The sequence below is a fragment of the Arachis ipaensis genome, chromosome B1 (assembly GCF_059453495.1).
Source record: "Arachis ipaensis isolate K30076 ecotype BB chromosome B1, ASM5945349v1, whole genome shotgun sequence".
In the NCBI taxonomy this organism is placed as follows: domain Eukaryota; kingdom Viridiplantae; phylum Streptophyta; class Magnoliopsida; order Fabales; family Fabaceae; genus Arachis; species Arachis ipaensis.
In genome coordinates, this window is record NC_142436.1 from 140406061 (window position 1) to 140478149 (window position 72089).

Below are 72089 nucleotides of genomic sequence, written 5' to 3' on the forward strand. Positions count from 1 at the left end.
ATGGTTTAGTATCCAAAATATATATCACGAAATTATACATATATTGCAGTGTCTTTCTTAATCAAACAACACATTAATCATATATCAAATTATAAAGTTAACATTAAAAATTTGGTATCCAACTTTTTCAGACATCATTCATTCTTAAAAATAATTTTAAAAAAGATTAAAAAAGAATAAAAAATAATGTCATATAAGACTAACGACAAAAACAAAAAGTACTCTTATGTTAAAGTTTATGATAATGATTTCATAATCAATAATAAAATTTATATATTAAAGTAATGAATCAATATAACATTAAATTTTTTAACAATACGTTAATTTAATTTTTTTAAATTCTTTATGTTCTCATATTTTAGAGCTTTGGTAATGATATATATTTCTAAAAAATTAAAAATAAAATTAGGATATATCTTACTTACATACAAATATAACGGTTAAAAAAATTACAAGAGCTATCTATACCAATATATAATGGAAATACAAATGTTTAGTATTCCATTCTTTTTTTTCTCTTATGTCCTTTTTTTTTTATTAAAAAATGGGTTTATGCACGACGAAATTTAGAAACTGAACCACTTCTAATAAAGAATACTGACACTACGTACTCCGAATACATGATATTTTAAAATTAAATTTATTAATTATATTTTTATCTTTAATTTTTCATGATATTTTTTAAAAATTATTAAAATATAAATAATTAATATAAATAACGTTATACTATAATCATAATAATGATGTAAATAAAATTACGTCAATAAAATATTAATTATTTTTTATTTTTTATTCGTATTTTTCATACATAATAGCTCATAATACAATAGTATATAACTGATCAATATATCATTATAGTGCAATAACTGATAGTATATAAAATATAATTATTATTTTATTAACAGTTATTTCAATGGGACAATAGTATTTAAATTATAAATAAAAATAAATCATTAACTAAAGTCATTGGAATAATTAAATCTACAACACATGGTTTACATATTTTTGATGTCCAATATTTATTTTTTTAAAAAATTACATATAAAAGTGTACTCATTAATCAAATCTGTACCAATATATAATATAATGAACTATACATAACGGTTAAAAAAATTACAAGAGATATTATTTTTTATCCCCTGTAATTAAAAAGGTACTGCATAAATAAAGATTAATTCCTTTTATTATCAACGTAAACACAAAAAAAACAAATTAAAATATCTCAAACATTAATGGACGAGATTCAAGCCTTAAAAAAAACACTATAAAAAATATAATAGAAGCATAGAAAAAACTATTTGTATTATAATAAAGAAATATAGATCAATTCTAAAATAATTAAAGTTACCGATATTTTGTTTCACGCAATCAAAGTTAACTAATATTATGATAACTAATTATTCTCTTATGAGTTTAATTTATGCTTATTTTCTATATTGCTCTTTAAAAATATAGGTACGGAAATACATGGTAACGGAGCTGGTCCAAGTAATAGATCCCCTGGTTAGTATCTTTATATGCTTTAAACATGTAAACACATCGATATAATTTATTTTGTCTGCACATTAAATCTTCTTATTGTAGAATATTAACAAAATTAACCAACTTAATGTACACGCTTTATTTTATTGCTAAGCGCTAATTTTTTATTTTTTCATAAAAGTATATAACATATAAAATTTGTAATTTATTTAAATATAAGTATACGTTCGAGACACCATTGCTACTACTAATTCAATTTCTCAACCAATTACTTCTTATGAACCAACTACAAATAATACTGTAAGCCATGCAAATATGAATGCTGAGTACTCTATTTGTAATATTTTATCACCATCATATGATAATCATTTAAAATATTTATTATATTGAATAAATATAAAATTTTATTAATATACATTACTATATAAAATGTGTTTAGTTAAACTTATTATATTATTATTATGCTTATTAGTTATCATAATAACAAATAAATTTTTGTTGTGTTTATTATCTGTATTAATCTTTAAATTATGCTTACTATATATTGTAAACAAAATTCTGAATTTAATAAAAAAATTTAAAATAAATACTTAACAAATAAAACATTTAAAATAGTTGATACATTCATAAAACTAATAATAATAATAAGAATAACTTTATAATAAAATTTTCGTAATAGCATATATCTTTTAAAGAGAAAAACTGAACAAAAAAAAATTTAAACACAAAAGCAACAATTAACAGATACTACAAAAATATTGATGTCCTATTTCATGTATTTAAAAATAAACGGTACAAATTATATGGGTCCTTTTTATTATAAGGCTATTAACAAATTAAGCATTTAATAACTGGTGAAATTTACTAATGGTACAATGTGTTCTAATTTCTTAAACTAAAAAAAACTAAATATTATATTAAAAGTTATATTAAAAGTACAGTTACAAGTCAATAGGTAACTAAATAATGTAAACCTCAAATTAAAAACATAGATAACGGTGTTTACATTCTTATGAGTTACATGAAAATTTTTTAATGAATCACTAATTTAAGTACTAACAAAAAAAATGCTACTACAACGGTCACTAATAGCAAAAATCATGAGATACATAATATCATTTAGTGATGGAAAATAAATTTTAACATCGTTACAGTAACTAGGGAATAAACTTTTGATGATAACAAGATTATCAAATTAAAATTTAATAATGTAAAAAATATGTGAGCCTTTTTACAATATCAACATTGGAATAGATAGTTTTGTTCACTAATTTCAACAACTAACGACTAAAATTTTTAACAGATAAATTGAAATCAAGAGAGCTCATCAGCAAATTCAAAAAGATAAGCAAAAGGAACTGAAACCTCTACTTTACCCAACAGGTATGCACCAATTACGATTTACATAAATTATAAAAATTAATAAACATACATCCTTAAAATATATCATTATTGGTTTTTTTAAAAATTATAGTTTGCAATGTTTATATTTACTTTGAAAAAATTCCAAAATTTGATTTCTTTAAATGTTCCTATCAATTTTATAATTTTAGCAATAAAATTATAAAAATTAAAATTTTAAAACCAATAAAAGGTAGAGGTATGTCTTATTTCGGATGTATCATTACTTAATTCTAAAGTTATATATAAAACATTATTGAAATATATTGTGATAGATATATGTAATAAATTACAGGAAATAAGATTCCAATTATTATGGAGTACATGGAAGGATGAGCAATCAATTGCATCAATGAGACCAATCGACAATAAAGTAAGAATTACAGCATTATTGACAGGGACAACTGCATTGATGATACATATTTTTGTTTTAGTGTTATTGATCAAACGTGAAATTGACTCAGGTTCATCCAATCAAAATTTATTCTATTGGTTAGGGAGGTACAGTTAAAGCAGACAAAACTCAATTATGGAAGATGGTAAAAAGAGAAATATTTTATCAAAAAAATAAAAGATAATGCAATAAACTTTTATTACATAATAAATATTTTCGTCTATTTCGTCATATATACCAATTATGTTAAACCTTTAACTCTTTTTTTTCAACCATGAACTTAGAAGAATACAACTAACTCATTTCGATATAGAACAATATCATTGGAGGTAATTGTTATTAAAAAAAAAGATGTAATATAATTTAATTTATATTTTGTCAATGATAAACAAAGATTAATGTCATTTCTTTTGACCTTTCAAAAAGTTTAATGCAAAACAAGATATCACAATTCTACAGGTATTAATTGAATTCTTCTCTCTAATAAACAATCAATTTAATTGAATAAACCTGAAGTGTTTATATGGTTTTTTATGGTAAACAAAATCTGACAGTTTTTTCAAGATGCAAGAAGTTATTGATAAGGAGATGTATGATGAATTACGAAGAATTTTTTCCAGGTACAAACGCTTTATATTCTCCTAATTTTTTCATTAATACTCTTATATGGTTGATATTTAAAAATGAAATTTACAAGCATATTCATTTCTTCTGTCCTTCTACTATTTGTAGGAAAATGAAGGCCTCTTCAGATTCAGAATCATATTTTGGCCTACAACTCAAAAAAAATTATTTTTATCATATTTTGTTTCATTATTTTTTAAAAAAATTTTATTTTTATTTTTATTATTTTTACCATTCTCCATACACATATTTATTATTATTTTTTTAATTAAGTGAAATAAAGACAGAGAGAGGGTACTACATGTACTCCATAGAACAAAGAAAAAGACAACGTAGGTAGAAGTTATGTGTAGAATAAAAAAGTAACTGTACAAAGAACAAAAAAAAATTAACTAATAATTACATTTTTGACCAAATTTTAAGACGAAAATTATATTAAACACTATTTATCAATAAGATTAAGATAGAAAAGTGAAAATTAGACACTAAACTCTCCTATTTCTTTTATATATTGTTATAGATATTTAATTTAAAGTACATTAAGATATTATAATAATATCTGTAACAATATTATTTTGGACAATTATGAAAGGTTTATCGAATCAAAACTTAAGAAAAAATAAATTATTATTAATTAAATAAATATACAGTATTCTTACCTATATTTGGATCATTCGGTCTATTACTTGGACCAACTTTACTGTTATTATTAGTATTATTAGTATCTGAATATTTAGAAAATTTGTTATTAGCATGAAAATATATTGTGAAAGATAATCATATTAAATGATATACTAACTACATAAATTTATCAATGGGATGTATAACTTAACTGGCACGCCTTCTGGCGAGGTATTGCTGCCTCTGTTATTTGCTCATGTTTTGTTTTTGTCGCCTGGCATAGTCTTATCAAGTCGGTAGACCACTTCCATTGATATCCTGTCAAAGGTAATTAATCAAAACAAACATATAAACATAGTTTTACACTTTTATTTAATGACAAAAAATAAATTATATTAGATGAAGTGAGAAAGATGCATGAAAAGATGGATGATAAATGAAGGAAGTTTTTCTGGTAACAGCAACGTGAAGTGAGAGAGAATAAGGGAAGAAAGAGATAATTATTATAGAAGTTACGTGGATTTATAAAATAAAAAAGAACATGAATGAAGATGACGTAGTGAGAGTATTGTAACGCGAAATAACTGACGTGGGGTAGGTTATTAAAAAGGATAAAAATGGAAAAAAAAAGTTTTGGACACCAAAACAGGTTTTGCCATTATATATTGTTATAAATTGAGAGAACGTGAATGAAGATGACATAGTGAGAATATTGTAATACGGAATAACTGACGTGGGGTAGGTTATTAAAAAGGATAAAAATGGGAAAAAAACTTTTGGACACCAAAACAGGTTTTGCCATTATATATACTAGCGGCTTAACAGGCACTACCGTGCCTGTTCAGCCGCTTTTTTTATGGGATTTAAAGTTAATTATTTTAATAAATTTTTAAATTTTAAATTCGAATAACATAAAAATAATAATATAGAATAATCAATGATAATATAAAAATGTTCAAATTAAAATAATCATATATTAGCTATCTATAAACAATAACAATATGAAAATGATTTAATTATAATGAACACATACATCACCTATCTACAAATCTACAAATAACATAATTCATAAAATAATTATTACAATATTATTTTATCTTCTTCTATCTAACTCAAAGTCATAAAAATAAATAGAAAAATACGGTTGTTTACAAAAAATGAGCCATATTTAAAAGTCACTTTTTTTTCTTTGTTTAGGGACCTTTTTTTTTTTAAGTGGTAAACCAAAGTACGGATCTGTATTTGAAGAATCTTTCTTGTGCCTACAAAAAGTATAAAGAAGATAAATAATTATGTCTTTTTTTTGGTGATTATATATCAAACTATAAGTAAAAACGTTAAGATAAATCTAAAGTAATTTCTGAATTTGTACCGAGAAAAAATCTTTAGCAATTCCTCATACATCTCCTTATCAATAAATTCTTGAGCCTTGAAGAACTACAAAATTTAGAAATCAATAAAATATACCATATGCCAATACAAATTTCTTCATATTTGAACGAAAAGTTAACAATAAAAAATATAAAACCTGCAAAATTGAAATTTCTTGTTTGAGGTTGGATTTCCTACACATGCACAACAAAAGAAGCTATTAAACCCTCTGTAGAGCATTTAAATCTATAAGTATCCGATATTACATCTGTTTTGTGCGATTTCTTAATCTAATGATAGGTACCTGCAATATTGTTCTTTACTAACATCAGTTGGTTCCGCTCCTATGAGTTTGTTGCTGGAAAAAGAAAAATATTTAATTTATTATCAGTAGTTTAAAATTATTTTTTAAGTAGTTTAAAATTATTTTTTATAACTTTATTCAACATGAGAAACATAATCTTCGTTACAATCTCAGAGTAACTTTTTAATATTTTAGGCATATACTTTTTTCCTTCATTTTTTATTAGTAAAAGAAGAACATAGAAGGGGATAGATAATAGGCATATCAATAACATTCTGATGAACTTGATTGTGTTACCTTGTATGTTGTTGGAGCAGTATTTCCTTTTTTATCATCTTCCAGAATTGGGTCTTGTCTGTTTTAACCGTTCCTCCCCAAACAATAGAATAAATTTGAAGGGAATGAACCTATTAGATAACATATGATTATGATTACTAACATAGAAATAGAAGTATGTATATTGAATACAATTTTGACAGTAATTAATTTAAAAAATTACTTTATTGTCTATTGGTTTGATTGATGCAATTGCTTGCTCATCTTTCCATGCATTCCAGAGATTTTGGAATCCTTCTTCCTGTAATTGATATTTGTTAATATATTTCTAGTATATATATAGTATGTCTTAGTTAATGATAATTAGTACGTACCTGTTGCATAAAACAAATGTTCAAGTTCGTTGTCTTTATCTCCTGGCATATATCGATGAGCTCCTTTGAAATCAAATTGTCTATTAAAAAATATAAGTCGTTAGTCCTCAATAAATTGAAGTTTGTATACAAAGATATATATATCAATGAAAAAGATTTAAAGATTAAAATTATATGTAGACTGAATTGTACCAAAAAGTAACTACACACATACTTACTAAGAACATAAATTACCTGTGGGCAAGGTAACAATATTTCTTTGAAAACTACATTTCTGGTAAATTCTCCACTTGTTCCATCTATTTTTCCTTCTCTGACTAAAATTTTTGTAGTCGACTGAGAAATACTTCGAGACAGAGCAACATATAATTGGCCATGGCTAAATACATGTTTAGGGAGATAGATCCCTACTTTAGGAATGGTCTGTCCTTGTGATTTGTTTATTGTTATTGCGAAACTCAACCTTACAGGAAATTGCTTCCGGTAAGTATAAATGGCAGTCCTGAATTTTCTGTTGTTTTGTGTTTTATCCGAGGCAAGAAAGCTCTTCTTCCACAGTGATGACCGGTTAAAATTTCTACATCCAACATGTTTTGAAAGGTTCCACGACATAGTAACCTTGTACCATTGCATAAGCCGGCCTTAGGGTCTATGTTTCTCAATAACATCAAAGGTGCACCTCTTTTTACCTTCAACACATGAGGTGGCAACCCACCTGTAGAAACTGAGTTAAGGTATTCCTGTTGATATAAATTATTAGCATCTCCTTCTACCTCATCAAATGAGACTAAATTTCGTTCTTCTCCTGGAAACTGGTTGATAATTATATCATTAAGCTGTTGCACATCATGATTTTTTGGCGTCAATATTGCCCTTTCTACCATGTAAGAAGCGTCCCACCCATGAGATTGTAAGTTTGGAAATATTTCTTCTATTAACTTGTGTAACGATGTTTCACCCTCCCACGGAATTGCCATATTTGCTTGTATCCGTACAAAGTCTTCATGTATGGTGGGCTCAATTCCATCACCAATGCGCATAAGATACTCAGCAAAAACATGATCATTATAAGATCGCATATTTTGTCGCAAATGGAGAATTTTAGTGGAAGCCCATAAATGAGACTTAACTATAGAAGCTGAAATCATTTGTGACTTACTACCTTTCGGTACCACAGGCAGTACTTGGCGGAAATCTCCTCCCATCACCATCACTTTTTCTCCAAATGGCATATCGTTTGCTAATATATCTCTCAGAGTACGGTCTAATGATTGCACCGATTCTTTATTTGCCATAGGTGCTTCATCCCAGATGATTGCCGTTGTTTGTCTAATCAGCTTTGCAAGATCTGATTGTTTGCTTATGTTGCAAATGGATGATGGTTCTGCATTAATTGGGATCTTAAACCTAGAATGAGCTGTTCGACCCCCAGGCAATAATGTTGCAGCTATTCCTGATGATGCAGTTACCAAGACAATATGACCCTTATTTCTCAATTCTACAATTATAGCTCTGTAAAGAAATGTTTTGCCTGATCCTCCTGGCCCGTCAACAAAGAACACTCCACTTTCTCTTCGATCAATTGTATTCATAATGCACTTGAAAGCTTTAGACTGGTCATTGTTCAATCTTGTTACGGAACACAGGTCTTCCCGGGGTACTTCGACAGACAGTTCTTCTTGGATAACTCTGGGTATCAAGTTGTCATTGTCATTTTCATGAGTTAGAGCTGGCAAATCGTATTGCGTAATCTGTTTTCCGTGCTGAAGGAGTATATCATTTATATCCCTGAGTAGCCGATTTGTGAACACTAAGGCTGTTGTGGTGCTGGTTGACGGATAATCATCCACCATATATGAAAAAAATTCATCACATAAGCTTCTTACATCTGTAGGCTCACAAAATATTAAGATGGTTGCAAACAACCTTCGTAAAGCACATGGCAATCGTAAAACAGAAGCCTCAACCAAACACTCACGGATGCTACTGTCACTCTCTAACAATCCTCGGTGTTGAGCAGAATGCTTGAAGGACGAATATTGGACCCCATTCACTGTTAGCAAGTCATCCCAACTGATTGGTCCTCTGACATTAGATAACAGAATACGCAAATAGAAATTTTCTCCTTCTGAAGGTGATACAGTATAAATTCGACCGATGGATCTCCTCTGTGTCTTGCGCCGACGCCATTCCTTTTCCTTGTTGTGCCAAGTGTAATACTCTGGAATTTCCCTGTACAAAAGATGCCTAGATTGTTGGTCCTCCTCACGATTTAGGGCAAAGAACTCAGTGAGCATTGTTCTAGAGAAATAATCATCATTAAGTATTTCAGGAATGGTTTGGTGATCATAGAAGCTCACTTGATGTTGATTTGGCAAATGAATTTGTAGCCTTTCCACTGATGGATACATTCGGTAAAGGTTAAATTTAAATATTCTCCAACATGCCTCTGGAGCAGCAATCCATCTTGCATCAACAAACTGTTGGACCTCGTCAACATTAGAACCGTTGTGAACTTCCATTGCAACCCGGTCTGGACCCTTGTAACAATATTTGTAGAGATACTTTATACTCTTGATGCTACTACATATCTCAACATTAATATGGCAATCATACTTTAGTAGTAGCCAAGGGTTGTACGGAACTACCCATCTATTGTCAACCGTGACATTTTGGTTAATTTGTACTGGAGTGTCGAATCGTCGCCTATATTGCGGATATGAGTCGTCACCTCTTCGTGTTTCTGCTGTGAACTCTTTTGGGTAGTTGCGTTTACATTGGCCATTTTTCATGCAAGGTGAAGATTGATCAAGTGTACCGTAAGGACCATGAATCATATGTTTTAGCACTGCATCATGTAGGTGTGGTTCTACTTCTTTAGATGGTATCTCTGCACGTACCAAACTATCATAATGCTCCGGGTCAATTAACTTGTCATTGTTTTCTAAGATTAGCAACATATGTACATGTGGCAACCCTCTTTTTTGAAACTCAGTGACATAAATATAGCTCTTCACCTTTCCCAAGACACCCTTAGATATTACATCCTCTTTCAGCTGTTCAAATTTGGCTCGAAAAATTCTTGTTGTTAGATCTGGACGATCTTGTGGAGTTTGAACTGGGTTGAGTTCTGAAGTTATTTCAGTCCAAGATGGATTGCATGTCATTGTGAGAAAAATATCTGGCTTGCCCTCTTTAAGAACAATCGCCATTCCATCTTCATATCGTTGGGCCATGTCGCAACGGCTACCAATGAACGACGATGGTAATATTGTTCTTTTTCTTCCAACATTTTCTGAAGACAAATATATAGAGAAATATTATTAGTTTTAATAATTATTTTGGGTAATTCTTAATGATTTTTGAAGTAGCAATTAGATACAACAATATTTACCTGCATTGGTTTCTCCTGTGTGCAAAGCATCTTGTAAACCTTGGTATAATTCAGCTCGTAATTTCTTCTGTCTATTTCGAACCCATCTTAACTTTCCGGTTTCAATTTTCACATAGTTATCAACAACATATTGTTGTAGTAGTCGCCCTGCTTGCAATACGGTGGAATGATCATCGGGGCGGATCTACAAATTTTTTAGAATTTGCAAAAAAGATTAGATACATTGATCAATTTTTTGGAAAAATTTTATTGAAGTCTATACTGCGTAGGAAATGGGGATTTGTACCTAGAGCATATAACTATTATATGTTCGGCATGATACTTTGCCGCCACTTTGACTTCAGGTATTGATATCCCATCCATGAGTTCCAAATGGAAAAAGAAGAGGATATTGTAGTGGATCGTAATAGCCAACGAATTCCTGAATCCTTCGTAGGCTACCAGCATGAGTTTGCACCTTAATATCTCGCCCACGAATCATTGTTTCAACGTCATCACCAACAATTATAGCTGCTACCTGCGACGCAGTTGGAAGACTATATTGTGGCTGATTAGCAGGTCGCTCTCTAATGACCAAACTACACTCATGTACATCTGACCGTTGTGCAAGCTGGCGAAACACATGGAGAAAAGGATTATACCGGTGTAGCAATTGTTGTAACCTGAAAACTAATGTTTCATGTAGTTGTGTGTTCTCCAGCATCCTATTCTGCAACTCGTGATCAGTATCATATATGTACAGTTGCAAAAACCGTGGCCGCGTGCCCTGATCCGGATGAAATCCCCCTATACTGTGATATATTGAGCCTTGAGCACGAAATGTATATATACCACGACCTGTTATAGCCAGTTGTTCGTCTATGTGCACACCACACGAAGTGAAGGAAAATACATGATTGTATCCACGAATATGTTTTCTAAAATGGTTTCCTTCTGCAGAGGGGTCCAAGAAGATTTCAAGCAATTCCTGAGGAGCATTTACTCGGGGAAGAGAGACTTTTCCCCCATTACAGCACATCTCGAACGTCTCATGGTGAAATAGACGTGCGCTACAGTAATGGCATGTCCTTGGGACTGGTAGCGGAGTTCGAATTATTGTTGCATCCTCTTGAAAATTTCGAGCACAATTATGGGATGCTCGAACATTTTGTCTAATTTCTGTACTCGTATTAAATTAACATATATTTGGTTACATTCATAATGAAAATCATAAAATGATGAATTTTGTAACAACTAAAAAAATAGTTCTTTGTTGATTATAAATACAAAGAATTACTTCCATTATAGTGGTCATCATAAAAAAGAGATAAGTAGCTATTAAATATTTAAGTGATGTTTCGATCTTTTTTTTTAACTTTGTTACATTGTATAATATTATGATGTTGTTTGACTTTATTTTTTTAAAATTTTGTCATTCAGATGTATTTAACAACTTTAATTATAAAATATTTTATTTTATTCTTTCTAAAGATGTTTTTTATTCGTTAAATAAATGTTTTTATTCTTTTAATTATAAAGAAATATTATTTATTCTGTAGCAATATAGTTTTATTCTTTTTTTAATAAAATCATTTTGTTTAAAACCTTTTATTCGAAACTGTTGTAACAAAGTTAAAATCACTTACGATCTATAACAACATTATATTATTCTAAATGTTTATTATTTTCTTGTTCCATTATATATTTTTGTTTATATGGTAACACTATGTTTATCGTGGATTATTTTTTTTTTTAGATTAAATAGTCAATACAATATAGTTTGAGTCTAAAATAAATAATTTTTTACTTAAAAATGCTTTATTTATATAACATAATTTTTTTTGTATAAAATTTTCCGTTCATCAATTGTGTTATAGAATTTTTTAGTTAATTATCTTATATAGGGTATGACAATTTTTGCCTTTGGCCAAATTTTTAGCTTGTATGTTTTGTTTTATGTTTTTTAAATGTTTAGATATTACTGTTTGAAATAATACAATACATGACGATAATATTGGTTCATATTTTATTTATTCTATTACTTCTAATAATTTTTATTTTGTATGCTTTCGCCTAGAGTTATCATTTTAATTTTTACTATTTATTTTATTTCTTAAAATATATTTTATTTAATCATTTTATGTTATCATATTTGTGTGAATTATAATAAAATAATTCAACAAAATATAAAATTTTTTAAATTAATTTTTTTTCATTTTCACTTAAGTTTCCATATTTTTCATTATGATTGGCAAATAAATATTTTAAGTATTATATTGGTTTTTATAAAATTTTTTGTGTATAGATTTTAATTTTTTTTTTAGGCACGGGCAATCTTTTTTTATAATTGGTTCTTGTAATGATCTTAAATAAATAAATTTTTCAACATTTTATTTAATTATTTTATTTTGTCATGTTTGTGTGAATTATAACAGAGTGATTCAACAAAATATAAAATTTTTTAAATTACCTATTTTATTATTTTTGCTAAAGTTTACATATTTTTCATTTTAATTGGCAAATAAATATTTTAAGTATTTTATTGGTTTTTTTAATTTTTTTTTTTGTGTATAGATTTTAATTTTTTTTTGTTAGGCACTGGCACTCTTTTTTTTATAATTGGTTCTTGTAATGATCTTAAATAAATAATTTTTTTAACACCAATTATGTTCACACTTAATGTTTACTATGAATACATTAATATGCTAACATATAAGAATAAAATAATATTTTTTATAACTTTATTTACCTATTAAAATTATGTCACAATACTAAATATATAAAGAAAAAAAAGTACAATACTAACCAGTTACATTTTCTTCACGTCTACTGTTTTGATCAGATCTATTTCCATGAATTTCTGATAGTATGTAAAAAGAACACATGAATAAATTATAAAATTGTTCATTAAATTAAGTCGGTACAGTATCAGTGGTAATTGAGAGATTTCTTTTAAAGAAACAAATCATACAAAATTAAATTGATTGAAAGTAATAGAATACGTAGAATACCCATTAATATCATAATTTTCCAAACTCTGAATGACTAAAAAGAATAGATAGTGTCCATAAAATACAAATACATAATAGGCAGTTTGAGTTCTGAAAAAAGTTACCATTTGAAAAATAATTCAAGTGTAACCATATAATAGATTGATTAAGTGAAGAAATTTTCATTTATTTTTTATAATGATATATATATTTATTAAAAATATTTTAACATTTTTTGTGTATTAAATAAAACGTTTAAAAGAGTTGTAGAATATTAAAAAATATATGAAACGTAAAATTCTATTAAATATTAATTGGACCACTATTATTATGAGCATCTGAATAATAGCAATCATATTATTGGAACGACAATAATGTATTTTAAATGATTATATTTTACGGTATTTAATTTTTCTTTAGAGATAAATAATTCGTGAATATAAAAATTATATTAAACTGGTAGCATAATAATTATATTAAAAATAGTAAATTTATCAATTTAAATTTATGTAGTGAAGTAATTAATACTTCTGATATATCTATTTTTTATAAGGAAAAGTATAAAAAAATATCGAAATACTAATTATTTTTGTTATACAGTGAACAAATTTAAATTACAATTATATTATTAAACACATATATCTAATATAATTTTTTTTATAATGATGCGGCGCGAGAACATGTTATTTATTCTTATAATAATATTATATAGGTCAATAATAGAATGTTTATTGAATCAAAATTTATGAAAAAAGAAATTACTATTAATTAAATAAATATACAGGAGTTCTATCCATATTTATTACCATTTGGTCTATTACTTGAATCAATTTTGCTTTTATTATGAGTATTTAAAATATTTAAAAAATTTATTATTAACATGAAAAGAATGTGTGTTGACAATTTAAGAGTACATTCGGTAGATAAATTACAGATAAATAGTACTAAGAGTACATTAACATAGATATATTGTAGAAATAATTCAAATTAAGTGACAAATTAAATTATAGAAAAAAATTAAAAAAAATACCAGAATTATCTACTAAAATTTAATAATAAATATATTATTAAACATTGAACATATATATTTTTCTTATAATAATACAGTTATAAAAATTGTTTGGCAGTATAATATTATATTAAAAAATTATTAAACTATTTAATAATCGAGATTATTAATTATATCATGTACATTAAGACAATATAATAATATCTATAATAATATTATTTAGGCCAATAATAAAAGATTTATGGAATCAAAATTTAAGGAAAAATTAAATTATTATTAATTAAGTAAATATAAATATAAACATATATGATTTCCTCCCATATTTGGACTGTTTGGGAACGACAATAATATATTTTAAATGATTATATTTTACAGTGTATAATTTTTCTTTAGAGATAAATAATTCGTGAATATAAAAATTATATTAAACTGGTAGCATAATAATAATTATATTGAAATAGTAAATTTATCAATTTAAATTTATGTAGTGAAAAAATAATCACTTCTGATATATTTATTTTTTAGAAGGAAAAGTATTAAAAAAATATCGAAATTATCAACTAATTTTTTTTGTTATACAGTGAAAAAATTTAAGCTACAATTATATTATTAAACATATATATAATATAATATTTTTTATAATGATACGGCGCGAGAACATTTTAGAACAATAATGGAAGATCTATTGAATCAAAATTTATGAAAAAATAAATTACTATTAATTAAATAAATATACAGGAGTCCTACCCATATTTATTACCATTCGGTCTATTACTTGATTCAGTTTCGCTTTTATTATGAGTATTTAATTATTTAAAAAATTTATTCTTAACATGAAAATAATTTAGGCTGAGAATTTAAGAGTACATTCGGAAGAGTACAGTAATATAGAGATATTGTAGTAATTATTCAAATTAAATGGCGAACTAAATTGTAGAAAAAAAGTTAAAAAAATATAGCAGAATTATCTATTAAGTTTTTTTTGTTACAGATTAATAACAAATATATATATTATTAAACAGTGAATATATATATATATATATTTTTTCTTATAATAATACAGTTATAAAAATTTTATATTTGTATGATATTATATTTAAAAATTATTAAACTATTTAATAATTGAGATTATGATGATGTAAAGTACATTTAAGATAATATAATAACATTATTTAGGCCAATAATAAAAAATTTATTGAATCAAAATTTAAGAAAAAAAATATTATTAATTAAATAAATATAAATATAGAATTCCTACCCATATTTGAATCGTTTGGTATATTACTTGAACCAGCTCCAGTGTTATTGTAAGTATCTGTATATGTAAAAAATTCAGTATTAACAAATAATATAATTTGATAATTTAACGATACACTCAAGAAATAAATTATACATAATTGGTACGTACTAAGAGTCCAGTAACATAGATATATCGTAAAAAATAATTCATATTAAATAATAAACTAACAATATAAATTTATTAATGAGAAGTATAATTTAGAGTACCTGATATAGAGTATTGTTGAGGAGGTATATTTGTGATATCTTGTAATGGTGTTGCCATGTTAGTTGGTCCACTTCATGTATCGATTTGTTTTCCTCGTCTAATACTTTCTCGGTAACTGGCACGCCTTCTGGCAAGGTGTTGCTGCCTCTGTTCTTCACTCATATTTTGTCTTCGTTGTCTGGCATAGTCTTGCCAAGTTCGTCGACCACTTCCACGTGAATCTTCCATTGGTATGTTGTCAACTATAATTAATCAAAGAAACATATAAAAACAGCCATACACTTTTATTTAATGACGAAAAATAAATTAAAGTAGATTTTACATTATATTTAGGCGAAGTAAGAAGAATGCAGGAGAAGACAGAGGAGAAATAAAGGAAATTTTTTCTATTATGGAGAGATATGGAGTAACCAGTGAAGTGAGAGATATTAAGAGAAAAAATTGGGAATAATACAATTGACGCAGTAATTGATGTGAGAGGAAGTAACTGATGCAGTAGTGGGGAATTAAGTAGTAGAATTCTGTAACTGATGGGTGATGTGAGAGAAATTAACGTGGAGAAGTTATATTGAGGTGAACGTGGATGGAAATAAAGTAGTAGCTGTAACTGGAGGTAGGTTACTAAAAAGGATAAAAATGGAAAGAAAAATTGGACACCAAACCTCCATGTTTTGGCATTATATATTGTTATAGATAATAAAAAATAATATATATATATATATATATATATATATATATATACACTAGCAGCTCAACAGGCACGTTTCGTGCCTGTTCAGCCGCTTTTCTATTGTTTTTAAGAAATTAATTTTATTTTTTGTTAATATATCATTCACTTTTTAAATTTATTAGATAAGTATTTTTTATTTTAATATTAACGTGACCTTATTTATCTCATATTGTATTAAAATTAAAATTACTATAAATTTTTTTTTAAAATGTTAAATTATAAAAGCACATAATAAAGAGTATATATATTATCAGAAAAAATATAGTTCAAAAAATAATGATAATAATATTTAGAAACATTATTTATAAATTTAACTATTTATAATTGTTATTAAGTTTAATTATTTATTTTTAATAGTATTTAATTTAAAGTTGAGATAAAAATTTATAGTTAAAGCATACTCTATCTTCATGCATAATTGTAATTGATAAAAAATATTTTATTTTTTTCTAATTTTATATTTAGTTTTTTTAATTTTTTTTAATTTCATTATTTTTATATTTTTATTATATTATCTTACTATATCAAACAGTATTCTTTCTCTTACTATTATTCTCTAAATGAAATAAAACTAAATGTAGGTGAAAGTTATACGTGAATATAGTAACTACAACAAAACTAAATGAAATTTGTAACGATAGATGTGATGAAATTTGATGGTGTTAAAAGTAAAAAAATAATGGCAGGAAGAGAAATACAACAAAGCCTATTAAGAGGTCAAAATAGAAGTAGTAGAATTGATGAAATTATTAAAAAAAATAAAAAAGATATATTTTTTATGATTACAAAACAAAATTCTAATAGAATAATTAGAATGAGGCTAAACTGCTGGATAGACCATCAGAGTACAGTACTGACAGACATACTCAAAATAATACTATACAAACAAAGACTAACATAAAATTAAACAAAATATAATTTAAATGAATACCTCAGAATATAATAAGATCTATACAAAAAATTATTTATCACCACTGGTTAAACACTTGTTGGCTTCTAATTATTCTTTTTCTCATTTTATATATGGCCACGAAAATAAACTTTTTGAATAATTGTTCATAAGACAAAGGAGAATAAGAAAAAAAAAAGAGAGAGATTGTGGGAGTAAATAATTGAATAGAAGTTATGCGTGAGTTTTTGTAACCGTGAAATATGTTAGTGAAATAAGTAACTAAAAAATATTTTTGAATAATGTTAATAGGGTTAAAATAGGAAATAGAAAATTGGACACCAAACCCATGTATTGGCATTATATATACTAGCGGCTCAACAGGCACTACCGTACCTGTTCAGCCACTTTTTTTATGGGATTTAAAGTTAATTATTTTAATGAATTTTAAAATTTTAAATTCGAATAACATAAAAATAATAATATAGAATAATCAATAATAATATAAAAATATTCAAATTAAAATAATCATATATTACCTATCTATAAACAATAACAATATGAAAATGATTTAATTATAATGAACACATACATCACCTATCTACAAATCTACAAATAACATAATTCATAAAATAATTATTACAATATTATTTTATCTTCGTCTATCTAACTCAAAGTCATAAAAATAAATAGAAAAATATGATTGTTTACAAAAAATAGCCATATTTTAAAAGTCATATTTTTTTCCTTTGTTTAGGGACCTTTTTTTTTAAATAGTAATCGAAAGTACGGATCTGTATTTAAAGAATCTTTCTTGTGCCTACAAAAATTGTAAAGAAGAAAAATAATTATGTCTTTTTTTTTGTGATTATAGATCAAACTATAAGTAAAAACGTTAAGATAAATCTAAATTAATTTCTGAATTTGTACCGAGAAAAAATCTTTAGCAATTCCTCATACATCTCCTTATCAATAAATTCTTGAGCCTTGAAGAACTACAAAATTTAGAAATCAATAAAATATACCATATGCCAATACAAATTTCATTATATTTGAACGAAAAGTTAACAATAAAAAATATAAAACCTGCAAAATTGAAATTTCTTGTTTGAGGTTGGATTTCCTACACATGCACAACAAAAGAAGCCATTAAACCCTCTATAGAGCATTCAAATCTATAAGTATCCGATATTACCTCTATTTTGTGCGGTTTCTTAATCTAATGATAGGTACCTGCAATGTTGTTCTTTACTAACATCAGTTGGTTCCGCTCCTATAAGTTTGTTGCTGGAAAATGAAAAATGTTTAATTTATTATCATTAGTTTAAAATTATTTTTTGTAACTTTATTCAACATGGGAAACATAATCTCCGTTACAATCTCAGAGTAACCTTTTAATATTTTAGGCATATACTTTTTCCCTTCATTTTTTATTAGTAAAAGAAGAATATAGAAGGGGATAGATAATAGGCATATCAATAATATTCTGATTACGATGATTGCGTTACCTTGTATGTTGTTGGAGCAGTATTTTCTTTTTTATCATCTTCCAAAATTGGGTCTTGTCTGTTTTAACCGTTCCTCCCCAACCAATAGAATAAATTTGAAGGGAATGAACCTATTAGATAACATATGATTATGATTACTAACATAGAAATAGAAGTATATATATTGAATGCAATTTTGACACTAATTAATTTAAAAAATTACTTTATTGTCTATTGGTTTGATTGATGCAATTACTTGCTCATCTTTCCATGCACTCCAGAGATTTTGGAATCCTTCTTCCTGTAATTGATATTTGTTAATATATTTCTAGTATATCTAGTATGTCTTAGTTAATGATAATTAGTACGTACCTGTTGCGTAAAACAAATATTCAAGTTCGTTGTCTTTATCTCTTGGCATATATTGATGAGCTCCTTTAAAATCAAATTGTCTATTAAAAAAATATAAGTCGTTAGTCCTCAATAAATTGAAGTCTGTATACAAAGATATATATATCAATGAAAAAAATTTAAAGATTAAAATTATATGTAGACTGAATTGTACCAAGAAGTAACTACACACACTTACTAAGAACATAAATTACCTGTGGGGAAGGTAACAATATTTCTTTGAAAACTACCTTTCTGGTAAATTCTCCACTTGTTCCATCTATTTTTCCTTCTTTGACTAAAATTTTTGTAGTTGACTGAGAAATACTTCGAGATAGAGCAACATATAATTGGCCATGGCTAAATACATGTTTATGGAGATAGATCCCTACTTTAGGAATGGTCTGTCCTTGTGATTTGTTTATTGTTATTGCAAAACTCAACCTTACAGGAAATTGCTTCCGGATAAGTATAAAAGGCAGTCCTGAATTTTCTGTTGTTTTGTGTTTTATCCGAGGCAAGAAAGCTCTTCTTCCACAGTGATGACCGGTTAAAATTTCTACGTCCAACATGTTTTGAAAAGTTCCACGACATAGTAACCTTGTACCATTGCATAAGCCGGCCTTAGGGTCTATGTTTCTCAATAACATCAGAGGTACACCTCTTTTTACCTTCAACACATGAGGTGGCAACCCGCCTGTAGAAACTGAGTTAAGGTATTCTTGTTGATATAAATTATTAGCATCTCCTTCTACCTCATCAAATGAGACTAAATTTCGTTCTTCTCCTGGAAACTGGTTGATAATTATATGTTGAGTTAAGAAATTAACTAAACTAATTAGTGATGACAAACATTATTTTTGGGCAAAATAAATAATTAGTGTTGATTATTTATATCTACTTATTAACTAATTGTTTATTATTGCAGGCCAAATTTCAATAGTCCAAATAGAATAAAAAGCAATCAGCAAGGATATTGGGCTGAAAGCAAAATTAAGAGTCCAAGGAAAAGCAAAGAAAGAAGTCAAAGAAATCAAATCGGGCCAAGCATACCAATACCCGATCCAAGCCCGATCTGGTTTCAGAAAAGCAAATCCCTCTCTTTTGCTTAACCAAAAGCAACGTTCATCTCTCTCTGACCAAGTCAAATCAGCTTCAGAAAAGTAAGAAAGAGAAAGAGAGAAAGAGCTTCTTCACCAAGATAGTCACCAAAGAAGCAAGAAAGAGAAACTAAGCTTGAAAGGCAAAAGTCATCTCAACAAACCCAAACCAAATCAAGCTTAGGTTATAGGTAAATCTTTTCCTCATACATGCAACTCGGTTTCATCTCTTCTTCCCAACTCTCTGCTCTATCCGAAATGGGATACAAGGGAAAGAGGATTTCTGTTCTTCCCTGCTGTGTATCTACGGTCTTAAAAAAGACTTGAGGACCAAGTTAGTTTTCAAGGGCTCAGATCAAGTTGACCTTTGGAAGATTTCTATGGTTGCTGTTTCATGGCTTTCGGTCAAGATGAGGAAGTCAGAGGGAAAGTTTTTACTCTAAGGTTTAAAGAGAAAAAGTGAATCTGTGGGTTGGTAAAACTCAAGGCTCAAGGTGTTGACCTTGGAAGAAGAACCCAGCAACATGCAAGGAGATAAATGAAGCTTGCTGTTCATTCAGAAGGCAAAGAGAGAAAATCAGAGTGTGAGAACAGTGTTCTGTTAAGGAGTTTCTCTACTTGGATAATGCTTTCTATCAAAGAAGCATTCGGCCAATACTGAAGAACTGCATCTGAGGTTTGCGAATCTGGTTTTGCACATAGCAAAGAGGCTGCTGATGAAGTCAATCTCCTTCATGTTTTACTGATTGTAATGTATTTTTCTAAGTTTATCTTTCTGTAATTTCTTGAGAGAAAAGACATTGTGAGAAAGCTTAAGAAAAACCCATGAGTGGAAAAAGGCTGAGAGATACACTTGAGAGAAAAGTCTAGAGTTATTTTCTGATTTTTTTAGGTTGATTAAGTGTCTTGTATCTTGTACCTGTAAGGTATCCCTTTCTTAGTTGGGTTAGCACTAAGAGTGATTAGTTAGGTATTAGCATAGCCAATGTCAAGTTAGGTTAGAACTTGAGTGTGAAAGGATTGGGTCAATCCTGTGAAATTGGTGTATGTAATACTGTTAAGTATAGTGAAATTCTTCCATAGTTGTGGAGGAGACTGGATGTAGGTTGCATAGCACAAGGCAACCGAACCAGGATACATGCTGGTGTTAGCTTTTCTCTTCTCTGCTGAGTTCTGTTTTCTGATATTCATGAGACAAAAATAAATTGTCTCATAAATTTCCACTGCTGAGTTCAAACAGAACCTAAATTCAAAGAGTGTTTTAAAAGGGTAATAACAACAACAAAAAGGAAGGCATAGATTCAACCCCCCTTCTCTAAGCCTACCACAACCTTCAATTATATCATTAAGCTGTTGCACATCATGATTTTTTGGCGTCAATACTGCCCTTTCTACCATGTAAGAAGCGTCCCACCCATGAGATTGTAAGTTTGGAAATATTTCTTCTATTAACTTGTGTAACGATGTTTCACCCTCCCACGGAATTGCCATATTTGCTTGTATCCGTACAAAGTCTTCATGTATGGTGGGCTCAATTCCATCACCAATGCGCATAAGATACTCAGCAAAAACATGATCATTAGAAGATCGCATATTTTTTCGCAAATGGAGAATTTTAGTGGAAGCCCATAAATGAGACTTAACTATAGAAGCTGAAATCATTTGTGACTTACTACCTTTCGGTACCACAGGCAGTACTTGGCGCAAATCTCCTCCCATCACCATCACTTTTCCTCCAAATGGCATATCGTTTGCTAATATATCTCTCAGAGTGTGATCTAATGATTGCACTGATTCTTTATTTGCCATAGGTGCTTCATCCCAGATGATTGCCGTTGTTTGTCTAATCAGCTTTGCAAGATCTGATTGTTTGCTTATGTTGCAAATGGATGATGGTTCTGCATTAATTGGGATCTTAAACCTAGAATGAGCTGTTCGACCCCCAGGCAATAATGTTGCGGCTATTCCTGATGATGCAGTTACCAAGATAATATGACCCTTATTTCTCAATTCTGCAATTATAGCTCTGTAAATAAATGTTTTGCCTGATCCTCCTAGCCCATCAACAAAGAACACTCCACTTTCTCTTCGATCAATTGTATTCATAATTCACTTGAAAGCTTTAGATTGGTCATTGTTCAATCTTGCTACGGAATACAGGTCTTCTCGGGGTACTTCGACAGACAGTTCTTCTTGGATAACTCTGGGTATTGAGTTGTCATTGTCATTTTCATGGGTTAAAGCTGGCAAATCGTATTGTGTAATCTGTTTTTCGTGCTGAAGAAGTATATCATTTATATCCCTGAGTAGCTGATTTGTGAACACTAAGGCTGTTGTGGTGCTGGCTGACGGATAATCATCTACCATATATGAAAAAAATTCATCCCATAAACTTTTTACATCTGTAGGCTCACAAAATATTAAGATGGTTGCAAACAACCTTCGTAAAGCACATGGCAATCGTAAAACAGAAGCCTCAACCAAACACGCACGGATGCAAATGTCACTCTCTAACAATCCTCGGTGTTGAGCAGATTGCTTGAAGGACGAATATTGGACCCCATTCACTGTTAGCAAGTCATCCCAACTGATTGGTCCTCTGACATTAGATAACAGAATACGCAAATAGAATTTTTCTCCTTTTGAAGGTGATACAGTATAAATTCGACCGATGGATCTTCTCTGTGTCTTGCGCCGACGCCATTCCTTTTCCTTGTTGTGCCAAGTGTAATACTCTAGAATTTCCCTGTACAGAAGATGCCTAGATTGTTGGTCCTCCTCACGATTTAGGACAAAGAACTCAGTGAGCATTGTTCTAGAGAAATAATCATCATTAAGTATTTCAGGAATGGTTTGGTGATCATAGAAGCTCACTTGATGTTGATTTGGAAAATGAATTTGTAACCTTTCCACTGATGGATATATTCGGTAAAGGTTAAATTTAAATATTCTCCAACATACCTCTGGAGCAGCGATCCATCTTGCATCAACAAACTGTTGGACCTCGTCAACATTAGAACCGTTATGAACTTCCATTGCAACCCGGTCTGGACCCTTGTAGCAATATTTGTAGAGATACTTTATACTCTTTATGCTACTACATATCTCAACATTAATATGGCAATCATACTTTAGTAGTAGCCAAGGGTTGTACGGAACTACCCATCTATTGTCAACTGTGACATTTTGGTTAATCGGTACTGGAGTGTCGAATCGTCACCTATATTGCGGATATGAGTCGTCACCTCTTCGTGTTTCTGCTGTGAACTCTTTTGGGTAGTTGCGTTTACATTGGCCATTTTTCATACAGGGCGAAGATTGATCAAGTGTTCCGCAAGGACCATGAATCATATGTTTTAGCACTGCATCATGTAGGTGTGGTTCCACTTCTTTAGATGGTATCTCTGCACGTACCAAACTATCATAATGCTCTGGGTCAATTAACTTGTCATTGTTCTCTAAGATTAGCAACATATGTACATGTGGCAATCCTCTTTTTTAAAATTTAGTGACATAAATATAGCTCTTCACCTTTCCCAAGACACCCTTAGTAATTACATCCTCTTTCAGCTGTTCAAATTTGGCTCGAAAAATTCTTGTTGTTAGATCTGGACGATCTTGTGGAGTTTGAACTGGGTTGAGTTCTGAAGTTATTTCAGTCCAAGATGGATTGCATGTCATTGAAAGAAAAATATCTGGCTTGCCCTCTTTAAGAACAATCGCCATTCCATCTTGATATCGTTGGGTCATGTCACGACGGCTACCAATGAACGACGATGGTAATATTGTTCTTTTTCTTCCAACATTTTCTGAAGACAAATATATAGAGAAATATTATTAGTTTTAATAATTATTTTGGGTAATTCTTAATGATTTACGAAGTAGCAATTAGATACAATATTTACCTACATTGGTTTCTCCTGTGTGTAAAGCATCTTGTAAGTCTTGATATAATTCAGCCCGTAATTTCTTCTGTCTATTTCGAACCCATCTTAACTTTTCGGTTTCAATTTTCACATAGTTATCAACAACATATTGTTGTAGTAATCGTCCTGCTTGCAATACGGTGGAATGATCATCGGGGCGGATCTACAAATTTTTAAGAATTTGCAAAAAAGATTAGATACATTGAACAATTTTTTTTTCAGAATTTTATTGAAGTATATACCGCGTAGGAAATGGGAATTTGTACCTGGAGCATATAGCTATTATATGTTCGGCATGATACTTTGCCGCTACTTTGACTTCGGATATTGATATCCCATCCATGAGTTCCAAATGGAAAAAGAAGAGGATATTGTTGTGGATCGTAATAGCCAACGAATTCCTGAATCCTTTGTAGGCTACCAGCATGAGTTTACACCTTAATATCTCGCCCACGAATCATTGTTTCAACGTCATCACCAACAATTATAGCTGCTACCTGCGACGCAGTTGGAAGACTATATTGTGGCTGATTAGCAGGTCGCTCTCTAATGACCAAACTACACTCATGTACATCTGACCGTTGTGCAAGCTGGCGAAACACATGGAGAAAAGGATTATACCGGTGTAGCAATTGTTGTAACTTGAAAACTAATGTTTCATGTAGTTGTGTGTTCTCCAGCATCCTATTCTGCAACTCATGGTCAGTATCATATATGTACAGTTGCAAAAACCGTGACCGCGTGCCCTGATCCGGATGAAATCCCCCTATATTGTGATATATTGAGTCTTGAGCACGAAATGTATATATACCACGACCTGTTATAGCCATTTGTTCGTCTATGTGCACACCACACGAAGTGAAGAAAAATACATGATTGTATCCACGAATATGTTTTCTAAAATGGTTTCCTTCTGCAGAGGGGTCCAAAAATATTTCAAGCAATTCCTGAGGAGCATTTACTCGGGGAAGAGAGACTTTTCCCCCATTACAGCACATCTCGAACATCTCATGGTGAAATAGACGTGCGCTACAGTAATGACATGTCCTTGGGATTGGTAGCGGAGTTCGAATTATTGTTGCATCCTCTTGAAAATTTCGAGCACAATTATGGGATGCTCGAACATTTTGTCTAATTTCTGTACTCGTATAAAATTAACATATATTTGGTTACATTCATAATGAAAATCAGAAAATGATGAAGTTTGTAACAACTAAAAAAATAGTTCTTTGTTGATTATAAATACAAAGAATTACTTCAATTATAGTGGTTATCATAAAAAAGAGATAAGTAGCTATCAAATATTTAAGTGATGTTTCAATAATTTTTTTTAACTTTGTTACATTGTATAATATTGTGATGTTGTTTGACTTTATTTTTTTAAATTTTGTTATTCAGATGTATTTAACAACTTTAATTATAAAATATTTTATTTTATTCTTTATAAAGATGTTTTGTATTCATTAAATAAATGTTTTTATTCTTTTAATTATAAAGAAATATTATTTATTCTGTAGCAATATAGTTTTATTCTTTTTTTAATAAAATCATTTTATTTAAAACCTTTTATTCGAAACTATTATAACAAAGTTAAAATCACATACCATCTATAACAACATTATATTATTCTAAATGTTTATTATTTTCTTGTTCCATTATATGTTTTTGTTTATATGGTAACACTATGTTTATCATGGATTATTTTTTTTAGATTAAATAGTCAATACAATATAGTTTGAGTCTGAAATAAATAATTTTTTTTTAAAAATGCTTTCTTTATATATCATAAATTTTTTTTTTTGCATAAAGTTCTTTGTTCATCAATTGTCTTATAGCATTTTTAGTTAATTATCTTATATAGGGTATGACAATTTTTGCTTTTGGCCAAATTTTTTAGCTTGTATGTTTTGTTTCATGTTTTTTAAATGTTTAGATATTACTGGTCGAAATAATACAATACATGACGATAGTATTGGTTCATATTTTATTTGTTCTATTACTTCTAATAATTTTTATTTTGTATGCTTTCGCCTAAAGTTATCATTTTATTTTTTACTATTTATTTTATTTCTTAAAATATATTTTATTTAATTATTTTATGTTGTCATATTTGTGTGAATTATAATAAAATAATTCAACAAAATACAAAATTTTTTAAATTAATTTTTTTTCGTTTTCGCTAAAGTTTCCATATTTTTCATTTTGATTGACAAATAAATATTTTAAGTATTATATTGGTTTTTATAAAAAAATTTTGTATAGATTTTAATGTTTTTTTTGTTAGGCACGGACACTCTTTTTTGATAATTGATTCTTGTAATGATCTTAAATAAATAAATTTTTTAACATTTTATTTAATTATTTTATTTTGTCATGTTTGTGTGAATTATAACAGAATGATTTAACAAAATATAAAATTTTTTAAATTACCTATTTTTTTGTTTTTACTAAAGTTTACATATTTTTTATTTTAATTGGCAAATAAATATTTTAAGAATTTTGTTGGTTTTTATAAATTTTTTTTGTGTATAGATTTTAATTTTTTTTTGTTAGGCACTGGCACTCTTTTTTAAAAATTGGTTCTTGTAATGATCTCAAATAAATAATTTTTTTAACACCAATTATGCTCACACTTAATTTTTACTATGAATATATTAATATGCTAACATATAAGGATAAAATAATATTTTGTTTATAAATTTATTTACCTATTAAAATTATGTCACAATACTAAATATATAAAGAAAAAAAAATACAATACTAACCAGTTACATTTGCTTCACGTTTACTGTTTTGATCAGATCTATTTCTATGAATTTCTGATAGTATGTAAAAAGAATACATCAACAAAATTATAAATTTGTTCATTAAATTAAGTCTGTACAATATCAGTGGTAATTGAGAGGTTACTTTTAAAGAAACAAATCATACAAAATTAAATTGATTAGAAGTAATAGAATACGTAGAATACCCATTAATATCATAATTATCCAAACTCTGAATAATTAAAAAGAATAGATAGTGACCGTAAAATACAAATACATTATAGGCAGTTTGAGTTCCTGTAAAAAGTTACCATTTGAAAAATAATTCAAGTGTAACCGTATAATAGATTTATTAAGTGAAGAAATTATCATTTATTTTTTACAATGTTATATATATTTATTAAAAATATTTTAACCTTTTTTGTGTATTAAATAAAACGTTTAAAAGAATTGTAGAATATTAAAAAAGATATGAAATGTAAAATTCTATTAGATATTAATTGGACCATTATTATTACGAGCATCTGAATAATAGCAATCATATTATTGGAACGATAATAATGTATTTTAAATGATTATATTTTACAGTGTTTAATTTTTTTTTAGAGATAAATAATTCGTGAATATAAAAATTATATTAAATTGGTAGCATAATAATTATATTAAAAATAGTAAATTTATCAATTTAAATTTATGTAGTGAAGAAATTAATACTTCTGATATATCTATTTTTGATAAGGAAAAGTATAAAAAAATATCGAAATACTAATTATTTTTGTTATACAGTGAAAAAATTTAAGTTACAATTATATTATTAAACACATATATCTAATATGTTGTGTTATATATGAATGGATGCCCATTTAATACATTGTGACTTTCTTCACAATGTTGGGCAGCTAACTTTTCCAATAGAGAATTTTAATTTCTCAAGAAAGATTAAGCTTTATGAAGCTTTGAAAAAGAATACATTGTACAAGTATAAATAGAAGGAGGGTCTTAAGTATAGTACGTACAACAAATAATATTAATGTATATATATAAATTATTATTGAGCTAATTATATAGAGTCTTCCATTTACGTATTTTATTTACATCTTCCTTATTTATTTAGTTGTTTTACAACACGTTATCAGCATGAGACTCTGATCAAATTTTTAGGAAGACTCAGGTAACAAATTTTTATTATGTCGAAACTCTCTCATCTTGAATTCAATGCTCTTGATATATCTAGAAACAATTATTTATCATGGATATTAGATGCTGAAATCCATCTTGATTCAATGGATCTTGGAGATACCATTAAGGCTGAAAATAATGCATCCCAGAAGGATAAAGCCAAAGCCATGATTTTTCTTCATCGTCATCTTGACGAAGGATTGAAAAATGAATATCTCACATTAAAAGATCCTGCAGATCTTTGGAAAGACCTTGAAAAAAGGTATAATCATCAAAAAACGGTGATACTTCCTCAAGCTCGATATGAATGGACACACTTGCGTCTACAAGATTTTAAATCTATAAATGAATATAATTCTGCAATGTTTCGAATCACCTCACGAATGAAATTATGTGGGGAAAAGATAACTGATCATGATATGTTGGAGAAAACTTTCTCAACTTTCCATGCCTCGAATGTGCTCCTATAGCAGCAGTATCAAGAAAAAGGGTTTAAAAAATATTCTGAGTTAATTTCTTGCCTTCTTGTTGCTGAACGCAACAATGAGTTGTTATTGAAAAATCATGAAGCGCGCCCAGCTGGCGCTGTCCCATTTCCTGAAGTAAATGCAGCAAACTACCCTAGAAGAGGTAAATGGCAAGGTTTTAATAACAAGAAAAATTATGGAAGAAAAAAGAATTATATTCAAAAGAGAGTATCTCACCAGAAGTGGGATAAAGAAAGAAATATCGGGTAGAGTAAATCAACAGAGGATAAGTGTTTCTGTTGTGGTGGAAAGGGCCATTGGTCACGTACCTGTCGTACCCCAAGGCACCTAGTCGATCTTTATCAGGCATCTTTGAAAAAGGATGACAAAGGAAAGGAAACAAATTTTGTTTCAAATGATACTGAAAATTCCACCACTCATTATGATGTATCTGATTTCTTTGAGGACCCTGAAGGAAATATTGGTCATTTGATCAATGATGGAATAGTTTAATATGTGAGATTGTGAAGTATCTATGTAAATAAATAATGTAAAGAATTTATTGTTAAGTTTTATTTCCTATGTATTTAAGTTTCAAATGTGATGTATATAAATAATGAAATATTAATGTTTATGAATTTTGAAATCATTAAATATGTCATGTTTTAAAATAAAATTTTAGTATATGACATTATGTGCATGTATTGCTACTCATTTTATTATTATTTGTCTTTGAAGAAAATGGCAAGGATATGTAATGAAGATGTATGCCTTGCGGATAGTGCAAGTTCGCACACTATTCTCAAAAGTGATATATATTTTACCCATCTTGTGCTAAAAGAAGAGTATGTTAATACTATCATTGGCTCCGGCAATGTGATAGAAGGCTCCAGAAGAGCTATAATTTTGTTTCCTGGAGGAACAAAATTCATAATAAATAATGCACTGTTGTCTACCAAGTCTCGAAGAAACTTGTTGAGCTTTAAAGATATTCGCCGAAATGGATATCATATTGAGACTATGAATGAGGGAAATCATGAGTATTTATGTATCACAACTCATGATTCAAATAAGAAAGTTATATTAGAAAAATTACCCTCACTTTCATCTGGGTTGTATTATACCAAGATTAGTGCAATTGAATCACATGCCATTGTAAACCAGAAGTTTACTAGCCCAAATGAATTTATAACTTGGCATGATAGATTGGGTCATCCGAGAACAACCACGATGAGGAGAATTATTGAAAACTCTCATGGACATTCACTAAAGAACCAGAAGATTCTTAAAACTAGTGAATTTTGTTGTGCTGCATGTTCTCAAGGAAAGTTAATTTTAAGCTCATCACCAGTAAAGATTGGATTTGAGTCCCCTGAATTCCTAGAAAGGATTCAAGGTGATATATGTGGACCTATTCATCCACCATGTGGATCTTTTAGATATTTTATGGTCCTGATAGACGCATCTTCGAGATGCTCACATGTGTGCTTATTATCATCTCGCAACCTGGCGTTTGCGAGATTACTGGCTCAAATTATTCGATTAAAAGCACAATTTCCAGAAAATCCAATCAAAGCAATTTGTCTTGATAATGCTTATGAATTTACTTCCCAAGCTTTTGATGCTTATTGTATGGCTAATGGAATAAGTGTTGAACATCCAGTAGCTTATGTTCACACACAAAATGGGTTAGCAGAATCGCTTATTAAACGCCTCCAATTAATTGCTAGACCCTTGCTTATGAGAACAAATCTCCTAACCTCGGTTTGGGGGCATGCTATTTTACATGCCGCAGCACTTATTCGTTTGAGGCCAACGAGTTACCATCAGTTCTCTCCTATGCAATTAGCTTTTGCCCAGCAGCCAAATGTTTCCCATTTAAAAATATTTGGGTGTGCGATATATGTTCCCATTGCACCACCTAATCGCACCAAAATGGGACCCCAAAGAAAATTGGGGATATATGTTGGATATGATTCTCCCTCTATAGTGAGGTATCTTGAGATACAAACTGGTGATGTGTTTAAAGCCCGGTTTGCGGATTGTCATTTTGATGAATCAAAATTTCTAACATTAGGGGGAGAGAATAAGCTTCCTGAAAAGGAACTTAAGTGGAATGCATCATCATTGATGCATTTAGATCCTCGATCAGTGCAATGTGAACTAGAAGTTCAAAAGATTATACATTTGCAAAGAATAGCAAATGAATTGCCTGATGCATTTTCTGATACAAAGAGGATAACCAAATCTTATATACCAGCGGAAAATGCTCCAATTCGAATTGATGTCCCAGTAGGACAAATAGCCACTGAAGCAAATACACGCCAGAAGCGTGGCAGGCCTGTCGGTTCCAAAGATAAAAATCTTCGAAAGAGAAAAGAGGTAAATATTCCTATGGAAAAAGACATAGTAAAGACACCTGCAGTTATCCAAAATTCTGATATAACGCCAGAAGACGTTCAGGTACCTAAAAATTGTGAAAATGACGAGATCTCGATAAATTATGTCTTTACAGGAGAGAAATGGGACCGAAATAAGACAATTATCAATAAAATATTTGCATATAATATGGCATTAACTATCATGCATGAGAGTAAGGATCTTGAGCCAAGATCAGTTGAAGAATGTCGACAAAGGAATGATTGGCCAAAATGGAAAGAAGCCATGGAGGCTGAATTAGACTCACTTGCAAAACGTGAAGTCTTTGGGCCTGTAGTTCGTACACCAGAAGATGTAAAACCTGTTGGATATAGGTGGGTATTTGTGAGAAAACGAAATGAGAAAAATGAAGTTGTGCGCTATAAAGCCCGACTTGTGGCACAAGGCTTCTCACAAAGGCCCGGTATAGATTATGAAGAAACGTATTCCCCTGTAGTGGATGCGATAACATTGCGTTATTTAGTCAATTTATCTGCATATCATAAACTGCATATGCATTTAATGGATGTGGTAACAGTCTACTTATACGGCTCATTAGATCGGGATATCTATATGAAAGTCCTTGAAGGACTAAAGATATCTAAACCATCGAATGAATATTCACAAGGTTTATACTCAGTCAAATTGCAAAGATCTTTATATGGTCTAAAGCAATCTGGACGAATGTGGTATAATCGTCTTACTAAGTATCTGGCCAAAAACGGATTCAAGAATGATGATATCTGCCCCTGTGTTTTCATAAAGAAAACTGCATCTGGATTTATTATTATTGCTGTGTACGTTGATGATTTAAATATCATTGGGACTCCTGAAGAGATTCCAACAATTATAAAAACCCTAAAAGAAGAGTTTGAGATGAAAGATCTTGGAAAGACTAAGTTTTGTCTCGGCCTGCAGATCGAGCATATAAAAAGTGGGATCTTTATTCATCAAGCAACATACACAGAGAAGATCTTGAAGAGATTTTATATGGATAAGTCACATCCATTAAGGGCCCGTTTGGGAAACTCTAGAAGTAGCTTTTTTTAACTTTTGACTTATGAAAAGTAGTAGTATTAATGTGTGCAATTTTCAAAACCAAATTGCAACTTTCTAAGAAGCTATTTTGGAGCTTATAGAGAAGTTAAAAAAAATGACTTCTCTCATAATACTTCTACTTTTCATTACATTTCTATAAAATAAGCACTTTTAGAGTTAAAAATTCAAACACAAAATAACTTATTTATAAGTTACTTTTAACAGAGTCATTTATTGTTTAAGTTATTTTATCAAAAGGAGCTTAATTAAGTTGGTTATCCAAATTGGGCCTAAGTACTCCAATGATCGTAAGATCTTTGGATGTGAAAAAGGATCAATTCCGTCCTAAAGAAGAAAATGAAGATATCCTTGGTCCTGAAGTACCATCTTAGTGCCATTGGAGCGCTAATGTATCTTGCTAATAATACACGACCTGATATATCATTTGCTGTGAATTTACTAGCAATGTATAGTTCCTCTCCAACCAGAAGACATTGGAGTGGAGTCAAACAAATCTTTCGATATCTTCATGGAACGGTTGATATGGGATTGCTTTATCCCTATGGATCCAAGTCACAACTAGTTGGCTATGCAGATGCCGGATACTTGTCTGATCCACATAAAGGGAGATCTCAAACAGGATACCTGTTTACATATGGTGGAACAGCTATATCATGGAGATCCACGAAACAGACGATTGCTGCAACATCCTCTAATCATGCCGAAATACTAGCGATTCATGAAGCAAGTCGCGAGTGTTTTTGGCTCCGAGTTTGATCCAATATATTCTGTCATCATGTGGACTGATTGATCATAAGATAGCTCCAACTGTCCTGTTTGAAGACAATACAGCATGCATTGCTCAACTTAAGGGTGGATACATCAAAGGTGATAGAACAAAGCATATTTCTCCCAAATTCTTCTTCACTCATGATCTTCAAAATCAAGGGACAATTGATGTCCAACAGATCTGCTTAAGTGACAATCTGGCAGATTTATTTACAAAGTCACTCCCAAAATCCTCCTTTGAAAAATTGGTACATGAGATTGGGATGCGCTGATTTCGAGACATTAAATGATTTCGGCAAGAGGGGGAGACTGTACTCTTTTTTCCTTGGTCAGGTTTTTTTTCCATTGGATTTTTCTTGACAAGGTTTTTAATGAGGCAGTCCCATCACAAAGGATATTGTACTCTTTTTCCTTCACTAAGGTTTTTCCCACAGGGTTTTCCTTTAGTAAGGTTTTAGCGAGGCAATAATCCTAAATGGTCATCCAAGGGGGAGTGTTGTGATATATATGAATGGATGCCCATTTAATACATTGTGACTTTCTTCACAATGTTGGGCGGCTAGCTTTTCCAATAAAGAATTTCAATTTCTCAAGAAAGACTAAGCTTTATGAAGCTTTAAAAAAGAATACATTGTACAAGTATAAATAGAAGGAGGGTCTGAAGTATAGTACGTACAACAAATAATATTAATGTATATATATAAATTATTATTGAGCTAATTATATAGAGTCTTCCATTTACATATTTTATTTACATCTTTCTTATTTATTTAGTTGTTTTACAACATAATATAATTTTTTTAATAATGATGCTGCGCAAGAACATTTTATTTATTCTTATAATAATATTATATAGGTCAATAATGGAAGGTTTATTGAATCAAAATTTATGAAAAAATAAATTACTATTAATTAAATAAATATAAAGGAGTTCTATCCATATTTATTACTATTTGGTCTATTACTTGAATCAGTTTTACTTTTATTATGAGTATCTAAATATTTAAAAAATTTTATTATTAACATGAAAATAATGTATGTTGACAATTTAAGAGTACATTCGGTAGATAAATTACAGATAAATAATACTAAGAGGACATTAACATAGAGATATTGTAGAAATAATTCAAATTAAATGGCAAATTAAATTGTAGAAAAGAATTTAAAAAATATATACCAGAATTATTTACTAAAATTTAATAACAAATATATTATTAAATATTGAACATATATATTTTTCTTATAATAATACAGTTATAAAAATTGTTTGGCAGTATAATATTACATTAAAAAATTATTAAACTATTTAATAATTGAGATTATAATTATGTAAAGTACATTAAGACAATATAATAATATCTATAATAATATTATTTAGGCCAATAATAAAAGATTTATGGAATCAAAATTTAAGAAAAAATAAATTATTATTAATTAAATAAATATAAATATATAGGATTCCTTCCCATATTTGGACTGTTTGGGAACGAGAATAATGTATTTTAAATGATTATATTTTACAGTGTATAATTTTTTTTAGAGATAAATAATTCATGAATATAAAAATTATATTAAACTGGTAGCATAATAATAATTATATTGAAATAGTAAATTTATCAATTTAAATTTATGTAGTAAAAAAATAATCACTTCTGATATATTTACTTTTTAGAAGGAAAAGTATAAAAAAAATATCGAAATTATCAACTAATTTTTTTTGTTATACAGTGAAAAAATTTAAGCTACAATTATATTATTAAACATATATCTAATATAATTTTTTTTATAATGATACGGCGCGAGAACATTTTATTTATTCTTATAATAATATTATTTAGGACAATAATGAAAAATCTATTGAATCAAAATTTATGAAAAAATAAATTACTATTAATTAAATAAATATACAGAAGTTCTACCTATATTTATTACCATTCGGTCTATTACTTGAATCAGTTTCGCTTTTATTATGAGTATCTAAATATTTAAAAAATTTATTCTTAACATGAAAATAATATAGGCTGAGAATTTAAGAGTACTTTCGGTAGAGTACAGTAACATAGATATATTGTAGAAATAATTCAAATTAAATGGCGAATTAAATTGTAGAAAAAAGGTTAAAAAAATATACCAGAATTATCTATTAAGTTTTTTTTGTTACAGAGTTAATAAATTTAATAACAAATATATTATTCAACAGTGAAAAATAATATAATAATACAGTTATAAAAATTTTATATTTGTATGATATTATATTAAAAAATTATTAAACTATTTAATAATTGAGATTATAATGATGTAAAGTACATTTAAGATTTAAGATAATATAATAATATTATTTAGGCCAACAATAAAAAAATTATTGAATCAAAATTTAAGAAAAAATAAATTATTATTAATTAAATAGATATAAATATAAGATTCCTACCCATATTTGGATCGTTTGGTATATTACTTGAACCAGCTCCGGTGTTATTGTGAGTATCTGTAGATGTAAAAAATCATTATTAAGATGAAAATAATGTAATTTGATAATTTAAGGGTACACTCAAGAAATAAATTATACATAATTGGTACGTACTAAGAGTCCAATAACATAGATATATCGTAAAAAAAATTCATATTAAATGATAAACTAACAATATAAATTTATTAATGAGAATTATAACTTAAGAGTACCTGATATAGAGTATTGTTGAGGAGGTATATTTGTGATATCTTGTAATGGTGTTGCCATGTTAGTTGGTCCTATCGATTTGTTTTTCTCGTCTAATACTCTCTCGGTAACTGGCACGCCTTCTGTCAAGGTGTTGCTGCCTCTGTTCTTCACTCATATTTTGTCTTCGTTGTCTGGCATAGTCTTGTCAAGTTTGTCGACCACTTCCACGTGAATTTTCCATTGGTATGTTGTCAACTATAATTAATCAAAGAAACATATAAAAACAGTTATACACTTTTATTTAATGACGAAAAATAAATTACAGTAAATTTTACATTATATTTAGGCGAAGTGAGAAGAATGCAGGAGAAGATAGAGGAGAAATGAAGGAAATTTTTTCTATTATGGAGAGATATGGAGTAACCAGTGAAGTGAGAGAGATTAAAGGAAAAATTGGGAATAATACAATTGACGCAGGAACTGATGTGAGAGAAATTAACTGATGCAGTAGTGGGAATTAAGTAGTAGAATTCTGTAACTGATGCAGTAACGTGATTTGAGAGAAATTAACGTGGAGAAGTTATATTGAGGTGAACGTGGATGAAAATGAAGTAGTAAAATGCTGTAACTGTAAGTAAGTTATTAAAAAGGATAAAAATGGAAAGAAAAATTGGACACCAAAAATGGGTTTTTCCATTATATATTGTTATAGATAATAATAATATAATAATATATATATATATATATATATATATATATATATATATATTCTATTTTTTAAACCATTTTATTTTATTAGGTTTTTTAATTTATTTTATTGTATTTTTCTTTTACTTTAAAAATTTTAGGGATCTAATGATCTTCTGTTTAAACGATTCCAATTATATGATCAAAAAATAGTTCAAGAGAATATGTTTGAATTTTGGTAATTTATTAAGTCTAATTATTATATAAAAAGTTAAAAATATTCTGAACTTAAAAAAGTATTTAATAATAAAATTGTGTTTGTTCAAAATCGTAAAAAGAGACAGAGAGAAAAAGAGAAAATTAAAATTTTTTAACTAATTACAAAAATTCACCACCATCAAAGCTATTAAATTTGAGTATATTAAGTGAGGATTAATAAGAAGCAAACCAGAACGATAAATTTAAAAATTTTCTATCTCTCTTTATATAGTGTTTCACTTTAAGTAACTATTTTAAATGGATAGTATTCAAATGACTAACAAAATAATAAAAAGATTTGCATTAGATTATGAAAATTAATCTCATCCTTATAATACAATGGCATTATTTCAAAATATGTAAAATAAAATAATAAAGTACACTTAAATTAATGTGCAAAATAAAATAAATGTGAAACTTAGATAGTAGCAATCAAACATGAATAGCAATGGTTGCTTTTTGTCCCAAGGTACTATATTAAATTGTGACTTAAATTTATAATTATTAGTTAAAAAACTTACAATTATGTATTTTTTATTATTTTAGTTAAAAATAATATATTTTGATATTATTTTTTAGGATGACTGACATCAAATTTTGATAATTTGAAACAAAATTTTAAATGCTTTATGTCTTATTTCTTTTAATAAAACTTCAACAACTCATAAAAGTTAACAGAATAGATGGTTATAAATCAAAGTGATAGACAATATTAAAAGTTGCAATAATAATATTCGGTGATAATTAATTACAGTCGAGTGAAGAGAAGGTGGAAAGAGAAGAAAAAAATGAGAAAGGAGAACAAGGTAATATAATAATGGCGATGAGACAATACCAAGTACGTGTATAGAGAATAATAATAAGAAAAAAGTGTTTGATATAGTAAGGGAATATAATAAAAATATAAATTAATAATTTTGAAAAAATAACAAAATTAAAGATAATTTAAAAAAATTAAATATAAAATTAAAAAAAATTAAAATATTTTTTATCAATTGAAATTATGCCTGAAGATAAATAGTATTTTAAATATGAATTTTTATCTCGATTTTAAATTAAATACTCTTAAAAATAAATAACAAAACTTAATAACGTTTATAAATAGTTAATTTGTAAATAATGTTTCAAATTTTTATTTTGATTTTGTTACCCATAATAACAACATAATAAATTTGTTTAATATCTTATTTAATCTAAATTTATAAATTTTATACATTCTAAAAGTTAATTTGATAATTTGGGTAAAAATTTTAAATGCTTTATGTCTTACTTCTTTTAGCGAAACTTTAACAACTCATAAAAGTTAACATAATAGATGGTTATAAATCGAAGTGATAAACAAGATTAAAAGTTGCGATAATAATCCTTGGTGATAATTAATTACGGTCGGCTGAAGAGAAGATGGAAGGAGAAAGAAAAAATGAGAAAGGAGAACAAGGAAATATAATAATGGCGATGAGACAATGACAAGTATGTGTTTAGAGAATAATAGTAAGAGAAAGAATAGTGTTTAATATAGTAAGGGGATATAATAAAAATATAAATTAATAATTTTGAAAAAAAAATGAAATTAAAGAAAATTTAAAAAATTAAAAATAAAATTAAAAAGAAAAATAAAATATTTTTTAATAATTGGAATTATGCATGAAGATAAAGAGTCTTTTAAATATAAATTTTTATCTCAGCCTGAAATTAAATACTATTAAAAATAAATAATTAAACTTAATAACGTTTATAAATAGTTAATTTATAAATAATATTTTTAAATTTTTATTTTGATTTTGTTACACATAATTTTTAATTGAATAATGTTGAAGTGTTTATATAATTAATTTTATGGTCAATAAATCTGACGGTTTTTCAAGATTCGAGAAGTTATTGATAAGAAGATGTATGATGAATTATGAATGAATTTTTATACTCTCCTATTTTGACTATTAATTATTCTTATAGTTTGATATTTAAAAACGAAAAAAATAAGCATTCTGATTTCTTCTATTTTTCACTATTTATAAAAAAATGAAGGCCTCTTTATATTCAGATTCATATTTTGACCTACCACTTAAAAAAGATGAAGACAAATATAAATATCCATGATATTTAAGTAAAAATTATCTTTTATAAATAACTAACATGTATTTTAGTTTATATATACTCTTTTTGAATCAGGATAATGTTATTATTATTATTTTTTAAATTATATTTTTTCTGATAATATATATACCTCTTTATTGTGAGTTTTTATAATTTAATATTTTAAAAATTTTTCACAATAATTTTAATTTTAATAAAATATGATATAAATAAGTTCACGTCAATATTAAAATAAAAAAATACTTATTTAATAAATTTAAAGAATGAATAATATATTAACAAAAAAATAATAAAAAAGCGGCTGAACATGCATGATAGTGCCTGTTGAGCCGCTAGTGATCGGTATGCAAAATTAAACTCTATAAATAATATTAGAAGCCTTGTAAGTGTAACTTTTTTTTTTTTATTTTCATTGTATTTCACTATTTTGTGTAGAAAGCCCATTGCAATGACGCTATAGACGTTACATACTTAATAATGGGCGTCACGAAGCCCAATCCTAAATTGGGGCGAATGGGAGAGAAAGAGAAGAGCGTGGCGCCATCTCTCTCTTGTTGAGTGTTGACAGTTGACGTTATCCTCTATTTCTGTTCTCCTTTCTTTTCTTCACTCGTCTACAAACACCACCCACACTCTTGACTCCTTGTTCCATTTCCATTTCCAGATGCTACACTCTCATCTTCATCTTCATCTCCACTTGCCTTCATCGTACTCCACTCCATTCCTTTTCCCTTATCACTCTCCAACATTCCCCTTCGCCACATCAAGAAGAAATTCTTACTCTCTCAGATTCCGCAGCACAAGCTTCAATCATGGCCGCACCATCATCAGGAACGAAACCGAACTGCAGCTGCAAAACCACAACCCAACCAAGCCACAGCAAGTAAACAGAGCTTACCCTTTCCACGAAATCGAGCCCAAGTGGCAGCGCTATTGGGAGCAGAATCGCACTTTTCGAACCCCCGATGACGACATTGACACCTCCAAGCCCAAATATTACGTTCTCGACATGTTCCCTTACCCCAGGTTTTGAACTCTTTGACTCTAGCCACTTTCTCCGAGCGTCAAGCTCGATTCTTTTTTTCTCATGAAATATGGTTTTGCAGTGGAGCGGGGCTACACGTTGGGCATCCTCTGGGGTACACCGCCACTGACATTCTTGCAAGGTATAAACGGATGAAGGGTTATAATGTGTTGCATCCAATGGGTTGGGATGCGTTTGGACTTCCTGCTGAACAATATGCTATTCAGGTTTCACTCTCACTCTCACTCACTTCGCTTCTCTGTGTTCTTCTCAAGTTTCTTCGTGATTCTCGTCCTTCTCTCTTTTTTATGCTGTTGCTGCGGGTTGCAGACGGGAACTCATCCGAAGCTCACTACAGCTCGGAATATCGATCGCTTTCGTTCTCAGGTAAGCTTATGATGACACATTTTTTACTCTAACCAACACCTTTGATGCTTTGTTCGTCAAATTCATTATATTATCGGATTGAATATGTCTGAGAATTATAAATTTTGCTGCTAGTTTTAAGCTACTCAAGAATCTCGTTTTCAATTCTCCATGCTTCTCATTTTGTGCTATTTTAAGATGTCTAAACTAAGGTTTACTGCGTTAATTCTAAGTGTGAATACTGGACATTTTAATTAAATAATTATATTGAAATGAAGGTAAATTTTTGTGAATTTGTGACGTTGGCTTACGTTTCAAAACAAGCCATACACCTATGGTTGGAATCACAATCAATGCTTTATGTCTTCCATTTTGATCGCACAACTAAACTAACTTTCAATGCATAATGCATAAAATATGTGGCTGTCGACGGTGTTCATTCCAAAGAAAAGCTGAGAGTGCATCAGATTTGGGTGCATTGACAATAGTCTTTTGGGTGGAAGATCATTTTCTCCATTCTCATAGTCATTAGCCTGACAATTGATATTGAAATTGGTTGTTTTCCCTTCATGTTGTGTCTTTTTTATGTGTCTGCAGTTAAAATCATTAGGCTTCTCTTATGACTGGGATCGTGAAATATCTACCATAGAACCTGACTATTACAAATGGACTCAATGGATCTTTCTACAACTTTATAAGAGAGGGCTGGCATATCAGGTTGAGTAATAACTGCTTCAAAGTTTTGCTTATTTCAGTTAACTCCTCAGTATTGAAGATTTTATTGTGTACTTATAAAATGTTAAGGCTGAAGTTCCAGTTAATTGGTGTCCCGCGCTTGGCACTGTGTTGGCCAATGAGGAGGTGGTTGATGGTGTCAGTGAACGGGGTGGTCATCCTGTAATAAGAAAGGTATGTGTTTCTTTTTTATTTTTACTCAATTTTTGGAGGTAGTAGTGAAGTGCACAAGTTACTACATCAGTTACAGTTTTCAAATATATGAATGCCTTAAGAAGTTTTGGTAAATAAGCGCGTGAGTTAATGATTGTCTAATGGTTTGATTATCTTTGTTGAATCTTGGATTAATTCAGTTTCAATAAATTTTTATAATTAGTGGAGTTGTAAGAAAAATTGATGTTGATTCTTTGATTATTAGAGGGATGCATGTGGTACACTGCTTGAAACTCTGGTTATTTGTGATTATTAGGTTGTGTGTTTGCTGGTATTGATGAATGTATTGGCTGGTGTTTAATTGGGAATGGATTAGAGTTATAGAAAAATTGAATTGGTTAGCTCGTAAAGTTAGGAAGTGTTGCTGTCTAGTTTGGGAAGTGGGGGTTTAGAGGCTAAATTAGGCTACAAGCTCAATTGACCTCTCCAATAGAGTTAGGCAACCTCCAATTACATATTGAAACTTGTTGGAAGGGTCAGAATGCCCCGAGACATTTATTTGACAATTGAGCTTGCAATAGAAGCCACCAATAAATTAAAGGCTAAAAAATATTCATTTTATTGACTCGGAGCCAACCAATTTGACCCTTGACACAACTTTCAATAGGAAAAATAAGGTTGATGGAAGAGGTTTGAGCATTTAAAATGGCGTAAACCATGATTTAGGATGATAGGTTGTGAGTTGGGCAATAACAAGTTTGCTGCAGAATTCTGTAATTGATGCAGCAACTCGTGTGGTTCGCTGCGACCTCCACAAATTGAGTTTTGGAATGAAATTAAAAGTTTGCTCAACCTAGTTCATTGCCTAGAATTTCAGATTTTTAGGAGTTGAGGATTAGAAGATATGAATTTTTGAAAATCTAAGACAGGGAAAATCAGTTTTCAGCACTTATTGCAGTAACTTCCAGTACTCATAACTCCTAGAACTGAATAGCTTCTAGGTTGCAACCAACGGATAGTTGTTGCTAGGTGAATTAAGAGTCTCCTGTTCAAAATTTGGGTTAGTTGAGGCCTTGTGGTGAGAGTTTTGCAAGTTGGAAGCAACCATATTTGCTGGTTTGAAAAACAGAATTTGACAGATTTTTACTCAACTTTCAAAGTCCATGTCTCCCATCTGAGGACAGCAATGGATCTGAAACCAGTTAGGCTTGGAAGAGAAATACATCTAAATTAGTCTCACCAAATTTTATGGCTAGATGATTTGAGTTGGATTTTTGGAATGAGGGTACTGTCAGGAGAGTGCAGTGGCAGCCTCTTTTTGCAAAAATCCCATAAAATTCAATTCAACTTAGAATTTAGTGGGACCAAAAGGGAGTGAAAGATGGCTGTGTCTAGTGTCATGGTACAAAATTTTAGGTGGTTTCGATAATTGTAGAATTTAGTACTAATTATTGAATATGGGTTGTCTCACTGGTTTTCTTGATATGGTTTTAGAAACAGGACAATACTTTGAAAATTTGTAATGACTTCTACAAGGCTTGGATTTATGTGGGACCAAAACCAAAACGAAGCTTCGTGTCCTTCGGATACCTATATCAAAGAAACAGGCTAGTGCGCAATCGTTACGCGTCGTTTAGAAACTTTGTAAGGAAACAAGGTGTAGTGCTGCAGATAGAAAAGGGACCCTCGTTTTTCCCTTCATTGGAACTAGTGGTCAGAAAATTATGATCTTTAGTTTGTTGGAAACCCTAGTCCGAGATGGTCACGTGAATATAAGATTTGCGGGATTTCGAGATCGTTTAATATTTTTAAGATAGGAAAGAAAATGGGCTGCCAGGGCTGTCTTGGTTGCAACCAATGCATAGCAGGTGAGTTAAGAGTCTCCAATCTGAAATTTAGGTAGTTGAGGCCTTGTGGTGAGAGATATGCAAGTTGGAAGCAACTATATTTTCTGGTTTGAAAAACAGGATTTGACAGATTTGGTTTTTCTCTTATATTTTCTTTATGTTTTCATAATCTTTACAGTGTCGTTGTTTATTACCAAGCAGCCGATGAGGCAATGGATGCTCAAGATCACTGCATATGCTGACCGTCTTCTTGAGGATTTAGATGGCCTTGACTGGCCAGAAAGTGTCAAAGAAATGCAGAGAAATTGGATAGGGAGGTCAGAAGGGGCTGAGATGGAATTTTGTGTCCTTGACAGTGATGGAAAGGAGAGAGATGTAAAGATTATTGTGTATACTACAAGGCCTGACACAATCTTTGGAGCAACGTATTGTCCATCCAACTTTCTTACATGTTTCATAAATTTTATGAATCAGAAACCATTTTAAAAGCAACTCTTATAAACCTCCTATTTACTTTGGTTGTTTTATCAGCTACTTAGTTGTCGCCCCAGAGTACCCATTATTGTCATCATTGGTTTCCACTGCCCAGAGCAAACATGTAAGTTGTCAAGCTGTTTCCATGTTTAATAGTCCTACAAAGCTCTTAAGCGTGCTGATAATAAGGAGATGGTTAATCTTTGGTCTTAGGTGGAGGATTATGTAGAACTTGCCTCAAGGAAGAGTGACCTTGAAAGGACTGAGCTTCAGAAGGAAAAGACTGGTGTCTTCACTGGTTGTTATGCAAAAAATCCTGCAAATGGGGAAGCTATTCCAATATGGGTGGCAGATTATGTTTTGGGAAGGTGTGTATACACAAAGTATCTTTTAGTATGCAGAGTGCATTTATTATTTGCTCAAATGCTATTGATATTGAATCCTTTGAGTTGTGAATGATATTTCAAAAGTTCACATGACACCAGAATATTATGTATTACTCATGCAGTTATGGAACAGGAGCTATCATGGCGGTGCCTGCACACGACTCTCGTGATTATGAATTTGCTTTGAAATATGACATTCCTGTTAATTGGGTTGTGATGCCCAATGACAAAAGTATCAATGAGTCTGGAAAGGCTTTCCCAGGTGAAGGTGTCATAATAAATTCATCAAATTCATTTGTGGGGCTTGACATAAATGGCTTGTCTAGCAAAGAAGCTGCTCTAGAAGTCATTGAATGGGCTGAAAAAAGTGGAAATGGAAAGCGGAAGGTTCATATTTCAAATTAGAATAAGTTTGTATGCTTTTCTAGAATGCGGTTTCTTACGGAGTACTTAATATAGAACATATTTCTTATCATCCTTCAGGTGAACTACAAGTTAAGGGATTGGCTTTTTGCTCGACAACGCTACTGGGGTGAGCCCATCCCTGTTGTCATATTGGATGACAGTGGTGAGACTGTCCCACTGAATGAGAATGAACTTCCCCTTATACTACCTGAATTGGATGATTTTTCTCCCACTGGAACAGGGGAGCCTCCACTGTCCAAGGCAGTGTCTTGGGTAAGTTTACCATCATAAATGCTTTGCTTTCATCATTTTAAATATCATGGCATTTTATTACTAATTTGAACTTACGTTGACATTGACTTTTTATATAATTCGTAAATTTTAAATTTTCCATAGATGGCCATAGGCTAATTCATATTACTTATATAATTCAGAGTTTTCTGTTTGGCTTTTTGTAGTTTTTCCTGTGGTTTATTTTAATATCTCATTTTGTATAACTTTTTAGGTTAAAACCACAGATAGTTTATCCGAAAGACCAGCCACTCGGGAAACAAATACCATGCCACAGTGGGCTGGTTCATGCTGGTAAGGCATTGGGAATGATCTTAAGTTCTATTATAGATTTATTAGCAAGCACCAAGTGGCGTACTTGTGGTCAAGTCTTTAGTAGAATTGATTCAGGAGTTTTCATGCATTTATGCATTTCAAAAATTAAATTCTGTTCTGTTTCACATTTCTTTTTTCTTTCCCAGGTATTATTTGAGATTTATGGACCCAACAAATTCCAAAGAGTTGGTTGATAAGACCAAAGAAAGGTATAACTCTTCGACATTGTCTAACATTGTGTAGATATATCCATTTTCTGTTTGAAGCTTCTAAATTAGTCAATTCGTAACTTTAAAACCATTCTTCATCTGCAGATACTGGGGCCCTGTTGATGTGTACGTTGGGGGTGCCGAGCATGCGGTTCTCCATTTACTATATGCCAGATTCTGGCACAAGGTCTGTATTTACTATTAGACATTTGCCTCAATCTGGTTTATATTGATTTGTGATTTGTATCACTCTTAACCGAATGAATCTAAACCTCAGTACACTGTAAGATAGGGTTGTGAACCCCACCAATTACAATTAGGGACTGGAATTGAGTTAAACAGAGTTTTGAATACCCTGACAATCTGACATATTTTCAGTGTTGCTGCAACATTTGTGGATAATTAATTCAAGTTTTCTATTTCAGGTCCTCTATGACATCGGTGTTGTATCCACCAAGGAGCCCTTCCAATGTGTCATTAACCAGGGTATTATCCTTGGGGAGGTAAATTCAGTTCTTGAAAATTGAGGGCGAAAATTAAATTTATCATGATAAGTTTCTAATGCATTGAGTGGCAGGTTCAATATATGGCTTATAGGGATCAAGATGGCAATCTGATATCTGCTGATGTTGCTGATATTTCAAATGAACATAATCTAGAAAAAATTCCAGAGGAAAAGGTTTCTGAATTATGCTCCCACTCTCTCAATCCATTAATTGATTGTCTTGTCAGACTTAATGTAATGAGCCCAAGCCTCCTTTTCTTTTGACAGTTCATTCCCTTTTCCTGGTGTGTAGGTCATGAAATCCAGGGATTCTTTTGTCCTGAAAGAAAATCCTGACATACGATTAGTTGCTCGCGCTTACAAAATGAGTAAAAGTAGGGGAAACGTTGTTAACCCTGATGATGTTATTGCAGAGTACGGTGCAGATTCTCTTCGTTTATATGAAATGTTCATGGGACCGTTGAGGTATGTGTTTGATCACAATATTATTTGTAATGGCGTGTGGCAGTGGTTGATCCTTAATCAAACTGCTTTTTGTTTTCATTTTATCCCCTTTTATCTTTTCATTTGTTTGGGCTAGGGATGACACGGTGTGATTACGTTTTGGATGTCGTTCTAATATGGACTTCATGCCCATTTTATCCTTCATTTTTCAAATACCTACCAGAGACTCAAAAACATGGAGTACTAGCGGCATTGAAGGTGTATATCGGTTTTTAGGAAGAACTTGGAGGCTGATTGTTGGTTCACCGTTGTCTGATGGAACATTTAAGGAAAGAACCATATCAGTTGATGAGGAGCCTACCATAGACCAACTTCATACTCTTCATAAATGCGTTGCTAAGGTCAATTGTTTCAATTCTCAATAGCCTTTTATAGTTACCTTCTTATGATTTTATAGGAAGATTTGGCTTATAGGAAGATTTGGCTTGGACATTTGGGTTGAGGGTTAAATTTCAGTATTCAGGTAACAGAGGAAATTGAAGGCACAAGGTTCAACACCGGAATTTCGGCAATGATGGAGTTCCTTAATGCGGCATATAAGGTATCCTCTTGTTTACTGATTTCGTTGTTTTATCACCTCACTACATTATCTGTTTTGGGGTATAATTGGGTTGATTTGATTTGGATGAGAGAAAAATAAATCCATCCATGTCAATCAAATTTGAGGCATTTGTTTTCTTGGCATTATATTTTCAGTGGGATAAACATCCAAGGTCAATCATTGAGGCATTTGTTTTACTGCTTTCACCCTATGCACCGCACATGGCCGAGGAGCTGTGGTCTAGGCTTGGCCACACAAAATCCTTAGCCTATGAGCCTTTCCCTGAGGTATGAAGTTGGGTCCATATCCAAACATTCCTAGACCTTTAAGGCTTATCAAGTCCTCTGCCCCTTCATTACTTTTATCCATTGCTTTTTGAACTTGGTTTTAATTACGCGAAATGTGTTCCAAATTAAATATTCTTATTATACACTAAGAATTGTTCATGTCTGTTATACTTTGCAACTGCAGGCAAATCCTGCTTACCTGAAGGACTCAACGATAGTACTACCGGTTCAGATTAATGGCAAGACGAGGGGTACCATTCAAGTGGAAGAAACATGTTCAGAGGAGGAAGCTTTTGGGTTAGCATGTAGGGATGAAAAGCTATCCAAGTATTTAGATGGTCAATCTGTTAGAAAAAGAATATACGTTCCTGGCAAGATATTGAACGTTGTTTTGGACCGGAAAAACACAAAGGTTGCTGTCCAATAGTAAGTAGCCTACTTTCATCTGCAGTAAGCAACATTCAACCTCGGAATTCCCATTCCTCTTGCTGCATTTACTCTGCAACTAACTGCTTGTCGTTGGCTCAGGACTTAACTGCCCTGCATCCGTGCGCAGTGAATGTTCGAGATGGAAAATCAGAGTAATTTCTTTTCTATTTATTTGTGATTACATGTATACTAGATCAAATGAGTCAATTCAGTGACATTCTAGAAAACCAAGCGAGCCATTAATAAGACAACATATATAGCATTTCAATTGATGTCGGTGACAGTTTTTAACATGTTAACCAAACAAATTTTTATACAAAAGGTTACATACATAAAAACTCGATTTTGTCCGAAAATTTTTATTCGATAATTGATTTGGTTACTTAGTTTTATAATGGTTATTGAGAATGAATCTTTTCAAATTTTTTTTTCAAGTAAAATTTCACTCCGGTTCTTAACCATTTATTTGAAGGACATGACGTTTTTGACCATTAAAAAATGACAACGTTAATCTTATCCATTTCACTTCGCGTAACCAAAAAGCTCCTTTTATAGGTTTTCCGTAGAATGGTAACCGAAAAATCTTATGTGTATCAGTAACTCTTCTACGTGAACTTAATCCATTTGATGGGACAAAGAGGCCCTTGCAAAGTTATGAAAAATGTTGCCGTTTTGACGTTTTGATGCACACTCTTGGTAAAAAGAGTATATTCATATGCTAATCTTTTGTCAACCCTAAATCTTGAACCCTACTTGAAGTGATGAATATGGCAGAGCAATCATCAAGTTCTTTTTTTTTTTTTTTGGTCGATGGAATCATCAAGTTCAATCGGTTAGTCAATGAAGAAGTCGTTGGGCTTTGTGCAAGCAACAACTCTAGCAATGTTGGCATGGCGAAGAAGAAGGTCACACACCTAATATGCAATTGTGGAGCTTATGGGATTCTTTTTAAACCTACCACATCACATAACCCAAATAGATTATTCTTTGGTTGCAATTACTTCAAGATATATTAGTATTCACTCCATCTTACAATTTTTTCCGTAATTACAGACTCTTTCAACACATTGCAAGTATTTTAAGTGGCTGGATGAGCTCATAACTTGGCATGGGCATACGAATGTTGGAGTGCAGAAGATGAAAGTTTATGGTAGATTAAGAAAATTAGAGGACAAAATTGAAGAAATGGAGATTAAACTATATAATGGAGTTCAAAGAAAAAGATACATAACACAAAATGGATGTATGATCATGGCATTCTTCATTGCCGTTGCTATTGGATTCTTTTTTTATTGTATTGCATATGAATAAGATGTAAAAAATTACAACTTATTTTAGTTTTTGGATATTACTGCTGTGAGTTAGATGCATCTTAGAGATGGTGACTCAAATGTAAAGATTGTTTGATTTTGATGCTGAAAAGATTGTAATGAGTTAAATTGCAATTAAAAATGTAATTTAGGTCTTCTAGTGACATGAAGTGACAATTTATCAAGAAAAATTAACGATATTAACAAGAAATACAAATATTTAAGCTTTAATATATAGAAAGTTACAAAATACTTAAGGCATGTAATAATATCTCACAAAGGCAAAGGCAACACCTACATGCCTATGTATATTGTCCCCTAATAACTAAACAACACAAATAATATAGTGTTCAACTCTTAGAAGTTGCAAAATACTTAACCAATATTATGCATAGTTTGCATTCAGATAAAACCACAAAATACTATCCATAACTATCCGAAGTCTTCATTTTTTCCTTAGAGCTTTGAAAGGTGGTGCAGTGGAGCCTAGTTCCTTAAAACCTAGTGGTGCTCCAAAGTCTGATCCCTTTTTTTTTTTGTCAGTAACGCCATCTGAGCTAAGGCTCTTCGGCAAAGTCTGATCCCTTGATTCCTTGTTTGAGTCATGTTGTTAGGATGAATTGGAACATCCTAACTGACTAACTGTTGTGCTAACACTAATTGCTACTTAGGTCTCAGGAAATATTCCAATGGGTCTTGTTGATCTTGTAGCAATGTTTGATTGGGTTTGATGGTGCTTGGTTTGTGGGCACGGTGGGTGGAAGAATGGGGCCATGTATTTCAAGTGTGAATGGCCTACGAATAGGCTGCTTTTTCCTGAATTGAAGTGAAATCCGTGGACCGTTAATCATATTTTGCAACACATGCTCGCTTGCAGCTGTGGCTGGGCTTGCTGCGGTTGGATTTGGTATGGATGGGCTTGGTGCAGCTAGATTTGTTGTGGCTGGGTTTAGTGTAACTGATCTATTGGCATTGACATTGCCATTTTCGTTGCTATTTCCATTGACATCTTGAGCCTCCTTTTTTATGAAACATAATGTGAATTACAATTTGAATTGACACAAATTCTTTCACAATAAAATGTTAAGCTTATGCATATTACCTCATTTGTAGAAGTAGACCGAGACAATGAAATCTCTTCTCTTATTTCTAGAATTGTCATTGTTGTAACAATTTTTGGTATCTCTTCTTATACTTCTTTGCTTTAGCCTATAATTTTAGAGTGTTATGGATCCTACTTTTAAGTCACCTTATAATTTCACAATAGAAATGAGTGATGAACTAATCATAGAATCTAATACTTCAAAAATTCAAATGGAGTAGCACCAAATTTAGATGCAATATTAACTGATTTATCACCCTGTAAATAATAATAAAATTTTGACAACAAAATTCTCATTAAACAAAATTTAAGACACATAAATCCTTCATTAAACCATTTATAAGACACATAAACCCCTTCAATACACACATTATAAGACATCTAAACCCATGTTTATGTGAACATTAGCCTAATTGTTATACCTATACTTGTCTTACCTTCTTCTTCTTTGGTTGTCAATTGGACCCCTTGGAGTTTTCTTGCATATCTTATAGTAGTGACATTTTTTTTTGCACTTGCTATATGTCACTTGGAAAACCTTTTTTACTTTATTCTCTGTTAATTGACTCTTAGATACAAGATTAATAGTTCTTTTTTTTTTGGACAACTAGCTAGTCTCTTAATGGCAGGTGCTATTGAGGATCAGTCTTGCTAAGCAGTGAAAAAAAAACAGAGTCTGCAATATAAAGAGAGTTAGGATTTACTGTTGAGAATAACAAATTCTTGTTAAAATTCTGTTGAGCCTGTTTAGTATTAGTAGTAGCCTTACCTCCTATCTTGGAGAGTTAGTTGAGATTTGTAATTTGACTTCCTCAAAGTATTGAGTGCACTCAAAGATAATAGTTGATTAGTTTTTTCTGGTGAAGAAGAGTTCTTCCTCTCTGTACACGTTTCAACATTATGGTCTTTTGTTCTCTGTTCTTCTTTCTTCTTCTCTCACATAATCTCATTTGAGTTTCTATATGGTATCAAGAGCTTCTGGATTCTTCAATCATGACAGATGCATCTGTCAACTCTAATCCTGGGAATTCAAATTCCTCCAATTCTGCAAATTCAAACCCTAACAACAATGTTCTTGCAAACAATTTCTCTTTCCCATCACATCTACTAAATTCGAGACCTTTCAACCCCATTAGTGACAAGCTTGGAGAAAAGAATCACAAGACTTGGGAACAGCAGGCATTAGCAGCTATTAGAGGTCAAAAATTAGAGGATCACCTGTTTCTAGATCGTGTTCCACCTCAATATGCTTCCACTGAAGATCAGCGAAATTTTCTTGAATCTGTTACCTATCAACAGTGGCTCCAAGATGATTATAACCTTCAATCCTGGTTGCTTGCTTCTATTGATCCTGTGTTCAAGAACAAAATGGTTGGCTGCACACTTAGTCATCAAATTTGGAGAACGATTGAGGAGTACTTTGCTGAATCAACAAGATTTCGAGTGAAGCAGCTAAAGGCTCAACTCAAGGCCATCAAGAAACAAGGTCAAAGCCCCACTGATTATGTTTTCAAAATAAAAAATATTGCTGATCCATTAGCTGCACTAGGATCTCCTTTAACCACAGAAGAACACAAAGAAGCTCTTCTTGAAGGATTGAGTGAAGAATATCAAATGATTCTCACTACAGTCAATACAAAACCAGAATTATACAGTCTATGTGAAGTTGAAACCATCATCATGTCTTATGATGATATGCTGGACAAGTTTCGCAGATCTACAAACCCTATGGTACAAGCTAACTTCACCCAATCCTCTTTTCCATCAATCCCTAATACTGGCAGAGGTTTTGGAGGTCGAAGAGGTCATGGTGGTAGGTCACAAAGGGGTGGCCGATCCTTTTATTCCTCACCAAGGCCACAATGCCAAATTTGTGGATGCTTTGGCCACATTGCTTGGCATTGTTTCAATCGTTTTGATCAGAATATTCCTCCACCGTCACAAACCTTCCAAGAAAATCAACCTGAACAATTTTCAAATGCTACAAATACTAATTCTTCTACAACTAATAAGAATTCAGCCACTACACCACCACCACCACCTCCCCCATCATTCCATAATCCTACAGCATACATAGCAGCCCCAGGAACTATTGCAGATCCTTCTTGGTATCCAGATATAGGGGCTTCTCATCACATTACACAAGACTCATCAAACTTCATTTCCTCCTCAGATTACACTGGTCCTGACAAAATACAAATTGGTAATGGTGCAGGTTTGCATATTTCTAAAGTTGGAAGTTCTTATCTATATGCTTATGACTCAAATAGATTTTTTCAATTGCAGACATTAATATACTCATCTGAAATCACTAAAAATCTAATTAGCGTTTCTAAATTTGCTGAAGATAATAACGTGTACTTTCAATTTCATGCTCATTTGTGTTTTGTTAAATGCCAGTGGACTGATAAGGTGCTGTTACAAGGGTATAGAAAAGGAGGAATCTACAGATTCTCTAATGTTGCTGCCCCTAATACATCTTCTATTTTACAAAAACCATGTGTCTTTACTGCTTCTAGGATTTCTTTAGACTTGTGGCATAAAAGAATGGGCCACACGGCCATGAAAACTGTAATTTCTGCTCTTTCAAATTGTAATCCTGGCAAGATTTACATCACAAGACACGTTCAATTTGATGAAACATCCTTCCCTTACAAAGACTTATTTTTTACACCATCATTCCATTCTTCTACTACATCAGATACTTCTATACCTAGTATAGGTTCTGTTATACCCTCCACTATTTCCAGTCACTATTATACTCGCGATACCAATTCTACTTCTCTCTCTACTGATTTTAACCTTAACAAGTCCAATACAATACATGTTAGCAGCAGTAATCAACCTCACACCAATAATTCTTTGTCTAACAATTCTTTCCCTAGTGTTGTCTCTAATACTGATCTTGCTAATTCTAGTAATCTTCAATCTAATATATTAAATACCACTTCTGTCTCAGGACCACAGATATGCCTCCCCCCCCCCCATTGATCCTAATGGCAATCCAAATCAACTTCATAAATCCCCTCATGCTAACACCTCACCACCCTTAACTGATAATCGTCATCCCATGCTTACAAGGTCTAAAACTGGAAATTCTAAACCGAAAGCCTATATCACTAAGACACCTTCTGATGCCTCTGTAGAACAGCCACCTAAGAATCCCTCTACTGTATTAGCCATTTCACATTGGAAGAATGCTATGCAAGAAGAATATAATGCGTTGATTAAAAATCAAACCTGGACTCTTGTCCCCAAACCTGATAATGCTAAGATCATCGGCTGCAAATGGATCTACACCATCAAAAGACTCCCTGATGGTTCCATTCAAAAGTACAAAGCTAGATTGGTGGCACAAGGTTTCCACCAATCTGAAGGCTTTGATTTTGAACAAGTTTTCAGCCCTGTTATTAGACCAATTACAATCAGATTAGTGTTGAGTATTGCTTTATCAAAAGACTGGATTATTAGACAATTTGATTTTAATAATTCTTTTCTTAATGGTGATCTAAAAGAAACTATTTACATGCATCAACCAGTTGGATTTTCTCATGATTCAGACAACATTGTATGCAAGTTAAACAAGTCCTTGTATGGCTTGAAACAAGCCCCTCGTGAGTGGTTCTTAAAGCTTAGCAAAACTCTAAATCTGTTTGGTTTTTATAGCACAAAATCAGATACATCGTTGTTCATTAAGCATGGTTCTCATTATGTTATGTTTATTCTTTGTTATGTTGATGATATTATAATAACGGGTAATGATTCTGTTGAAATAAATGCTATGATTCAGAACTTAAACAAAATATTTACTTTGAAAGACCTTGGTGAATTATCATATTTCCTTGGTATTGAGGTTCAGCGAAGTAAAACTGGACAGCTGCACCTTTCACAAACCAAGTACATTAAAGATCTCTTATCTAAACTAGGGATGAGTGATGCTTCTCCTATGCCAACTCCTATGATCTCATCCTTACAATTATTGTCTACTGGATCAGAACGTTTTGAGGATCCCAAACTCTTCAGGTCAGTTGTAGGAACTCTACAATATGTTACTATAACTCGACCGGACCTAAGCTTTGCTGTTCAAAAGGTCTCTCAGTTTATGCACAGTCCTCTTTTGGCTCACTGGAAGGCTGTGAAGAGGATACTCAGGTACCTACAAGGGACAAAAGACCATGGTTTACTTCTACATAAGTGCAGGGATTACAAGTTGTATGGTTTTTCTGATTCAGATTGGGCAGCAGATTTAGAAGACAGGAGGTCTGTTTCAGGTTATTGCATTTACTTAGGAACTAATCTGGTTAATTGGTCTTGTAGGAAGCAACCAACTATAAGCAGGTCATCTACTGAGGCAGAATTTCGTAGCCTAGCATCGTGTGAAGCAGAAGTGACTTGGGTTAAAAATCTACTTGATGAGTTGAAGATTCCTTTGGCAACTGTTCCAATGATTTTTTGTGACAACATGAGCACCGTTATGCTCACAGCAAATCCTGTACTACATGACAAAACTAAGCACTTTCAACTTGACATTCAAGTTGTTAGAGAGAAGGTGAATAATAAGGCTCTCCAAGTGGTTCACATACCAGGAATAGAACAAGTCGCTGACATTTTGACAAAGCCATTATCTGCTGCTAGTTTCGAACGGCTCAAGAACAAGCTCAGAGTTGTCCCAAAGCACACCTTGAGCTTGAGGGGGGGGTATTGAGGATCAGTCTTGCTAAGCAGTGAAAAAAAAACAGAGTCTGCAATATAAAGAGAGTTAGGGTTTACTGTTGAGAATAACAAATTCTTGTTAAAATTCTGTTGAGCCTGTTTAGTATAAGTAGTAGCCTTACCTCCTATCTTGGAGAGTTAGTTGAGATTTGTAATTTGACTTCCTCAAAGTATTGAGTGCACTCAAAGATAATAGTTGATTAGTTTTTTCTGGTGAAGAAGAGTTCTTCCTCTCTGTACACGTTTCAACTTTATGGTCTTTTGTTCTCTGTTCTTCTTTCTTCTTCTCTCACACAATCTCATTTGAGTTTCTATAGGTGCCACTGGCCTAAGAACATCTCATGCTTGCCAAAACTCCTATAAAGCTTACATAAGTAATCTCTAACCTTACGGCAAATTGCTCCTTTTCATTTTCTATAACCTACACTTTAGCTACTTTCAAAGCTTTGCTAATCATCTTCCGATGTATATAGATATTATAGTCCTCTTTCATATGCTCCAAAACCTCTTTAGGTGATAGTAGTGGTTGTGTCACCAGCCTCTTCACTAGCTTGTTAGTAACCTAACATCTACTTGTTATGTTATTTGTAAAATTTTTTTTACAAGTGTGCTCTCTGACATATGTTTTAACCTGAAATCATAGTTCCTGACTGTTCTAGGAAGTTATGATTAGCCAAGGAAAATCCTCTATAGCACATTTTGCCCTCACTTTATGTTTTTCATTTTTTATATACTTTAACTCCTCTTCAAAAACAAACATGTCCTTTGGTGCTTGCTTGAATTGTGCTATAATGTTAAATATTTCTCCAACCTCAAAATCTACTTCACTATAACCAATATCATCATCAAATTTGTGAAATCTAGGCTTCCTATTTTCATCATCAGATGAAATTAGAGTTGAATGCTTCTAACTCATATTGATACGGCTTACAATATGAGAATCCATTTCTTCCACAATGGGCTCAGCATTGGACCTTGCTTCAGGCATTTCATTTGGGCTTTTAATTTCACCCATAGTGTCATCATAATTTGGACCTTTGTCCTAGCATGTCGCCCTTACCTTGACCCATTCACAATTTCATCCTTTTCTAAAATATGCCTTCTTCTCAGCCCTATATATCTTTTATTTTTTTTCCTTAGTTTTAGGAGCTAAGTCATCATCATCATTAACTTTTTTTGTTATAGGTGTCACACTCTTCTTCTTAAGTATTGATGTCTTCTTCCTAAGTGTCATTGTCTTTTTTTTAGGTGTGTCCTTCTTACTCTTATTCTTAGCCCTGCTTCTTGCTCTCAACTCTCGCTCTTATTGCTATTGAGTATCTCATAACCAGGGGGAGGAGGCTTATAAGCCTTGTCCTTAGCACTCTCACAGCCTCATTAGTGGAGGAGTCACTCAACTCTACAGAAACATTCCTTAGCTCCACAATTGGCTGACTCACAGAAAGATTAAAATACAAATACAACTCAATTTTTAAATTTGCCATTTTATTATCACACATCTGGTTAATCTCTTTGTCACCTTTCAGAATATGGAGACCATAGTCTAGATTAGTAGGGGTGTTCATGTATCGGATTCGATCCGCATATCCGCGGTGTTTATCCGAATTCGCTCCGAAAATTGCAGATATGGATCCGATCTGCAAGAATTTCGGATCGGATTGCGGATTTTGTTTGGTATTCGCATATCCGCGTATCCGCAAAAATAAAGAAATAAATAAGTAAATATTGTTTTTATGTTTTATTTCAACTAATAATTATCATATATGTTGTATTATTTTAATTTATTATTAAAAAAAGTATGTTTAATATTATTTTAAGAGTAAACATATTTAAAAGAATAGAAACATGAATTTTATTATATTTTTTTAATAAAAACAAGCTTTTAAAAATATTTTTGTGTTTTGCGCATATATCCGATATTCGATATCCGATCCGATCCGCAAATGTGCGGATCGGATTGGATCGGATCCAACCTTAAAAACTGGGGATATTGGATCTGATCCAATCCGATGATTTTAGTGCGGATCGGATCAAAATTTTGGTCATATCTGATCCGATCCGATCCGCGTGCACCCCTATAGATTAGAGACAGTAAGGTCTTGCCAATACATAATCTTGTACTCTGTATATCCTAGATCTTTAAACATCTTTTAATCCTTAAAATTAACAAGTCAATGTCCAACTTCGTGAATCTATGCACCTTACCATAAGGTAGCAGAGAACTCCATTGCTGTCTCTCTCAAACCACCCTCCATGGTGAAATATTAGGATAAAATAGGAATATAAAGGTAAATACTTATTACAACACAAATAAATTATAACTATCAGAGATCAATATACCTAAAACGGAACAAAAAAATCTCTCCTTTAAGAATTCAACCCTAATGAAAGTGATCGTTTTTCACAAGTGTCTAAAAAAATACATATATTATACTTTATGGTGGTCCACAACAAAAATACTTCAAATAAACAAATGAAGGACTACACTGTTATGGTTTACAAATGGTTGAAAAATAGAAACTAATCTTGAAGAACTAAAAAATTGCTCTATCAACAACATGTCACCTCTTGCATCAGCAAACTCCGCGTTATTGCACAATCACCTCACCGTCATGTTCTCCCTCATCGGCTCTCCTTCATCGGCAATTTCTGGAGGAAAGTCTTATAGTCTCTAGGGTTTAAGGTGTGTTTGTGTGAAATGAAAACAAAGTGTGAGAGTGTTTTATGTGTTAAGGAGAGAATGAGAAGTCTCTTTTAAAAGCTGGTTCGAAGGTGCATCAAAACAACAATGTTTTTTATGATTGTGCAGAGACCTAATTATCTAATCAAATGGTTTGAGTTTACACAAGAGAGTTACCGTTACACGTAGAATTTCTTGGTTACTATTTGACGGAAGAGCTACTATAGGAACTTTTGGTCACACAGAATGAATGGATAAAAGTCGCGTTATTATTTTATAATGATTAAGGAGCGCTAAATCTTTTAAGTAATGATTAAGGATTAAGGTAAAAAAAAATTTCCTCAATTGTTTTGTCAAATATAATATTTTACTATTTAATATTATATATATATATTTAATCCTACTTAAAAAATATATAATAAAAAATTATACTTAATAAAATAATTAAAAATTTGAGAGAATCTATTTTCTTGTCATTAACTTAATAGAATATTTATTTGTTTAGTTTAGTGACATTGCGAATGAGTAATATTCTATTATTAACTGAATTGATAATACAAGAATCTGATGTGCGATTATAAAATTCTGATTAATAAGCACTATACCTTTAAAAAAAGGTTAATATATTATATTACGAGTTATTGAATATTTATTTATTTAATTTTAATTATGTTAGGTGTATTAAAAAATTAATTATTAAATTAATTATAAATATATATTAAAAATAAATTAAATAACATATATTTATAAATAAATTTATAATAAATTTGATGACTGAATTTTTAAGGTGTATATATAATTTTTTATTTACCTTATCAATTACACCATCATGAGAAGTGAGTCCAAATACAGTACAAGGGTAGATTTGCCACCCGGACACCGACAAATCCCTTTGACGGCGCTGATTGTGAGATGGATATAGAAAAGATGAGCTCCTCTTGTCAAGGAAGTTCAATTCAATTTGGTTTATGCTTTGTAAATAGTAACATCAACAACTGTTGTATAATGTATTCAGTTCCTCGAGACAACTATACAAATTACAAATTCTCTAAGCGCAGAGCAGTAACAAAAAAAAATGCTACAATAATTTGATTAATTTCGTGCCAACCACCACTAATTAAATAATTAGAGCATGATAAACATGTCAGAGACAGACCCTCAAACTAATCATTATTTTCCCCTTTAAGTGGGTATCAAGGTTTGTTCCTTGTTATTCACCAAAGCCAAAGCAAAGGGATTGACAGCTATCTCTTTCTTATTAGATTTCCTCCCTTTTCTGTATAGTTTACTTTCTGATTTTATTTTTAATTTTTTAAACGAGTAACTTGGTGAAAGTGTAACTTAATCTAAGTTTTCAATCCATTTTTTTAGTCTAACTAATTTCAGGTGAATTAGTAAACTTGCTGCGAGTGAAATGCAGAGAGAGATGCATTATCATAGACTTGCATCTGAATATTTCCATTGGTACAACTATGAGAGCTAAAACTCCAAGCACTCCAACATAACCCCATTTCAAATTTTCAGCATGACTCTGATTATTGTTTAGCCCTTCAAATATGTCTGCTACAACAATTCCAATTATGGCATACCCCAGAACATGGTGGCATATGTTCCAGCACTTACAATACCCAGCTTCTTTGTTTGGTCTTATACAAATGGAAAGCATCTGAATAACATCATCAATAGCATACCAGTAAGAGAAAAAATGTTAAGACCTTTTCAACATTAGAACATTAGAGTATATTTAAGAAACTTGAGACCACTCACTTGTATGTTTATGAATATGAAAGCAATGATGCTTAGAGTATGTTGTGTTTTAGGCACAAACTCTTTTGATGATTTTTCAAGCCAAAGACCAAAGCTCCATCCCAATAAGCCTAGGATATATCCTAGAATCTGGCACATTATGTGACAATAGTACCATTCATTAAACTTCAAAGGATCTGTTCTGCAATATCTTGCTATGACCACCCCTATGGGTAGCAAAATACCCCACCCTAGCAGGACTAGAATCGCATAAACCTATGATAATGTTCACACATGTCAGTATAGTATAGTATATCAATTGACAATTAATGTTAAATGGTAACCTATGAATTCTTCTTTCAATTTAGATACATTAATTTAAAGATGTACAAGCTTAGACTGATAAAAACAAAGAAAGGGAATATATGTTTTTAGTGTTAATAATTGACCTTACATTTTGGAGGTGGCGTTTATGATGATGTGGGGGAGCATGGCCATTATTGTGTGATATTTCATATGTTGTTTCAGCAGTTTCTGGCCTTTGTAGATGAAAGGCATTCATCTGAACCTCCACTTCATTGATTTTGGTGTCAAGATCAGAGAGAATTGTTCTTTGACTTTGACTTTGAACTTGAGCATAGATAGGGAGGTAGGGAACAAATATACCTACAAGAATAAGGGTACAGGTTGATATTGCCATAGCATATATATGTCAATATCAATGTCTTAATGTCACTTTCTCAACTTTGTGAAACAAAAGTGAAGTGATTGTAACATCCAAAATGCTAGCTCTTTCCTCACACACACAACTTGCTAACACAACAATAAATGTGATCCCCATAGATTTTATTTAGGCAAACAGTTCCTTACTTCTCTAGTTTAAAAGAAATGCCATTAAATTTAATCACTTAAGTAGAGATATCATAAGGAAAAGACACCATGACCACCAATTTTTTAAGTGGTACTTGCAATAATTAAGAATATATGCTTTCCTTATGAAAACTAAAAGGAATAATATCTGACTTGCTTCAATCGCAATAACACAATCGGATATTATTCCTCTCTTAAGTTAAACCTTCCACTTTCAAGTTTCAATGAACCTTTCTATTTTCCCTCCATGCTCTAGCAATGTTAAACTTCAAATCGTAGCACCAATTTAACTAGGAAAATTCTTAATTCTGCGTACTCCACAGTTATTACATATTATGTGGTCTAATTCATTGCATTTGCATGGTTAGCTTCAAACTGGAGTAATAGATTCATTTGGAGAGCTACCTTTTCTTTAAAAGCAATCAAAAGATTTTTTCTTTCTATTTTTCCTTAACTCGTTTACATTAATTTCTATGCAGTATTTTGAACTTAGAGCAATGAGAAAAAGCAAGACTTATGACTTCAGTTTCCTCTTGTCAACGCCTTTTCCACTTCCACTTCCATTTCAACCTCTTTTTTTCTGTATAAAAACACTTCCTCTAACAATTCCTCCACCACCACCACCACTATCACCATTCAATTCTTTGTCTTACTAACTATAGCCATGAAGCTCTTCAATGCATTATTTGTGCTCTCTGCAGCTACAATAACACTGGCCATAGTTACATCTTCTTTGGCTGATGCATCATCTAAAATTGAAGAAGAGAGTGAATCATCTTTAAGGGGATTCAGCCGGTTCCTTGCGCCACACTACTCGACGGCATACATGACATGCAACAAGTATCCAAATGTTTGCAGGATGAAGAACAGCCCTGGCCCTGACTGCTGCAAGAAGAAATGTGTGAATGTAAAGAGTGACCGTTTCAACTGTGGAATGTGTGGATATAGGTGCAAGTACACTGAGGTTTGCTGCAAGGGCAAATGTGTCAATATATATTATGACAAAAGAAACTGTGGTGGCTGCTACAAGAAGTGCAGGAAGGGAGAGTATTGTGCTTATGGAATGTGCAACTATGCATAATTATTAATAGTAACATCAATGTTTCAATTCTGATTCTTATTCTAAATTTGCTTTTTCCTGTTGTTTATATATATATTTATGTGGAATAATATGATATTATTCTGGATGCTCTGAATAATTGGCATCAGTGTTACACAATAATAATGATTATAGAATTGATGATATGCTGCTGCGTATATAAGCACCATGGCGTATATGCCAACTGTCATACTCATCAACAGAAGTTAGCATACAAATTCATATGCTCCAACATGGAATTACAATGAAAGCGAATTCAAACATCTTATTAAACTATCAATGCAAATTGATGGTTACTTACATCAAAATGTATTCACCTGAAAATAAAATAATAACTGAGATGTGTATATGTGTTATGTCAAGTAGTTTTGCCAATTATATCAAATCATTTAATGATACTCTGCTATCATATGAGAATTCAATAGTCGAATTTTTTTATCTGTTGGTATAGACGCACTTCATGGACCTTTATCTGATCACTTGTTTACTATGCAAGTTATTAGATATTTAGATCACAACACGTGCTGAGGGGAGGCACATTTATGGCATGATTAATGTGCTAATCAACATTTTCTTTCCCAATCAAACGGTTTTTCCGTAACAGTGTCCTCTTAATTACTTCCAAAGTGTGGGATCTTATCAAATTAAGCTGAAAGGCAAATCAATTTCTAAAAATATTTTTTTTATGGTATTTTTTAATTTGGCGGAATAAGAATTAATTCATCAAAGCTTCAATAAGGATTTGTCATTGGCCAATAAGCTATTATATATACACAAAGCAGAATTCGAATTTCCGATACTTACTTAAATGGACCAGTAAGTTAACCACTAGATCAACTCAAGTTGTTTCAATCTCTAAAAATATTTTTTTAGTTTCACATGGTATCCTCGTGTTAGGAACAGAAACATTGGTCCCAAACCAAAAAAGCGTGGTTGTGTGGCCCATCTTTGATTAAAATGTATAGGCCTTCTAAAACTTCAAATAAAACGAAGTTTGTTTAACAATGGGTTTAGCCGTAGAATTACAAGTTATTTTATTCTAAATAATATTAGGTGTTGAAGCACTAGATATGTTTTAATACGTATTAAGAAAAAGTAAAGAAATACAGAGAAGAAAGTAATCAGAATAGAATAAAGAAACAAAGAGAAAACAGCAGTATGATAAAGAGAAATACAGAGAAGACCTGTTGAAGGGTCATTTGTTGCTTGAAGCAACGCAAGAGATGCTTGTTTGTTCATTTGTTGCAATAAAACAACTCCAAAATTATTTATTTGTTCATCTGTTACATTGAGGCAGTCAGATAAATAGTGGTGCGACCACTGATAACGTTTTCCTGCAGTACAGATCCATATAACTTAATTTAAGCTAGTTGATAGAATTAAGAACTAAAAACAAGAAATGTCCTCGACTTATTTTCAATTTGAACTTCTATCATTCACAAATTAAATCAAGTACTTTCCCTCGTCCTAAACCTGAGTGCTTCACAGCAGAACTTACAAAGTAACAACTAGACAAACTTGTAATGCATGTAACATAAAAATAAAGTAGTTTATGGTATATATGATTATAATAGTTACGGTGATTATATAATTTTAACGATATTTAAAAAATAATACTAAAATTAAAATTTTTTTTGTTTAATAATATTTTTAAATTAAAAAAATAAAACTTTAATTTTAACTATATTTAAAATATATTGTTAAAATTATATAACCATCGTAGTTATTATAATTATAGGTACGACAGACTCCACATAAAGTAGTATTTGGACCTGAATTAGCATACTTAATTAGTTTTTGGCTTGATTAAAATATATGTTGAGTCCTAGGCATGTCTATTCAAGATAAAGCGTGCTTCATCGGCACTATAAAGCCGTCCAAACATTGGATTTTCTGATGAACATTGTCAACTACTGAAATCCCCACATAGCATGTCTATTGAATCATCATATATATACTGAAATCCGAAGCTTTGATTATATCATCTCTAATTTTATTATTATTTGCGAGTCAATGGAGGCAACAAGCCAAGCTCGTGGCCGCACGTTTTGGTTAACTAAAATCGAAAAGAATTAATATTTGAAGTGTAAGGTCTTAAAGTGTGTGCACAACCTTCCCTTCACCTATTAAAATCAAAGACATTCATTCCCTTTGTTACCTCAACACCTTAGATCACAAGAGCATGGCCACCTTAACCTTCCTCTTAGTTTCTTCAATCCTCTTAACCTTTGTTAATGCATATTCAACATACAACACAACCCAAATTTTCTCAAACCATATCCACAACCCTCCCAAGAATAAACCATTCCTCAACACCATAGACTCTTGCCGGCGAGCCCAAACAAACTGGGCCTCCAATCCGCACGCCTTGGCCGATTGCGCTATTGGTTTCGGCCAAGGCGCCATTGGAGGCAAACATGGAAACTTATACATTGTAACCGATCCTTCAGATGATGCTGTGAATCCAGCAAAAGGCACGCTTCGTTATGGTGCAATTCAAATGGAGCCACTATGGATAATGTTTGAGAAAGACATGGTTATTAGGCTTGAGAATGAGCTCATAGTGAATAGCTACAAGACCATTGATGGAAGAGGAGCCAAAGTTGAGATATCAAACGGGCCATGCATTACAATACAAGGTGTTAGCAACGTCATTATTCATGGCATTAGCATCCATGATTGTCAACCGGGTACGGTTGGCCTCGTCAGAAGTAGCCCTGACCATGTCGGCCACCGTCGAGGCTCCGACGGCGACGCCATCAGCATATTTTCATCATCCAATATTTGGGTTGATCATTGCTTCTTCGCACGTTCTGCTGATGGCCTAATTGATATTATTCATGCTTCAACTTCCATTACCATTTCTAACAATTATTTCACCCAGCATGACAAAGTAAGCACAAAACAACACTACAACCTAGTTACTTATTCTCATCATATTCAATGGTTACAACTTACAACTCACATAAAATTGCATTTACGTCAAGTTTATAATTAAAAATATTTTAGTTAAATAAAAATAATTGTATATTTAATTATTTAATTATTTTTAATTATTAATTTCAAATAAAAATAATTGTACGTACATTTTTCTCTTTAATAATTTTTCTAACAATAAGGTGCTTATTATTGAAGGTTATGCTACTAGGACACAATGATGAATACACGGCAGATAAAATAATGAAGGTAACAATAGCCTTCAACCGGTTTGCTAGTGGCCTAACTGAAAGAATGCCAAGGTGATGGATGATGAGAATAATTATTTTTAAAAAAAAATATTATTTGTACACTAAAATCAGTCACTAAAATTAGCCACTAATATATTTGTATATAAATACATATGTGATTTAATTTATTTTTAATGTGTATTTGTATTTAAATATATATTTTATATTGATAACTAACTTTGATAACTGATTTTAGTGTAACACTTAATATAATCATTAATTTTTGTATATACTATGAAAGAAATTTCAAATGGTGGCTACATAAAGATGTCTTTTTAAAAAAATGATAATTAAAATGTTAACATATATTATGTTAAGTAGTTTAGTAAAACATGTCAAATTATCAATCAATTTTTAGCTATCATCTTCGCATTAAATCATCTTAGTTTGAGTATAGTCAGCATGTTAAATTCCAAATACTATATATATTGACGCGTTGATGAATACACATACATGTAGGGTAAGATTTGGTTACGCCCATGTGGTCAACAACCAATATGATGAGTGGAAAATGTATGCTATAGGAGGGAGTTCTAATCCAACCATTTTAAGCGAAGGGAACGTTTATATAGCACCAAATAACGATAACGCGAAACAGGTAGCAAACGAATTAAGCATTATCATGAAATCAAACACCCAATAAATATATTAACTGATGAGTAGTATTGTGTTATTGGTCATTGGATGACAGATTACAAAGAGAGAAGCGAAGCAAAACTGGAAGAACTGGAAATGGAGGTCTTCCAAGGATTTATTCGTGAATGGTGCATATTTTGTACCATCTGGATATGGGAATTGTGCCCCAAATTATTCAAATACTCAATCTTTTAATGTTGTTCGAGCGTACATGGTGCCAACAATAACTCTCAATGCAGGTCCCTTAAGTTGTATTGTTGGCAGAGCATGTTAATTCGTTTCATTAACATTTCCTCGTTTTGAGGCCTGTATTTGTAACTAGATATCAAGAAAATGGATAAAAATTGTAACGATTCGTATACCAAAGTCCTTTTTCATTCAATGTACTTGTGATCGTTAAATACATACATAAAGATGCCACGGAAAATTAAAGCGTAAACAAATACATAAACGTATAATATAAAATGTTGTCTACAGTACTAAAATATGAATTGTCAAAATTATTTCCAAAAATATAACAAATTTTATACATTACAATAAGATAAAAAATTTATTAACAATATAACTTTTTTTAAAGAAATAATTATTTTTCACATGTTAATGATGCTTTAGCTCTCACTTTCTTCAAGTATCAGATATCTTCTCCAATTCTAAATGCCCCAACAACCGAAATGCCAGTTATTGTTCCTGGAGACACAATATAGATTACCCTCATTTTTAACTTAAAAAAGTTTGCTATGAACAATAATCAATACACCACTTCAATTAGCAGTAACAACCTGCAATTACATATGTCCTCGTATTGTGTTGTGCAAAATTATAATATAAAAAATAACATACAAAATCCAATTCATGATTATTACTTTATTAAAAGGGCAGAATTATATTATTGAGGTTGTAAGATACTTTTGCAATGAGTAGTGAAATTTTCATTCTCACAAAGGCACATAAAATTTCCTGTCTTTGTATTAAATCCACGAGTTCCACCTCCTTTAGATGCATCATGGGAAGACACCCTGTAGTTACAGGAATATCGAAATCGATTCTGATTCCATATTGAGGAACACGATCATAAGGCTGAGGAGAACCAAGATTTCTCCAATAAAAACTAGTGTAACTAGTACAATACTTGAGCATCAGCCTCAAGGACTCAGTTGCTTTAGGAGAATAAGAACAGCAAAAACTGTCACTTATAGTGAAAGAACACTCCCACATGTGCCTGCAGACAGGGACCGATTTACTTACAAGTATGTGGGGATAATTGTCCCCATTAAATTCTTATAAACAAATAATAAGTATACAAATAAGTATCAAATGCCCCCCTTAAAATAATGAGTTTGCCCCCATATTAGTGTGATAAAATTTAGGTTATTAATTAATAACACAATCATAAAAATTATTGAATTATATAAATTTAATCTTTTTATATTAGAAAAATAAATATACTTGATTAAATAGTAATAATAATTTAATTAATTAATTATCCAAAATCAAATTTAGTTTCTCAAATAAAAATGAGACTGCTAGTATTTAATAGTTTTTAAATTAATTTGAGATAATATATATTATATATCATTTATTTATTTTTACTATTTATTTAATTTAGTTTTGGTATTATGTATAATAATTATTTTCATCAAAAATTTTTTTACCATAAATATTATAGTGTCAATTGTGTAATTAAATGGAAAAAAATATTTGAATAATTACTTAATAGAAAAAAGATATTATTTATATTTATATGAAAAAATATGATTGTTTGAGCTAAATTTTTATTTTTTCGTAATTATTTTTGTGTTTTTTCTTTAATTTTATATATTTTTTTATAGATTCTTTAATTATTGAGCTATAATTTTTTTTGTATTATATAAAAAATAATCAATAAAATGTGAGTTGACGGATATAGAGGATATTTGACGAAAAAATATTTTTAAATTAATATATTTTTTGATGTGTTAATTAAATTATTTAAAGTTTGACTAATATATTTTGAAGTTTCAATATCTAAATATATTTATGTTAAATTTTTATTATTTTTATATATTATTTTTGCCTCTACTACTAAAATTTTCTGGATCCGTCATTGACGACAGAGATAGCTAGCAGTGTCACAAGTGATGAATACTGAATACTGAGTAGTAATAGTAATTGTAGTAACCTTGTTGTTTTCATTAGAGAATGAATTGATGAACATGGGAATTTGGCATGGGACAATTACATGGATTAATTCCTGAATATCAAAAGCAGTAGTCAACAAATAATATCTGATGTTGTGTTGCTTTTTTCCGTAGACTACTCTTTTCTTTAGTTAGTTGTCTTTTCTTGCTTTATTTAAGTTTCTTGCAACACAAGGAACACTTCAAAGGATCTCCTCATCAAATATTTTTCACCGTAAGCTTAGATTCCTTTGGTTCCTCAGAGGGAAGCTCCTTATTGATCACTGGACGTCCCAGGAGGTCTTCCTCCTTGGGATTCACGTCCTCTCCTTCTCTTACACTCATTCACTACTTAAGAATGATAATCAACAGTTTTCTCCGGACTCGTTACTTCTTCGACACGCATGTCTTTTGTACGTGTTTTAATAAAAAAAAAAAAAAAATTTCAGACATATTTAGACACACCTAAATATCATTACATGTCAGCATGTCCAGTCTTATATTTTTAACATATATTCTTGAAATGAGTTTAAAAATAGTATATATCATTAATTATTAAAACTAAATATATTTTAAATATTTTATATAATTAAAAAATATTAACAATAATTTAAAAAATTAATTTATATTTTAATATTAATAAAATATTAAAATATTATTACAATTTATCTAAAAAATAATTTATATTTTATATATATGACGTGTCTCCGTGTTATAAGAATTTTAAATTCACGTGTCTTTGTGTCCCATATCGTGTCATAATTCATATCCGTATCAATATCCATGCATCATAGTTCGTTTTAAAAGTACTTATTTAAAAATAAAAATTATCTTAAGTTTTTTTTTTTTAACTTCGAACACATTACATTATTGGAAAAAAGAAGTTGATACATTATATAAAGAGAAAAACTTAAATAGGTTCCAAACTATTCTTTGAACCTACGCGTAAGTTTCTAACAATAACCGATAAATTCTTGAATATTAAAAAATGAGACAGATATAGGTTAAAAAAAACTTACATATCTCATTTTTGGATGATTAAGAACCTAGAAATATTTAATTTTAATTAAAAGTTAGTATTTCTTAAAAACAGAAAAAATATATTTAATAGTTATTTTATTAAATAAATTGAAAGTTAATACTAATACTAGAAAATCAATACTATAGTAGCCAATTTTAGCTAATAATACTATAGCAGATTGTCAAATAAGTCTAATATAAAATTTACTAAAAATAAGTTTTTGTTGAATTTAACTTTTAGATGTTTCTTTTAATTAAATTTTATATTCGAATATTTATTATTTTTTTAATTATTTTTAATCATCAATTCAATTATTTTAGATTAGTAATTCAATAACATATGTTTAACACAAATTTTAAATATTAAAATTTTACTATCTTTCTAATATTCTTCACTAGAAAAATTATTTTTAATGTCATTTATTTTACTTTTAACAGTAATAAAAAAACTATTAATATATTTACTAACAATTAGACATTAATAATCTTGTTTTATTACTAAAAATTTTTAACGATAATTATATAATTTTCGATAAAAACTTTTTTAATTGTCACAAAAAATATATAATTATCATTATAATATATAATAATAGTAATAATGAAAAATATGTAATTACCAAATAAACATAACTTAAATAAGATATATAAAATAATTATTATATTATATCCATTAAACATTTGTTATTAAAAGTGATTTTTTTTGTAAGAAAATTATTTTTATTATAGTGATATTGGTTGTATATAATGTTCGTTTCTAAAACTTTTAAGCGGATTAGTGAGCTAACTACTAAACCAATTCAACTATCGATTAATTTAAGAGTGCTGTAAACAATGGCGGATCAGGGGGCTTAAGGTGGCCATGGTCCCCCATTTTTTTTAAAAAAAGTAGTATTATTAGTTTATTATTATATAATTAATATACATATATATATTAATTATAGATTAAATATATTTTAATATATTACATACTAAAAAAATACATGTTAGTAATTTAATATGTAAAAATTATAATTTGTATTATATTAGTAGTAAATAAAAATTAAATTTAAAAAATAATAAAAGCTTATAAATATATAAATAATTAAAAAGTTATTGAAATATATAAGTTTGGATTAATGTAAAAAATTAACAATTGTAAAAAAAAAATTTATTTTGATTTTTTTATGACAACAATAACAATTGAATAGACTTTTTATACAATAAAAATTATTAAAATAAAATAAAAAAATGAATTTTTAGCAGATTATATGATTGTATATGTTAAAAAAGAGAATGCTTCAAAATTTATTTCAGATAATAAATTGATAATTTTAGTTATATGAAATATCGCAGAATAAATTTAAAAATACCAAAACTTAAAAATATGTAGTTGAATGTTAATTTTTATATAATATAATTATTAATTTTAATCTATATACTATAAATTATATTTTATTAAATTTTTGTTATATTATATTTAATTTGACCCTCTCTTATAAAATTTCTAGATTCGCCATTGGCCGCAAACGTTATTAGTAATACCCTGGGTAAAGTACGGCCCAATAGCGGGAAACAAGAGTATATATTGGCTTATAAGTTTTAAGAGATCATTCCCAAAGCCGGACAAAACATACCCAAAAAATGATTGAATCTCAATATTCTTACACGATATATAGTCCAAAGAGAACAAAGAGCAAGTCTCAAGATTTCCACACATCAGCACAAGTACAAACACACGGTCCAAATTTGATGAACTGTTTAGACTTTAGACAATACTCAGAACTCTTCCGAAAAATAAATTGTTAACCATTAACCAAACATTTGAGCCGTCAACACAGAATATTCAAATTTTTTGAATTAAAAAAAGTACAAGTAGAAAATGAAAATATTAAACAATATAAATAATTGATATATTAGATATTCAGTTTATTAGGTATGTAGATAGTTATTCTAATATTAAAAATTTTGATAAATAATTTAAAAATATAATATATTTTAATTTGATTAATAATTATTGATATTATTCAAAAAAATTATTAGTTATTTAACGCATGCTACTATGAGAAATGCAATTTTCTTTCTCATCTGCTTAAATGTCGTGGCTGCAGCAAGTGAAGATACGTGTAGTTATGATCTCCAAAGGTCAAGACATAAACTGGTGTTATTGTAGAGGTAATAGAAATCTCGTCAATTTTCTTTGATTACCATGAATTATTAATTGAAAGCATAATGTGATGATTAATTTATGGTTTTCTTTTTTGGCATCTCCAGTAATTTTTTTAGTAATGGAAAATAGATGGAATGGGCTGAATTCCATGGTGTCAGGAGCTTTAGATAGTCTTTGTTGGGTGATCCGATTATAATAATAATAATAATAGAAGAAAGCAGATGCAAGTGGTAGGGTTCATCCGTTTGAAGGAGAAATTGAAGAGAGAGGGTTCATTCGGTGGTGAATCCCAAATTCCCAATGCCTTTTTCCCACCGCCACCTGCCCTATATTTTTCCACCGCCACCTACCCTATATTTTTAGTAAATTATCTTTAGTTTTTTTGTTTCAAATTTTATTTTATGTTGGTCTTACCCAAAATTCAGTCTATATAGTAATAGTAAATATTAAACCACTCTTCCACCTTAGCCCATGACAACAATAAAGACGTCTCACGGCTCACAAATTCAGTCCAACAAAATACACAAATTAAATGATAATTTAGTCTTTATCTTATCTTATAGTTATTTTTATCTTTATCTCTATATCTTATCTTTATCTATTTTTATCTTTCATAGGCCAATACTCTATATATACTTAATTTTACTTTCATAGTTTACAATTCATTCAATCAACAATCAATAAAATTTCTTCATCTTTTTCTTTCACAATTCTTTTATTTTCCTATTCTTTCACAATTTTATTATGGTATCAGAGCTCCTCTTGAGCTCTGCTGACATCCATGGATCAAGGAGAAAGGGCACACCAGCAACTTCATCCGGAGTCTCTTTTAGACCTTTCGTCAGCCCAACAATTTTCTTTCATGGCACTTTCTTTCAATGAAGAAGCTCGTCCTTCAAACCAACTTAAGCTTCTGCCAAGTCCAACTACTCATTATCTTTGTTCTTTCAATACCTTTTCTACTGTTAACAATTCTTCAAATCGAGATTCATTCTTGAATACTTGGATCATTGATTCTGGTGCCACAGATCACATTGCATCAAATTTGTCTTGGTTTATTTCTTACACACAAATTTCTCCTATTATTGTTCATTTACCAAATGGTTCTCGAACTACTGTTTCTTATAAAGGCATCGTTCAATTTTCACCATCCTTGGTTCTTCATGATGTTCTTTATTTACCTCATTTTAACTTTAATATTATCTCTGTTTCAAAAATTACTTCAGCACTCATATGTGAACTCACTTTTTCATCTTCTTCTTGCACTCTACAGAGCAACAATTTGAGGACAATTGATTTGGCCAGAATGAGAGAGGGATTATATGTCTTTGAACCCAATTTCGGTAAAAATTCATCCACTACACACTCCATAAATTCCATCCAATCTCCACCCATTACACCTTCTAATATATGGCATTTTCGTTTAGGACACCTTTCTGGGCAAAGACTTAATCATTTACATAAACAATTTCCTTTTATCTCTATGCATCATGATGAGGCTTGTGACATTTGTCATCTTTCTAAACAAAAGAAACTTTCATTTTCTCAAAGTTTTAACAAAGCCAATGCAAGTTTTGATTTATTACACTTTGATATTTGGGGTCCGTTTCGACAAAATTCTATTCATAATCATAAATATTTTTTTACTATTGTTGATGATTTTAGCCGCTTTACATGGGTTACTTTATTAAAATCAAAAGGAGAAGTACAGAATCAAATAAAAAATTTTATTACTTTAATTGAAACACAATTCAACTCCAAAGTCAAAACTATTCGTTCCGATAATGGACCAGAATTTATTTTACCTGATTTTTATGCTTCAAAGGCATTATTCATCAACGTAGTTGTGTTGAAACTCCTCAACAAAATGGAAGGGTAGAACACAAGCATCAACATATTTTGAACATAGCTCGTGCTCTTATGTTTCAATCTAATTTACCATCATCTTTTTGGTCTTATGCTGTTAGACATGTTGTTTATTTACTTAATAGAGTTCCATCATCTGCAATTAATTTTAAAACACCATTTGAGATTTTATTCAATCATCCACCAAATTATCATGACATTAAAGTTTTTGGATGCTTATGTTTTGTTTCTACCCAAATGGCAAATAGATCAAAATTTAATCCAAGAGCCAAAAAGACTGTATTTATTGGCTTTCAATATGGTTTCAAAGGGTATATTGTTTATGTTTTAGAAGATAAAAGAATTGAGATTTCTAAAAACGTGATTTTTTATGAAAAGATCTTGCCCTTAGTCACAAAAAATGTCCAATTCCAGACACTCAGCCCTACATTGCCAAACACACCTT

The 72089-nt window shown here is 30.5% G+C and overlaps 5 protein-coding genes across 8 annotated transcripts; 2 read left to right on the forward strand and 3 right to left on the reverse strand.

Moving 5' to 3' along the window:
- Positions 1–7311: 7311 nt before the first annotated feature.
- Positions 7312–22428, reverse strand: LOC107632569 (uncharacterized). The gene is made up of 6 exons (XM_088503126.1): positions 21648–22428; positions 15831–15968; positions 15478–15534; positions 10657–11399; positions 10242–10425; positions 7312–10142 (listed from the first exon to the last, which is right to left on the reverse strand). The coding sequence occupies exons 1-6, from the start codon at positions 22426–22428 to the stop codon at positions 7312–7314; spliced, it is 4734 nt and encodes a 1577-aa protein (XP_088359252.1).
- A 3-nt stretch (positions 22429–22431) lies between these two features.
- On the reverse strand, positions 22432–25246 carry LOC107613066 (uncharacterized). The gene is made up of 5 exons (XM_088503127.1): positions 24686–25246; positions 24228–24411; positions 23868–24131; positions 23631–23780; positions 22432–23498 (listed from the first exon to the last, which is right to left on the reverse strand). Exons 1-5 carry the CDS (start codon positions 25244–25246, stop codon positions 22432–22434), a joined length of 2226 nt encoding a protein of 741 aa, XP_088359253.1.
- Positions 25247–39088: 13842 nt separating this feature from the next.
- Positions 39089–48236, forward strand: EMB2369 (tRNA synthetase class I (I, L, M and V) family protein). Of its 4 annotated transcripts, XR_015902513.1 has the most exons (22): positions 39089–39628; positions 39709–39853; positions 39957–40013; positions 40590–40709; positions 40797–40901; positions 42929–43152; positions 43259–43325; positions 43415–43569; positions 43710–43974; positions 44071–44265; positions 44498–44577; positions 44745–44807; positions 44913–44994; positions 45233–45310; positions 45385–45486; positions 45605–45777; positions 45980–46157; positions 46280–46357; positions 46513–46644; positions 46829–47070; positions 47173–47225; positions 48127–48236. XR_015902513.1 is itself a non-coding variant. In XM_088501939.1 (21 exons), coding segments are annotated over exons 1-21 (2904 nt in total). In that variant the 5' UTR covers positions 39089–39266; the 3' UTR covers positions 47174–47411. The 4 variants fall into 4 exon arrangements, 2 of the variants coding, with proteins under 2 accessions (XP_088358065.1, XP_088358066.1); XM_088501939.1 differs by lacking the exon at positions 48127–48236 and having other exon boundaries at positions 47173–47411; XR_015902514.1 differs by lacking the exons at positions 47173–47225; positions 48127–48236 and having other exon boundaries at positions 46273–46357; positions 46829–47000.
- Positions 48237–58250: 10014 nt separating this feature from the next.
- On the reverse strand, positions 58251–59419 carry LOC107613045 (cytochrome b561 and DOMON domain-containing protein At4g12980-like). The gene is made up of 3 exons (XM_016314883.3): positions 59079–59419; positions 58646–58900; positions 58251–58544 (listed from the first exon to the last, which is right to left on the reverse strand). Exons 1-3 carry the CDS (start codon positions 59322–59324, stop codon positions 58251–58253), a joined length of 795 nt encoding a protein of 264 aa, XP_016170369.1. The 5' UTR covers positions 59325–59419.
- A 3356-nt stretch (positions 59420–62775) lies between these two features.
- Positions 62776–64730, forward strand: LOC107613028 (putative pectate lyase 16). The gene is made up of 4 exons (XM_016314860.3): positions 62776–63486; positions 63729–63832; positions 64280–64418; positions 64512–64730. The coding sequence occupies exons 1-4, from the start codon at positions 62776–62778 to the stop codon at positions 64728–64730; spliced, it is 1173 nt and encodes a 390-aa protein (XP_016170346.1).
- The last annotated feature ends 7359 nt before the right edge of the window (positions 64731–72089 follow it).

What these genes read in the sequence shown, in the direction of transcription:
- LOC107632569 (XM_088503126.1), bottom strand. Translation starts at nt 22,428, where the DNA reads ATGAATACAATTGATCGAAGAGAAAGTGGAGTGTTCTTTGTTGATGGG. An exon ending in ACCAAACGATTCAAATATGG is followed by an intron (nt 11,400 to 15,477) that starts GTAGGAATTCTA and finishes ATACGAGTACAG; the next exon opens with AAATTAGACAAAATGTTCGA. An exon ending in TACGAAGGATTCAGGAATTC is followed by an intron (nt 10,426 to 10,656) that starts GTTGGCTATTAC and finishes AAAAATTTGTAG; the next exon opens with ATCCGCCCCGATGATCATTC.
- LOC107613066 (XM_088503127.1), bottom strand. Translation starts at nt 25,246, where the DNA reads ATGTGCTGTAATGGGGGAAAAGTCTCTCTTCCCCGAGTAAATGCTCCT. An exon ending in AGAGGATGTAATTACTAAGG is followed by an intron (nt 23,781 to 23,867) that starts GTGTCTTGGGAA and finishes TGCTAATCTTAG; the next exon opens with AGAACAATGACAAGTTAATT. An exon ending in ACTTGATCAATCTTCGCCCT is followed by an intron (nt 23,499 to 23,630) that starts GTATGAAAAATG and finishes AAAATGTCACAG; the next exon opens with TTGACAATAGATGGGTAGTT.
- EMB2369 (XM_088501939.1), top strand. Translation starts at nt 39,267, where the DNA reads ATGCTACACTCTCATCTTCATCTTCATCTCCACTTGCCTTCATCGTAC. An exon ending in GACACAATCTTTGGAGCAAC is followed by an intron (nt 43,153 to 43,258) that starts GTATTGTCCATC and finishes TTGTTTTATCAG; the next exon opens with CTACTTAGTTGTCGCCCCAG. An exon ending in GTGGAAATGGAAAGCGGAAG is followed by an intron (nt 43,975 to 44,070) that starts GTTCATATTTCA and finishes ATCATCCTTCAG; the next exon opens with GTGAACTACAAGTTAAGGGA.
- LOC107613045 (XM_016314883.3), bottom strand. Translation starts at nt 59,324, where the DNA reads ATGGCAATATCAACCTGTACCCTTATTCTTGTAGGTATATTTGTTCCC. An exon ending in ATAAACGCCACCTCCAAAAT is followed by an intron (nt 58,901 to 59,078) that starts GTAAGGTCAATT and finishes ACATTATCATAG; the next exon opens with GTTTATGCGATTCTAGTCCT. An exon ending in TCATATTCATAAACATACAA is followed by an intron (nt 58,545 to 58,645) that starts GTGAGTGGTCTC and finishes GATGTTATTCAG; the next exon opens with ATGCTTTCCATTTGTATAAG.
- LOC107613028 (XM_016314860.3), top strand. Translation starts at nt 62,776, where the DNA reads ATGGCCACCTTAACCTTCCTCTTAGTTTCTTCAATCCTCTTAACCTTT. An exon ending in ATTTCACCCAGCATGACAAA is followed by an intron (nt 63,487 to 63,728) that starts GTAAGCACAAAA and finishes TTATTATTGAAG; the next exon opens with GTTATGCTACTAGGACACAA. An exon ending in CTAACTGAAAGAATGCCAAG is followed by an intron (nt 63,833 to 64,279) that starts GTGATGGATGAT and finishes ACATACATGTAG; the next exon opens with GGTAAGATTTGGTTACGCCC.